This window comes from Taudactylus pleione, unplaced genomic scaffold (genome assembly GCF_031769625.1).
Source record: "Taudactylus pleione unplaced genomic scaffold, aTauple2 ptg000174l, whole genome shotgun sequence".
Taxonomy (NCBI): Eukaryota; Metazoa; Chordata; class Amphibia; order Anura; family Myobatrachidae; genus Taudactylus; species Taudactylus pleione.
The window spans coordinates 5,960,757-6,032,845 of NW_028284576.1; the positions used below are offsets into that span (position 1 = coordinate 5,960,757).

Sequence of the window (72,089 nt, forward strand, 5' to 3'; positions counted from 1 at the left end):
TTATAACTGGATTGATTTGCCCCCATCATGACTAAGATATTTTCACACACTGACAAAATTCTCAATTCACAGGGTATAATCCTGTTATTTCTTACTTTGCACAAGTTCATATTATAGTGTCCATTTGTAAGAAATGATCCAAGTTAGAAACTTTTAAGCAGTTTAAGTTCAGTTCTGCTGGTTCATCTTCCCTTACTGATAATATCCAATAGAAAGCACTTTCATGTGTCTCTGTGGCGCAATTGGTTAGCGTGATTTCGGCTGTTAAATGAAAGGTTGGTGGTTCAAGCCCACCCAGGGATGTTTTTGGTGTTTGTTATTCTGTGGCAGGAGGTTTCTTTATTTGACAAAATTTACCAGGCATTTGTCTTCATTTTACCTCAATACACAAACTTACATGGAAATTAACAGCTATGACTTTACTAACTCTACATCCATGGCTTTCCAGCTAGTGTTAGATAATACTAGAAAGAACTTTACAAATTGAAAACAAGTGATCAGTCCTAAGAAGATATAGAGAATAAGCTAAAAATTCACAGGGACTTATAGCCAGAAGAATAAGAAAAATGTATTAATATATACCAGATACTGGGATCCACTGGGTTAATTCTGAGAAGTTGATTCAATTATTTACAAAGGGGGTAGGTTAACGCTGCAACAGTATAGTAACACCAGTTACAGCAGTTGAAATTGAACCCCTAGCAACCTGATATCACTTTGTTTTGCAGCATTATGGGCTACAACAAATTGTTGCAAGTTTGGAGCTACCATAAGTGTGGCTTATAGTCAGTTACTCACAGGAAATGTGGTGTATCAGCTCTTTGAATCAACCCCAAATTGTTTGCATGTAATTTTCAAGACAACTATATGCAACTCAGCATTCCTCTGGGGCATCAGAAGAAAATGAAAACAGTGAAGAATTTTGGTCAGTAATGTTATTCTTCACTTGATATACTGCAGCAAATTTTGGTTCCAAAATCTTATCTGGAGAATGCGGGCATCGATGATGCTACCTCTCGCATGCTAAGCGAGCACTCTACCATTTCAGCTAATTCCCCTTTGATGTTATAACCATTTACACCACTTACACCAAGAGGACTGGATTACATTTAGAGATAACATTTCAAAAACATCCATTAGCCTCAAGTTTAGTGAAATCCCATTATTGTTGGTATTTAGTACCTTAATGATTTCATAAAATGTTTCCTTCTTTATCACCATTGTGTTGGAGACTTTGTGGGGCTGAGGAAACTGTCCCACATCTGGTGGCACTGTCCCAACTTATTTCCATTGTGGACAGACATACATTGTCTTGCTTTCCTTCTCATAGGAATTGTAATGCCCAACTCCCTGTCATATTCCCTTTTATCTCATTATATTTCTGATATTCCTAAGTATACCCACAAATTTATAACACATATTTTGAGTGCTACCAAATGCCATATAGCTTTATATTGAAAAAACTCAGTTCCACCATTCTCTATCTTTATTATATATACAATTTGGCACATCTATCATTGTGAATACATCACCAGAATTTTTCATAACACTGCAAATAAGTTCTCATATACTTGGATCCTTGGACTAACTGAAATCCCCCTATTTCAACCCTTTTATAACTGGATTGATTCGCCCCCATCATGACTAAGATATTTTCACACACTAACAAAATTCTCATTTCACAGGGTATAATCCTGTTATTTCTTACTTTGCACAAGTTCATATTATAGTGTCCATTTGTAAGAAATGATCCAAGTTAGAAACTTTTAAGCAGTTTAAGTTCAGTTCTGCTGGTTCATCTTCCCTTACTGATAATATCCAATAGAAAGCACTTTCATGTGTCTCTGTGGCGCAATTGGTTAGCGTGATTTCGGCTGTTAAATGAAAGGTTGGTGGTTCAAGCCCACCCAGGGATGTTTTTGGTGTTTGTTATTCTGTGGCAGGAGGTTTCTTTATTTGACAAAATTTACCAGGCATTTGTCTTCATTTTACCTCAATACACAAACTTACATGGAAATTAACAGCTATGACTTTACTAACTCTACATCCATGGCTTTCCAGCTAGTGTTAGATAATACTAGAAAGAACTTTACAAATTGAAAACAAGTGATCAGTCCTAAGAAGATATAGAGAATAAGCTAAAAATTCACAGTGACTTATAGCCAGAAGAATAAGAAAAATGTATTAATATATACCAGATACTGGGATCCACTGGGTTAATTCTGAGAAGTTGATTCAATTATTTACAAAGGGGGTAGGTTAACGCTGCAACAGTATAGTAACACCAGTTACAGCAGTTGAAATTGAACCCCTAGCAACCTGATATCACTTTGTTTTGGAGCATTATGGGCTACAACAAATTGTTGCAAGTTTGGAGCTATCATAAGTGTGGCTTATAGTCAGTTACTCACAGGAAATGTGGTGTATCAGCTCTTTGAATCAACCCCAAATTGTTTGCATGTAATTTTCAAGACAACTATATGCAACTCAGCATTCCTCTGGGGCATCAGAAGAAAATGAAAACAGTGAAGAATTTTGGTCAGTAATGTTATTCTTCACTTGATATACTGCAGCAAATTTTGGTTCCAAAATCTTATCTGGAGAATGCGGGCATCGATGACGCTACCTCTCACATGCTAAGCGAGCGCTCTACCATTTCAGCTAATTCCCCTTTGATGTTATAACCATTTACACCACTTACACCAAGAGGACTGGATTACATTTAGAGATAACATTTCAAAAACATCCATTAGCCTCAAGTTTAGTGAAATCCCATTATCGTTGGTATTTAGTACCTTAATGATTTCATAAAATGTTTCCTTCTTTATCACCATTGTGTTAGAGACTTTGTGGGGCTGAGGAAAATGTCCCACATCTGGTGGCACTGTCCCAACTTATTTCCATTGTGGACAGACATACATTGTCTTGCTTTCCTTCTCATAGGAATTGTAATGCCCAACTCCCTGTCATATTCCCTTTTATCTCATTATATTTCTGATATTCCTAAGTATACCCACAAATTTATAACACATATTTTGAGTGCTACCAAATGCCATATAGCTTTATATTGAAAAAACTCAGTTCCACCATTCTCTATCTTTATTATAAATACAATTTGGCACATTTATCATTGTGAATACATCACCAGAATTTTTCATAACACTGCAAATAAGTTCTCATATACTTGGATCCTTGGACTAACTGAAATCCCCCTATTTCAACCCTTTTATAACTGGATTGATTCGCCCCCATCATGACTAAGATATTTTCACACACTAACAAAATTCTCATTTCACAGGGTATAATCCTGTTATTTCTTACTTTGCACAAGTTCATATTATAGTGTCCATTTGTAAGAAATGATCCAAGTTAGAAACTTTTAAGCAGTTTAAGTTCAGTTCTGCTGGTTCATCTTCCCTTACTGATAATATCCAATAGAAAGCACTTTCATGTGTCTCTGTGGCGCAATTGGTTAGCGTGATTTCGGCTGTTAAATGAAAGGTTGGTGGTTCAAGCCCACCCAGGGATGTTTTTGGTGTTTGTTATTCTGTGGCAGGAGGTTTCTTTATTTGACAAAATTTACCAGGCATTTGTCTTCATTTTACCTCAATACACAAACTTACATGGAAATTAACAGCTATGACTTTACTAACTCTACATCCATGGCTTTCCAGCTAGTGTTAGATAATACTAGAAAGAACTTTACAAATTGAAAACAAGTGATCAGTCCTAAGAAGATATAGAGAATAAGCTAAAAATTCACAGTGACTTATAGCCAGAAGAATAAGAAAAATGTATTAATATATACCAGATACTGGGATCCACTGGGTTAATTCTGAGAAGTTGATTCAATTATTTACAAAGAGGGTAGGTTAACGCTGCAACAGTATAGTAACACCAGTTACAGCAGTTGAAATTGAACCCCTAGCAACCTGATATCACTTTGTTTTGCAGCATTATGGGCTACAACAAATTGTTGCAAGTTTGGAGCTACCATAAGTGTGGCTTATAGTCAGTTACTCACAGGAAATGTGGTGTATCAGCTCTTTGAATCAACCCCAAATTGTTTGCATGTAATTTTCAAGACAACTATATGCAACTCAGCATTCCTCTGGGGCATCAGAAGAAAATGAAAACAGTGAAGAATTTTGGTCAGTAATGTTATTCTTCACTTGATATACTGCAGCAAATTTTGGTTCCAAAATCTTATCTGGAGAATGCGGGCATCAATGACGCTACCTCTCGCATGCTAAGCGAGCGCTCTACCATTTCAGCTAATTCCCCTTTGATGTTATAACCATTTACACCACTTACACCAAGAGGACTGGATTACATTTAGAGATAACATTTCAAAAACATCCATTAGCCTCAAGTTTAGTGAAATCCCATTATCGTTGGTATTTAGTACCTTAATGATTTCATAAAATGTTTCCTTCTTTATCACCATTGTGTTGGAGACTTTGTGGGGCTGAGGAAAATGTCCCACATCTGGTGGCACTGTCCCAACTTACTTCCATTGTGGACAGACATACATTGTCTTGCTTTCCTTCTCATAGGTATTGTAATGCCCAACTCCCTTTCATATTCCCTTTTATCTCATTATCTTTCTGATATTCCTAAGTATACCCACAAATTTATAACACATATTTTGAGTGCTACCAAATGCCATATAGCTTTATATTGAAAAAACTCAGTTCCACCATTCTCTATCTTTATTATATATACAATTTGGCACATCTATCATTGTGAATACATCACCAGAATTTTTCATAACACTGCAAATAAGTTCTCATATACTTGAATCCTTGGACTAACTGAAATCCCCCTATTTCAACCCTTTTATAACTGGATTGATTCGCCCCCATCATGACTAAGATATTTTCACACCCTGACAAAATTCTCAATTTGCAGGGTATAATCCTATTATTTCTTACTTTGCACAAGTTCATATTATAGTGTCCATTTGTAAGAAATGATCCAAGTTAGAAACTTTTAAGCAGTTTAAGTTCAGTTCTGCTGGTTCATCTTCCCTTACTGATAATATCCAATAGAAAGCACTTTCATGTGTCTCTGTGGCGCAATTGGTTAGCGTGATTTTGGCTGTTAAATGAAAGGTTGGTGGTTCAAGCCCACCCAGGGATGTTTTTGGTGTTTGTTATTCTGTGGCAGGAGGTTTCTTTATTTGACAAAATTTACCAGGCATTTGTCTTCATTTTACCTCAATACACAAACTTACATGGAAATTAACAGCTATGACTTTACTAACTCTACATCCATGGCTTTCCAGCTAGTGTTAGATAATACTAGAAAGAACTTTACAAATTGAAAACAAGTGATCAGTCCTAAGAAGATATAGAGAATAAGCTAGAAATTCACAGTGACTTATAGCCAGAAGAATAAGAAAAATGTATTAATATATACCAGATACTGGGATCCACTGGGTTAATTCTGAGAAGTTGATTCAATTATTTACAAAGGGGGTAGGTTAACACTGCAACAGTATAGTAACACCAGTTACAGCAGTTGAAATTGAACCCCTAGCAACCTGATATCACTTTGTTTTGCAGCATTATGGGCTACAACAAATTGTTGCAAGTTTGGAGCTACCATAAGTGTGGCTTATAGTCAGTTACTCACAGGAAATGTGGTGTATCAGCTCTTTGAATCAACCCCAAATTGTTTTCATGTAATTTTCAAGACAACTATCTGTAACTCAGCATTCCTCTGGGGCATCAGAAGAAAATAAAAACAGTGAAGAATTTTGGTCAGGAATGTTATTCTTCACTTGATATACTGCAGCAAATTTTGGTTCCAAAATCTTATCTGGAGAATGCGGGCATTGAAAACGCTACCTCTCGCATGCTAAGCGACAGCTCTACCATTTGAGCTAATTCCCCTTTGATGTTAAAAACTTTTACACCACTTACACCAAGAGGACTGGATTACATTTAGAGATAACATCTCAAAAACATCCATTAGCCTCAAGTTTAGTAAAATCCCATGATCGTTGGTATTTAGTACCTTAATGATTTCATAAAATGTTTCCTTCTTTATCACCATTGTGTTGGAGACTTTGTGGGGCTGAGGAAACTGTCCCACATCTGGTGGCACTGTCCCAACTTATTTCCATTGTGGACAGACATACATTGTCTTGCTTTCCTTCTCATAGGAATTGTAATGCCCAACTCCCTGTCATATTCCCTTTTATCTCATTATATTTCTGATATTCCTAAGTATACCCACAAATTTATAACACATATTTTGAGTGCTACCAAATGCCATATAGCTTTATATTGAAAAAACTCAGTTCCACCATTCTCTATCTTTATTATAAATACAATTTGGCACATTTATCATTGTGAATACATCACCAGAATTTTTCATAACACTGCAAATAAGTTCTCATATACTTGGATCCTTGGACTAACTGAAATCCCCCTATTTCAACCCTTTTATAACTGGATTGATTTGCCCCCATCATGACTAAGATATTTTCACACACTGACAAAATTCTCAATTCACAGGGTATAATGCTGTTATTTCTTACTTTGCACAAGTTCATATTATAGTGTCCATTTGTAAGAAATGATCCAAGTTAGAAACTTTTAAGCAGTTTAAGTTCAGTTCTGCTAGTTCATCTTCCCTTACTGATAATATCCAATAGATAGCACTTTCATGTGACTCTGTGGCGCAATTGGTTAGCGTGTTTTTGGCTGTCAACTGAAAGGTTGGTGGTTCAAGCCCACCCAGGGATGTGTTTGGTATATGTTATTCTGTGACAGGAGGATTCTGTTTTTGACAAAATTTACCAGGCATTTGTCTTCATTTTACCTCAATACACAAACATACATGGAAATTAACAGCTATGACTTTACTAACTCTACATCCATGGCCTTCCAGCTAGTGTTAGATAATACTAGAAAGAACTTTACAAATTGAAAACAAGTGATCAGTCCTAAGAAGATATAGAGAATAAGCTAAAAATTCACAGTCACTTTTAGCCAGAAGAATAAGAAAAATGTATTAATATATACCAGATACTGGGATCCACTGAGTTAATTCTGAGAAGTTGATTCAATTATTTACAAAGGGGGTATGTTAACGCTGCAAAAGTATAGTAACAACAGTTACAGCATTTGAAATTGGACCCTTAGCAACCCGATATCACTTTTTTATGCAGCATTATGGGGCTACAACAAATTGCTGCAAGTTTGGAGCTACCATAAGTGTGGCTTATAGTCAGTTACTCACAGGAAATGTGGTGTATCAGCTCTTTGAATCAACCCCAAATTGTTTGCATGTAATTTTCAAGACAACTATATGTAACTCAGCATTCCTCTGGGGCATCAGAAGAAAATAAAAACAGTGAAGAATTTTGGTCAGGAATGTTATTCTTCACTTGATATACTGCAGCAAATTTTGGTTCCAAATTCTTATCTGGAGAATGTGGGCATCGATGACGATACCTCTCGCATGCTAAGCGAGCGCTCTACCATTTGAGCTAATTCCCCATTGATGTTAAAACCATTTACACCACTTACACCAAGAGGACTGGATTACATTTAGAGATAACATCTCAAAAACATCCATTAGCCTCAAGTTTAGTAAAATCCCATTATCGTTGGGATTTAGTACCTTAATGATTTCATAAAATGTTTCCTTCTTTATCACCATTGTGTTGGAGACTTTGTGGGGCTGAGGAAACTGTCGCACATCTGGTGGCACTGTCCCAACTTACTTCCATTGTGGACAGACATACATTGTCTTGCTTTCCTTCTCATAGGAATTGAAATGCCCAACTCCCTGTCATATTCCCTTTTATCTCATTATATTTCTGATATTCCTAAGTATACCCACAAATTTATAACACATATTTTGAGTGCTACCAAATGCCATATAGCTTTATATTGAAAAAACTCAGTTCCACCATTCTCCATCTTTATTACAAATACAATTTGGCACATCTATCATTGTGAATACATCACCAGAATGTTTCATAACACTGCAAATAAGTTCTCATATACTTGGATCCTTGGACTAACTGAAATCCCCCTATTTCAACCCTTTTATAACTGGATTGATTCACCCCCATCATGACTAAGATATTTTCACACACTAACAAAATTCTCAATTCACAGGGTATAATCCTGTTATTTCTTACTTTGCACAAGTTCATATTATAATGTCCATTTGTAAGAAATGATCCAAGTTAGAAACTTTTAAGCAGTTTAAGTTCAGTTCTGCTGGTTCATCTTCCCTTACTGATAATATCCAATAGAAAGCACTTTCATGTGTCTCTGTGGCGCAATTGGTTAGCGTGATTTTGGCTGTTAAATGAAAGGTTGGTGGTTCAAGCCCACCCAGGGATGTTTTTGGTGTTTGTTATTCTGTGGCAGGAGGTTTCTTTATTTGACAAAATTTACCAGGCATTTGTCTTCATTTTACCTCAATACACAAACTTACATGGAAATTAACAGCTATGACTTTACTAACTCTACATCCATGGCTTTCCAGCTAGTGTTAGATAATACTAGAAAGAACTTTACAAATTGAAAACAAGTGATCAGTCCTAAGAAGATATAGAGAATAAGCTAAAAATTCACAGTGACTTATAGCCAGAAGAATAAGAAAAATGTATTAATATATACCAGATACTGGGATCCACTGGGTTAATTCTGAGAAGTTGATTCAATTATTTACAAAGGGGGTAGGTTAACGCTGCAACAGTATAGTAACACCAGTTACAGCAGTTGAAATTGAACCCCTAGCAACCTGATATCACTTTGTTTTGCAGCATTATGGGCTACAACAAATTGTTGCAAGTTTGGAGCTACCATAAGTGTGGCTTATAGTCAGTTACTCACAGGAAATGTGGTGTATCAGCTCTTTGAATCAACCCCAAATTGTTTGCATGTAATTTTCAAGACAACTATCTGTAACTCAGCATTCCTCTGGGGCATCAGAAGAAAATAAAAACAGTGAAGAATTTTGGTCAGGAATGTTATTCTTCACTTGATATACTGCAGCAAATTTTGGTTCCAAAATCTTATCTGGAGAATGCGGGCATTGATACCGCTACCTCTCGCATGCTAAGCGACAGCTCTACCATTTGAGCTAATTCCCCTTTGATGTTAAAAACATTTACACCACTTACACCAAGAGGACTGGATTACATTTAGAGATAACATCTCAAAAACATCCATTAGCCTCAAGTTTAGTAAAATCCCATTATCGTTGGTATTTAGTACCTTAATGATTTCATAAAATGTTTCCTTCTTTATCACCATTGTGTTGGAGACTTTGTGGGGCTGAGGAAACTGTCCCACATCTGGTGGCACTGTCCCAACTTATTTCCATTGTAGACAGACATACATTGTCTTGCTTTCCTTCTCATAGGAATTGTAATGCCCAACTCCCTGTCATATTCCCTTTTATCTCATTATATTTCTGATATTCCTAAGTATACCCACAAATTTATAACACATATTTTGAGTGCTACCAAATGCCATATAGCTTTATATTGAAAAAACTCAGTTCCACCATTCTCTATCTTTATTATAAATACAATTTGGCACATTTATCATTGTGAATACATCACCAGAATTTTTCATAACACTGCAAATAAGTTCTCATATACTTGGATCCTTGGACTAACTGAAATCCCCCTATTTCAACCCTTTTATAACTGGATTGATTTGCCCCCATCATGACTAAGATATTTTCACACACTGACAAAATTCTCAATTCACAGGGTATAATCCTGTTATTTCTTACTTTGCACAAGTTCATATTATAGTGTCCATTTGTAAGAAATGATCCAAGTTAGAAACGTTTAAGCAGTTTAAGTTCAGTTCTGCTAGTTCATCTTCCCTTACTGATAATATCCAATAGATAGCACTTTCATGTGACTCTGTGGCGCAATTGGTTAGCGTGTTTTTGGCTGTCAACTGAAAGGTTGGTGGTTCAAGCCCACCCAGGGATGTGTTTGGTATATGTTATTCTGTGACAGGAGGATTCTGTTTTTGACAAAATTTACCAGGCATTTGTCTTCATTTTACCTCAATACACAAACTTACATGGAAATTAACAGCTATGACTTTACTAACTCTACATCCATGGCCTTCCAGCTAGTGTTAGATAATACTAGAAAGAACTTTACAAATTGAAAACAAGTGATCAGTCCTAAGAAGATATAGAGAATAAGCTAAAAATTCACAGTCACTTTTAGCCAGAAGAATAAGAAAAATGTATTAATATACACCAGATACTGGGATCCACTGAGTTAATTCTGAGAAGTTGAATCAATTATTTTCAAAGGGGGTATGTTAACGCTGCAAAAGTATAGTAACAACAGTTACAGCATTTGAAATTGGACCCTTAGCAACCCGATATCACTTTTTTATGCAGCATTATGGGGCTAAAACAAATTGCTGCAAGTTTGGAGCTACCATAAGTGTGGCTTATAGTCAGCTACTCACAGGAAATGTGGTGTATCAGCTCTTTGCATCAACCCCAAATTGTTTGCATGTAATTTTCAAGACAACTATCTGTAACTCAGCATTCCTCTGGGGCATCAGAAGAAAATAAAAACAGTGAAGAATTTTGGTCAGGAATGTTATTCTTCACTTGATATACTGCAGCAAATTTTGGTTCCAAAATCTTATCTGGAGAATGCGGGCATCGATGCCGCTACCTCTCGCATGCTAAGCGACAGCTCTACCATTTGAGCTAATTCCCCTTTGATGTTAAAAACATTTACACCACTTACACCAAGAGGACTGGATTACATTTAGAGATAACATCTCAAAAACATCCATTAGCCTCAAGTTTAGTGAAATCCCATTATCGTTGGTATTTAGTACCTTAATGATTTCATAAAATGTTTCCTTCTTTATCACCATTGTGTTGGAGTCTTTGTGGGGCTGAGGAAACTGTCCCACATCTGGTGGCACTGTCCCAACTTACTTCCATTGTGGACAGACATACATTGTCTTGCTTTCCTTCTCATAGGAATTGTAATGCCCAACTCCCTGTCATATTCCCTTTTATCTCATTATATTTCTGATATTCCTAAGTATACCCACAAATTCATAACACATATTTTGAGTGCTACCAAATGCCATATAGCTTTATATTGAAAAAACTCAGTTCCACCATTCTCTATCTTTATTATAAATACAATTTGGCACATTTATCATTGTGAATACATCACCAGAATTTTTCATCACACTGCAAATAAGTTCTCATATACTTGGATCCTTGGACTAACTGAAATCCCCCTATTTCAACCCTTTTATAACTGGATTGATTCGCCCCCATCATGACTAAGATATTTTCACACCCTGACAAAATTCTCAATTCACAGGGTATAATCCTGTTATTTCTTACTTTGCACAAGTTCATATTATAGTGTCCATTTGTAAGAAATGATCCAAGTTAGAAACTTTTAAGCAGTTTAAGTTCAGTTCTGCTGGTTCATCTTCCCTTACTGATAATATCCAATAGAAAGCGCTTTCATGTGTCTCTGTGGCGCAATTGGTTAGCGTGTTTTCGGCTGTTAACTGAAAGGTTGGTGGTTCAAGCCCACCCAGGGACGTTTTTGTTGTTTGTTATTCTGTGGCAGGAGGTTTCATTATTTGACAAAATTTACCAGGCATTTGTCTTCATTTTACCTCAATACACAAACTTACATGGAAATTAACAGCTATGACTTTACTAACTCTACATCCTTGGCTTTCCGGCTAGTGTTAGATAATACTAGAAAGAACTTTACAAATTGAAAACAAGTGATCAGTCCTAAGAAGATATAGAGAATAAGCTAAAAATTCACAGTGACTTATAGCCAGAAGAATAACAAAAATGTATTAATATATACCAGATACTGGGATCCACTGGGATAATTCTGAGTAGTTGATTCAATTATTTACAAAGGGGGTAAGTTAACCTTGCAACAGTATAGTAACACCAGTTACAGCAGTTGAAATTGGACCCCTAGCAACCCGATATCACTTTTTTATGCAGCATTATGGGGCTACAACAAATTGCTGCAAGTTTGGAGCTACCATAAGTGTGGCTTATAGTCAGTTACTCACAGGAATTGTTGTGTATCAGCTCTTTGAATCAACCCCAAATTGTTTGCATGTAATTTTCAAGACAACTATATGCAACTCAGCATTCCTCTGGGGCATCAGAAGAAAATGAAAACAGTGAAGAATTTTGGTCAGGAATGTTATTCTTCACTTGATATACTGCAGCAAATTTTGGTTCCAAAATCTTATCTGGAGAATGCGTGCATCGATGCCGCTACCTCTCGCATGCTAAGCGAGCACTCTACCATTTCAGCTAATTCCCCTTTGATGTTATAACCATTTACACCACTTACACCAAGAGGACTGGATTACATTTAGAGATAACATTTCAAAAACATCCATTAGCCTCAAGTTTAATGAAATCCCATTATTGTTGGTATTTAGTACCTTAATGATTTCATAAAAAGTTTCCTTCTTTATCACCATTGTGTTGGAGACTTTGTGGGGCTGAGGAAAATGTCCCACATCTGGTGGCACTGTCCCAACTTACTTCCATTGTGGACAGACATACATTGTCTTGCTTTCCTTCTCATAGGTATTGTAATGCCCAACTCCCTGTCATATTCCCTTTTATCTCATTATATTTCTGATATTCCTAAGTATACCCACAAATTTATAACACATATTTTGAGTGCTACCAAATGCCATATAGCATTATATTGAAAAAACTCAGTTGCACCATTCTCTATCTTTATTATAAATACAATTTGGCACATTTATCATTGTGAATACATCACCAGAATGTTTTATAACACTGCAAATAAGTTCTCATATACTTGGATCCTTGGACTAACTGAAATCCCCCTATTTCAAACCTTTTATAACTGGATTGATTCGCCCCCATCATGACTAAGATATTTTCACACACTGACAAAATTCTCAATTCACAGGGTATAATCCTGTTATTTCTTACTTTGCACAAGTTCATATTATAGTGTCCATTTGTAAGAAATGATCCAAGTTAGAAACTTTTAAGCAGTTTAAGTTCAGTTCTGCTGGTTCATCTTCCCTTACTGATAATATCCAATAGTAAGCACTTTCATGTGTCTCTGTGGCGCAATTGGTTAGCGTGTTTTCGTCGGTTAACTGAAAGGTTGGTTGTTCAAGCCCACCCAGGGATGTTTTTGGTGTTTGTTATTCTGTGGCAGGAGGTTTCTTTATTTGACAAAATTTACCAGGCATTTGTCTTCATTTTACCTCAATACACAAACTTACATGGAAATTAACAGCTATGACTTTACTAACTCTACATCCATGGCTTTCCAGCTAGTGTTAGATAATACTAGAAAGAACTTTACAAATTGAAAACAAGTGATCAGTCCTAAGAAGATATAGAGAATAAGCTAAAAATTCACAGGGACTTATAGCCAGAAGAATAACAAAAATGTATTAATATAAACAAGATACTGGGTTCCACTGGGTTAATTCTGAGAAGTTGATTCAATTATTTACAAAGGGGGTAAATTAACCTTGCAACAGTATAGTAACACCAGTTACAGCAGTTGAAATTGGACCCCTAGCAACCCGATATCACTTTTTTATGCAGCATTATGGGGCTACAACAAATTGCTGCAAGTTTGGAGCTACCATAAGTGTGGCTTATAGTCAGTTACTCACAGGAATTGTGGTGTATCAGCTCTTTGAATCAACCCCAAATTGTTTGCATGTAATTTTCAAGACAACTATATGTAACTCAGCATTCCTCTGGGGCATCAGAAGAAAATAAAAACAGTGAAGAATTTTGGTCAGGAATGTTATTCTTCACTTGATATACTGCAGCAAATATTGGTTCCAAAATCTTATCTGGAGAATGCGGGCATCGATCCCGCTACCTCTCGCATGCTAAGCGAGCGCTCTACCTTTTGAGCTAATTCCCCTTTGATGTTAAAGTCATTTACACCACTTACACCAGGAGGACTGGATTACATTTAGAGATAACATCTCAAAAACATCCATTAGCCTCAAGTTTAGTGAAATCCCATTTTCGTTGGTATTTAGTACCTTAATGATTTCATAAAATGTTTCCTTCTTTATCACCATTGTGTTGGAGACTTTGTGGGGCTGAGGAAACTGTCCCACATCTGGTGGCACTGTCCCAACTTACTTCCATTGTGGACAGACATACATTGTCTTGCTTTCCTTCTCATAGGAATTTTAATGCCCAACTCCCTATCATATTCCCTTTTATCTCATTATATTTCTGATATTCCTAAGTATACCCACAAATTTATAACACATATTTTGAGTGCTACCAAATGCCATATAGCTTTATATTGAAAAAACTCAGTTCCTCCATTCTCTATCTTTATTATAAATACAATTTGGCACATTTATCATTGTGAATACATCACCAGAATTTTTCATAACACTGCAAATAAGTTCTCATATACTTGGATCCTTGGACTAACTGAAATCCCCCTATTTCAACCCTTTTATAACTGGATTGATTCGCCCCCATCATGACTAAGATATTTTCACACACTGACAAAATTCTCAATTCACAGGGTATAATCCTGTTATTTCTTACTTTGCACAAGTTCATATTATAGTGTCCATTTGTAAGAAATGATCCAAGTTAGAAACTTTTAAGCAGTTTAAGTTCAGTTCTGCTGGTTCATCTTCCCTTACTGATAATATCCAATAGAAAATGCTTTCATGTGTCTCTGTGGCGCAATTGGTTAGCGTGTTTTCGGCTGTTAACTGAAAGGTTGGTGGTTCAAGCCCACCCAGGGACGTTTTTGGTGTTTGTTATTCTGTGGCAGGAGGTTTCATTATTTGACAAAATTTACCAGGCATTTGTCTTCATTTTACCTCAATACACAAACTTACATGGAAATTAACAGCTATGACTTTACTAACTCTACATCCATGGCTTTCCGGCTAGTGTTAGATAATACTAGAAAGAACTTTACAAATTGAAAACAAGTGATCAGTCCTAAGAAGATATAGAGAATAAGCTAAAAATTCACAGGGACTTATAGCCAGAAGAATAAGAAAAATGTATTAATATATACCAGATACTGGCATCCACTGGGTTAATTCTGAGAAGTTGATTCAATTATTTACAAAGGGGGTAGGTTAATGCTGCAACAGTATAGTAACACCAGTTACAGCAGTTGAAATTGAACCCCTAGCAACCCGATATCACTTTTTTATGCAGCATTATGGAGCTACAACAAATTGCTGCAAGTTTGGAGCTACCATAAGTGTGGCTTATAGTCAGTTACTCAAAGGAATTGTGGTGTATCAGCTCTTTGAATCAACCCCAAATTGTTTGCATGTAATTTTCAAGACAACTATATGCAACTCAGCATTCCTCTGGGGCATCAGAAGAAAATGAAAACAGTGAAGAATTTTGGTCAGGAATGTTATTCTTCACTTGATATACTGCAGCAAATTTTGGTTCCAAAATCTTATCTGGAGAATGCGTGCATCGATGCCGCTACCTCTCGCATGCTAAGCGAGCACTCTACCATTTCAGCTAATTCCCCTTTGATGTTATAACCATTTACACCACTTACACCAAGAGGACTGGATTACATTTAGAGATAACATTTCAAAAACATCCATTAGCCTCAAGTTTAGTGAAATCCCATTATTGTTGGTATTTAGTACCTTAATGATTTCATAAAAAGTTTCCTTCTTTATCACCATTGTGTTGGAGACTTTGTGGGGCTGAGGAAAATGTCCCACATCTGGTGGCACTGTCCCAACTTACTTCCATTGTGGACAGACATACATTGTCTTGCTTTCCTTCTCATAGGTATTGTAATGCCCAACTCCCTGTCATATTCCCTTTTATCTCATTATATTTCTGATATTCCTAAGTATACCCACAAATTTATAACACATATTTTGAGTGCTACCAAATGCCATATAGCATTATATTGAAAAAACTCAGTTGCACCATTCTCTATCTTTATTATAAATACAATTTGGCACATTTATCATTGTGAATACATCACCAGAATGTTTCATAACACTGCAAATAAGTTCTCATATACTTGGATCCTTGGACTAACTGAAATCCCCCTATTTCAAACCTTTTATAACTGGATTGATTCGCCCCCATCATGACTAAGATATTTTCACACACTGACAAAATTCTCAATTCACAGGGTATAATCCTGTTATTTCTTACTTTGCACAAGTTCATATTATAGTGTCCATTTGTAAGAAATGATCCAAGTTAGAAACTTTTAAGCAGTTTAAGTTCAGTTCTGCTGGTTCATCTTCCCTTACTGATAATATCCAATAGAAAGCACTTTCATGTGTCTCTGTGGCGCAATTGGTTAGCGTGTTTTCGTCTGTTAACTGAAAGGTTGGTGGTTCAAACCCACCCAGGGATGTTTTTCGTGTTTGTTATTCTGTGGCAGGAGGTTTCTTTATTTGACAAAATTTACCAGGCATTTGTCTTCATTTTACCTCAATACACAAACTTACATGGAAATTAACAGCTATGACTTTACTAACTCTACATCCATGGCTTTCCAGCTAGTGTTAGATAATACTAGAAAGAACTTTACAAATTGAAAACAAGTGATCAGTCCTAAGAAGATATAGAGAATAAGCTAAAAATTCACAGGGACTTATAGCCAGAAGAATAAGAAAAATGTATTAATATATACCAGATACTGGCATCCACTGGGTTAATTCTGAGAAGTTGATTCAATTATTTACAAAGGGGGTAGGTTAACGCTGCAACAGTATAGTAACACCAGTTACAGCAGTTGAAATTGAACCCCTAGCAATCTGATATCACTTTGTTTTGCAGCATTATGGGGCTACAACAAATTGTTGCAAGTTTGGAGCTACCATAAGTGTGGCTTATAGTCAGTTACTCACAGGAAATGTGGTGTATCAGCTCTTTGAATCAACCCCAAATTGTTTGCATGTAATTTTCAAGACAACTATATGCAACTCAGCATTCCTCTGGGGCATCAGAAGAAAATGAAAACAGTGAAGAATTTTGGTCAGGAATGTTATTCTTCACTTGATATACTGCAGCAAATTTTGGTTCCAAAATCTTATCTGGAGAATGCGGGCATCGATGCCGCTACCTCTCGCATGCTAAGCGAGCACTCTACCATTTCAGCTAATTCCCCTTTGATGTTATAACCATTTACACCACTTACACCAAGAGGACTGGATTACATTTAGAGATAACATTTCAAAAACATCCATTAGCCTCAAGTTTAGTGAAATCCCATTATTGTTGGTATTTAGTACCTTAATGATTTCATAAAAAGTTTCCTTCTTTATCACCATTGTGTTGGAGACTTTGTGGGGCTGAGGAAAATGTCCCACATCTGGTGGCACTGTCCCAACTTACTTCCATTGTGGACAGACATACATTGTCTTGCTTTCCTTCTCATAGGTATTGTAATGCCCAACTCCCTTTCATATTCCCTTTTATCTCATTATCTTTCTGATATTCCTAAGTATACCCACAAATTTATAACACATATTTTGAGTGCTACCAAATGCCATATAGCTTTATATTGAAAAAACTCAGTTCCACCATTCTCTATCTTTATTATAAATACAATTTGGCACATTTATCATTGTGAATACATCACCAGAATTTTTCATAACACTGCAAATAAGTTCTCATATACTTGGATCCTTGGACTAACTGAAATCCCCCTATTTCAACCTTTTTATAACTGGATTGATTCGCCCCCATCATGACTAAGATATTTTCACACCCTGACAAAATTCTCAATTCACAGGGTATAATCCTGTTATTTCTTACTTTGCACAAGTTCATATTATAGTGTCCATTTGTAAGAAATGATCCAAGTTAGAAACTTTTAAGCAGTTTAATTTAAATTCTGCTGGTTCATCTTCCCTTACTGATAATATCCATTAGAAAACAATTTCACGTGTCCCTGTGGCGCAGTTGGTTAGCGCGTTCGGTTGTTAACTGAAAGGTTGGTGGTTCAAGCCCACCCAGGGACGTGTTTGGTATTTGTTATTCTGTGACAGGAGGATTCAGTTTTTGACGAAATTTACCAGGTATTTGTCTTCATTTTACCTCAATACACAAACTTACAAGGAAATTAACAGCTATGACATTACTAACTCTACATCCATTGCTTTCCAGCTAGTGTTAGATAATACTAGAAAGAACTTAACAAATTGAAAACAAGTGATCAGTCCTCAGAAGATATAGAGAATAAGCTAAAAATTCACAGTGACTTATAGCCAGAAGAATAACAAAAATGTATTAATATATACACCAGATACTGGGTTCCACTGGATTAATTCTGAGAAGTTGATTCAATTATTTTCAAAGGGGGTAAGTTACCCTTGCAACAGTATAGTAACACCAGTTACAGCAGTTGAAATTGAACCCCTAGCAACCCGATATCACTTTTTTATGCAGCATTATGGGGCTACAACAAATTGCTGCAAGTTTGGAGCTACCATAAGTGTGGCTTATAGTCAGTTACTCACAGGATATGTGGTGTATCAGCTCTTTGAATCAACCCCAAATTGTTTGCTTGTAATTTTCAAGACAACTATATGTAACTCAGCATTCCTCTGGGGCATCAGAAGAAAATAAAAACAGTGAAGAATTTTGGTAAGGAATGTTATTCTTCACTTGATATACTGCAGCAAATTTTGGTTCCAAAATCTTATCTGGAGAATGCGGGCATCGATGCCGCTATCTCTCGCATGCTAAGCGACAGCTCTACCATTTGAGCTAATTGCCCTTTGATGTTAAAAACATTTACACCACTTACACCAAGAGGACTGGATTACATTTAGAGATAACATCTCAAAAACATCCATTAGCCTCAAGTTTAGTGAAATCCCATTATCGTTGGTATTTAGTACCTTAATGATTTCATAAAATGTTTCCTTCTTTATCACCATTGTGTTGGAGACTTTGTGGGGCTGAGGAAACTGTCCCACATCTGGTGGCACTGTCCCAACTTACTTCCATTGTGGACAGACATACATTGTCTTGCTTTCCTTCTCATAGGAATTGTAATGCCCAACTCCCTGTCATATTCCCTTTTATCTCATTATATTTCTGATATTCCTAAGTATACCCACAAATTTATAACACATATTTTGAGTGCTACCAAATGCCATATAGCTTTATATTGAAAAAACTCAGTTGCACCATTCTCTATCTTTATTATAAATACAATTTGGCACATTTATCATTGTGAATACATCACCAGAATGTTTCATAACACTGCAAATAAGTTCTCATATACTTGGATCCTTGGACTAACTGAAATCCCCCTATTTCAAACCTTTTATAACTGGATTGATTCGCCCCCATCATGACTAAGATATTTTCACACACTGACAAAATTCTAAATTCACAGGGTATAATCCTGTTATTTCTTACATTGCACAAGTTCATATTATAGTGTCCATTTGTAAGAAATGATCCAAGTTAGAAACTTTTAAGCAGTTTAAGTTCAGTTCTGCTGGTTCATCTTCCCTTACTGATAATATCCAATAGAAAATGCTTTCATGTGTCTCTGTGGCGCAATTGGTTAGCGTGTTTTCGGCTGTTAACTGAAAGGTTGGTGGTTCAAGCCCACCCAGGGACGTTTTTGGTGTTTGTTATTCTGTGGCAGGAGGTTTCATTATTTGACAAAATTTACCAGGCATTTGTCTTCATTTTACCTCAATACACAAACTTACATGGAAATTAACAGCTATGACTTTACTAACTCTACATCCATGGCTTTCCGGCTAGTGTTAGATAATACTAGAAAGAACTTTACAAATTGAAAACAAGTGATCAGTCCTAAGAAGATATAGAGAATAAGCTAAAAATTCACAGGGACTTATAGCCAGAAGAATAAGAAAAATGTATTAATATATACCAGATACTGGCATCCACTGGGTTAATTCTGAGAAGTTGATTCAATTATTTACAAAGGGGGTAGGTTAATGCTGCAACAGTATAGTAACACCAGTTACAGCAGTTGAAATTGAACCCCTAGCAACCCGATATCACTTTTTTATGCAGCATTATGGAGCTACAACAAATTGCTGCAAGTTTGGAGCTACCATAAGTGTGGCTTATAGTCAGTTACTCAAAGGAATTGTGGTGTATCAGCTCTTTGAATCAACCCCAAATTGTTTGCATGTAATTTTCAAGACAACTATATGCAACTCAGCATTCCTCTGGGGCATCAGAAGAAAATGAAAACAGTGAAGAATTTTGGTCAGGAATGTTATTCTTCACTTGATATACTGCAGCAAATTTTGGTTCCAAAATCTTATCTGGAGAATGCGTGCATCGATGCCGCTACCTCTCGCATGCTAAGCGAGCACTCTACCATTTCAGCTAATTCCCCTTTGATGTTATAACCATTTACACCACTTACACCAAGAGGACTGGATTACATTTAGAGATAACATTTCAAAAACATCCATTAGCCTCAAGTTTAGTGAAATCCCATTATTGTTGGTATTTAGTACCTTAATGATTTCATAAAAAGTTTCCTTCTTTATCACCATTGTGTTGGAGACTTTGTGGGGCTGAGGAAAATGTCCCACATCTGGTGGCACTGTCCCAACTTACTTCCATTGTGGACAGACATACATTGTCTTGCTTTCCTTCTCATAGGTATTGTAATGCCCAACTCCCTGTCATATTCCCTTTTATCTCATTATATTTCTGATATTCCTAAGTATACCCACAAATTTATAACACATATTTTGAGTGCTACCAAATGCCATATAGCATTATATTGAAAAAACTCAGTTGCACCATTCTCTATCTTTATTATAAATACAATTTGGCACATTTATCATTGTGAATACATCACCAGAATGTTTCATAACACTGCAAATAAGTTCTCATATACTTGGATCCTTGGACTAACTGAAATCCCCCTATTTCAAACCTTTTATAACTGGATTGATTCGCCCCAATCATGACTAAGATATTTTCACACACTGACAAAATTCTCAATTCACAGGGTATAATCCTGTTATTTCTTACTTTGCACAAGTTCATATTATAGTGTCCATTTGTAAGAAATGATCCAAGTTAGAAACTTTTAAGCAGTTTAAGTTCAGTTCTGCTGGTTCATCTTCCCTTACTGATAATATCCAATAGAAAGCACTTTCATGTGTCTCTGTGGCGCAATTGGTTAGCGTGTTTTCGTCTGTTAACTGAAAGGTTGGTGGTTCAAACCCACCCAGGGATGTTTTTCGTGTTTGTTATTCTGTGGCAGGAGGTTTCTTTATTTGACAAAATTTACCAGGCATTTGTCTTCATTTTACCTCAATACACAAACTTACATGGAAATTAACAGCTATGACTTTACTAACTCTACATCCATGGCTTTCCAGCTAGTGTTAGATAATACTAGAAAGAACTTTACAAATTGAAAACAAGTGATCAGTCCTAAGAAGATATAGAGAATAAGCTAAAAATTCACAGGGACTTATAGCCAGAAGAATAAGAAAAATGTATTAATATATACCAGATACTGGCATCCACTGGGTTAATTCTGAGAAGTTGATTCAATTATTTACAAAGGGGGTAGGTTAACGCTGCAACAGTATAGTAACACCAGTTACAGCAGTTGAAATTGAACCCCTAGCAATCTGATATCACTTTGTTTTGCAGCATTATGGGGCTACAACAAATTGTTGCAAGTTTGGAGCTACCATAAGTGTGGCTTATAGTCAGTTACTCACAGGAAATGTGGTGTATCAGCTCTTTGAATCAACCCCAAATTGTTTGCATGTAATTTTCAAGACAACTATATGCAACTCAGCATTCCTCTGGGGCATCAGAAGAAAATGAAAACAGTGAAGAATTTTGGTCAGGAATGTTATTCTTCACTTGATATACTGCAGCAAATTTTGGTTCCAAAATCTTATCTGGAGAATGCGGGCATCGATGCCGCTACCTCTCGCATGCTAAGCGAGCACTCTACCATTTCAGCTAATTCCCCTTTGATGTTATAACCATTTACACCACTTACACCAAGAGGACTGGATTACATTTAGAGATAACATTTCAAAAACATCCATTAGCCTCAAGTTTAGTGAAATCCCATTATTGTTGGTATTTAGTACCTTAATGATTTCATAAAAAGTTTCCTTCTTTATCACCATTGTGTTGGAGACTTTGTGGGGCTGAGGAAAATGTCCCACATCTGGTGGCACTGTCCCAACTTACTTCCATTGTGGACAGACATACATTGTCTTGCTTTCCTTCTCATAGGTATTGTAATGCCCAACTCCCTTTCATATTCCCTTTTATCTCATTATCTTTCTGATATTCCTAAGTATACCCACAAATTTATAACACATATTTTGAGTGCTACCAAATGCCATATAGCTTTATATTGAAAAAACTCAGTTCCACCATTCTCTATCTTTATTATAAATACAATTTGGCACATTTATCATTGTGAATACATCACCAGAATTTTTCATAACACTGCAAATAAGTTCTCATATACTTGGATCCTTGGACTAACTGAAATCCCCCTATTTCAACCTTTTTATAACTGGATTGATTCGCCCCCATCATGACTAAGATATTTTCACACCCTGACAAAATTCTCAATTCACAGGGTATAATCCTGTTATTTCTTACTTTGCACAAGTTCATATTATAGTGTCCATTTGTAAGAAATGATCCAAGTTAGAAACTTTTAAGCAGTTTAATTTAAATTCTGCTGGTTCATCTTCCCTTACTGATAATATCCATTAGAAAACAATTTCACGTGTCCCTGTGGCGCAGTTGGTTAGCGCGTTCGGTTGTTAACTGAAAGGTTGGTGGTTCAAGCCCACCCAGGGACGTGTTTGGTATTTGTTATTCTGTGACAGGAGGATTCAGTTTTTGACGAAATTTACCAGGTATTTGTCTTCATTTTACCTCAATACACAAACTTACAAGGAAATTAACAGCTATGACATTACTAACTCTACATCCATTGCTTTCCAGCTAGTGTTAGATAATACTAGAAAGAACTTAACAAATTGAAAACAAGTGATCAGTCCTCAGAAGATATAGAGAATAAGCTAAAAATTCACAGTGACTTATAGCCAGAAGAATAACAAAAATGTATTAATATATACACCAGATACTGGGTTCCACTGGATTAATTCTGAGAAGTTGATTCAATTATTTTCAAAGGGGGTAAGTTACCCTTGCAACAGTATAGTAACACCAGTTACAGCAGTTGAAATTGAACCCCTAGCAACCCGATATCACTTTTTTATGCAGCATTATGGGGCTACAACAAATTGCTGCAAGTTTGGAGCTACCATAAGTGTGGCTTATAGTCAGTTACTCACAGGATATGTGGTGTATCAGCTCTTTGAATCAACCCCAAATTGTTTGCTTGTAATTTTCAAGACAACTATATGTAACTCAGCATTCCTCTGGGGCATCAGAAGAAAATAAAAACAGTGAAGAATTTTGGTAAGGAATGTTATTCTTCACTTGATATACTGCAGCAAATTTTGGTTCCAAAATCTTATCTGGAGAATGCGGGCATCGATGCCGCTATCTCTCGCATGCTAAGCGACAGCTCTACCATTTGAGCTAATTGCCCTTTGATGTTAAAAACATTTACACCACTTACACCAAGAGGACTGGATTACATTTAGAGATAACATCTCAAAAACATCCATTAGCCTCAAGTTTAGTGAAATCCCATTATCGTTGGTATTTAGTACCTTAATGATTTCATAAAATGTTTCCTTCTTTATCACCATTGTGTTGGAGACTTTGTGGGGCTGAGGAAACTGTCCCACATCTGGTGGCACTGTCCCAACTTACTTCCATTGTGGACAGACATACATTGTCTTGCTTTCCTTCTCATAGGAATTGTAATGCCCAACTCCCTGTCATATTCCCTTTTATCTCATTATATTTCTGATATTCCTAAGTATACCCACAAATTTATAACACATATTTTGAGTGCTACCAAATGCCATATAGCTTTATATTGAAAAAACTCAGTTGCACCATTCTCTATCTTTATTATAAATACAATTTGGCACATTTATCATTGTGAATACATCACCAGAATGTTTCATAACACTGCAAATAAGTTCTCATATACTTGGATCCTTGGACTAACTGAAATCCCCCTATTTCAAACCTTTTATAACTGGATTGATTCGCCCCCATCATGACTAAGATATTTTCACACACTGACAAAATTCTAAATTCACAGGGTATAATCCTGTTATTTCTTACATTGCACAAGTTCATATTATAGTGTCCATTTGTAAGAAATGATCCAAGTTAGAAACTTTTAAGCAGTTTAAGTTCAGTTCTGCTGGTTCATCTTCCCTTACTGATAATATCCAATAGAAAGCACTTTCATGTGTCTCTGTGGCGCAAATGGTTAGCGTGTTTTCGTCTGTTAACTGAAAGGTTGGTGGTTCAAGCCCACCTAAGGATGTTTTTCGTGTTTGTTATTCTGTGGCAGGAGGTTTCTTTATTTGACAAAATTTACCAGGCATTTGTCTTCATTTTACCTCAATACACAAACTTACATGGAAATTAACAGCTATGACTTTACTAACTCTACATCCATGGCTTTCCAGCTAGTGTTAGATAATACTAGAAAGAACTTTACAAATTGAAAACAAGTGATCAGTCCTAAGAAGATATAGAGAATAAGCTAAAAATTCACAGGGACTTATAGCCAGAAGAATAAGAAAAATGTATTAATATATACCAGATACTGGCATCCACTGGGTTAATTCTGAGAAGTTGATTCAATTATTTACAAAGGGGGTAGGTTAACGCTGCAACAGTATAGTAACACCAGTTACAGAAGTTGAAATTGAACCCCTAGCAACCTGATATCACTTTGTTTTGCAGCATTATGGGGCTACAACAAATTGTTGCAAGTTTGGAGCTACCATAAGTGTGGCTTATAGTCAGTTACTCACAGGAAATGTGGTGTATCAGCTCTTTGAATCAACCCCAAATTGTTTGCATGTAATTTTCAAGACAAATATATGCAACTCAGCATTCCTCTGGGGCATCAGAAGAAAATGAAAACAGTGAAGAATTTTGGTCAGGAATGTTATTCTTCACTTGATATACTGCAGCAAATTTTGGTTCCAAAATCTTATCTGGAGAATGCGGGCATCGATGCCGCTACCTCTCGCATGCTAAGCGAGCACTCTACCATTTCAGCTAATTCCCCTTTGATGTTATAACCATTTACACCACTTACACCAAGAGGACTGGATTACATTTAGAGATAACATTTCAAAAACATCCATTAGCCTCAAGTTTAGTGAAATCCAATTATTGTTGGTATTTAGTACCTTAATGATTTCATAAAAAGTTTCCTTCTTTATCACCATTGTGTTGGAGACTTTGTGGGGCTGAGGAAAATGTCCCACATCTGGTGGCACTGTCCCAACTTACTTCCATTGTGGACAGACATACATTGTCTTGCTTTCCTTCTCATAGGTATTGTAATGCCCAACTCCCTTTCATATTCCCTTTTATCTCATTATCTTTCTGATATTCCTAAGTATACCCACAAATTTATAACACATATTTTGAGTGCTACCAAATGCCATATAGCTTTATATTGAAAAAACTCAGTTCCAACATTCTCTATCTTTATTATAAATACAATTTGGCACATCTATCATTGTGAATACATCACCAGAATTTTTCATAACACTGCAAATAAGTTCTCATATACTTGGATCCTTGGACTAACTGAAATCCCCCTATTTCAACCTTTTTATAACTGGATTGATTCGCCCCATCATGACTAAGATATTTTCACACCCTGACAAAATTCTCAATTCACAGGGTATAATCCTGTTATTTCTTACTTTGCACAAGTTCATATTATAGTGTCCATTTGTAAGAAATGATCCAAGTTAGAAACTTTTAAGCAGTTTAATTTAAATTCTGCTGGTTCATCTTCCCTTACTGATAATATCCATTAGAAAACATTTTCACGTGTCCCTGTGGCGCAGTTGGTTAGCGCGTTCGGTTGTTAACTGAAAGGTTGGTGGTTCAAGCCTACCCAGGGACGTGTTTGGTATTTGTTATTCTGTGACAGGAGGATTCAGTTTTTGACAAAATTTACCAGGTATTTGTCTTCATTTTACCTCAATACACAAACTTACAAGGAAATTAACAGCTATGACATTACTAACTCTACATCCATTGCTTTCCAGCTAGTGTTAGATAATACTAGAAAGAACTTAACAAATTGAAAACAAGTGATCAGTCCTCAGAAGATATAGAGAATAAGCTAAAAATTCACAGTGACTTATAGCCAGAAGAATAACAAAAATGTATTAATATATACACCAGATACTGGGTTCCACTGGATTAATTCTGAGAAGTTGATTCAATTATTTTCAAAGGGGGTAAGTTACCCTTGCAACAGTATAGTAACACCAGTTACAGCAGTTGAAATTGAACCCCTAGCAACCCGATATCACTTTTTTATGCAGCATTATGGGGCTACAACAAATTGCTGCAAGTTTGGAGCTACCATAAGTGTGGCTTATAGTCAGTTACTCACAGGAAATGTGGTGTATCAGATCTTTGAATCAACCCCAAATTGTTTGCATGTAATTTTCAAGACAACTATATGTAACTCAGCATTCCTCTGGGGCATCAGAAGAAAATAAAAACAGTGAAGAATTTTGGTAAGGAATGTTATTCTTCACTTGATATACTGCAGCAAATTTTGGTTCCAAAATCTTATCTGGAGAATGCGGGCATCGATGCCGCTACCTCTCGCATGCTAAGCGACAGCTCTACCATTTGAGCTAATTGCCCTTTGATGTTAAAAACATTTACACCACTTACACCAAGAGGACTGGATTACATTTAGAGATAACATCTCAAAAACATCCATTAGCCTCAAGTTTAGTGAAATCCCATTATCGTTGGTATTTAGTACCTTAATGATTTCATAAAATGTTTCCTTCTTTATCACCATTGTGTTGGAGACTTTGTGGGGCTGAGGAAACTGTCCCACATCTGGTGGCACTGTCCCAACTTACTTCCATTGTGGACAGACATACATTGTCTTGCTTTCCTTCTCATAGGAATTGTAATGCCCAACTCCCTGTCATATTCCCTTTTATCTCATTATATTTCTGATATTCCTAAGTATACCCACAAATTTATAACACATATTTTGAGTGCTACCAAATGCCATATAGCTTTATATTGAAAAAACTCAGTTGCACCATTCTCTATCTTTATTATAAATACAATTTGGCACATTTATCATTGTGAATACATCACCAGAATGTTTCATAACACTGCAAATAAGTTCTCATATACTTGGATCCTTGGACTAACTGAAATCCCCCTATTTCAAACCTTTTATAACTGGATTGATTCGCCCCCATCATGACTAAGATATTTTCACACACTGACAAAATTCTAAATTCACAGGGTATAATCCTGTTATTTCTTACATTGCACAAGTTCATATTATAGTGTCCATTTGTAAGAAATGATCCAAGTTAGAAACTTTTAAGCAGTTTAAGTTCAGTTCTGCTGGTTCATCTTCCCTTACTGATAATATCCAATAGAAAGCACTTTCATGTGTCTCTGTGGCGCAAATGGTTAGCGTGTTTTCGTCTGTTAACTGAAAGGTTGGTGGTTCAAGCCCACCTAAGGATGTTTTTCGTGTTTGTTATTCTGTGGCAGGAGGTTTCTTTATTTGACAAAATTTACCAGGCATTTGTCTTCATTTTACCTCAATACACAAACTTACATGGAAATTAACAGCTATGACTTTACTAACTCTACATCCATGGCTTTCCAGCTAGTGTTAGATAATACTAGAAAGAACTTTACAAATTGAAAACAAGTGATCAGTCCTAAGAAGATATAGAGAATAAGCTAAAAATTCACAGGGACTTATAGCCAGAAGAATAAGAAAAATGTATTAATATATACCAGATACTGGCATCCACTGGGTTAATTCTGAGAAGTTGATTCAATTATTTACAAAGGGGGTAGGTTAACGCTGCAACAGTATAGTAACACCAGTTACAGAAGTTGAAATTGAACCCCTAGCAACCTGATATCACTTTGTTTTGCAGCATTATGGGGCTACAACAAATTGTTGCAAGTTTGGAGCTACCATAAGTGTGGCTTATAGTCAGTTACTCACAGGAAATGTGGTGTATCAGCTCTTTGAATCAACCCCAAATTGTTTGCATGTAATTTTCAAGACAAATATATGCAACTCAGCATTCCTCTGGGGCATCAGAAGAAAATGAAAACAGTGAAGAATTTTGGTCAGGAATGTTATTCTTCACTTGATATACTGCAGCAAATTTTGGTTCCAAAATCTTATCTGGAGAATGCGGGCATCGATGCCGCTACCTCTCGCATGCTAAGCGAGCACTCTACCATTTCAGCTAATTCCCCTTTGATGTTATAACCATTTACACCACTTACACCAAGAGGACTGGATTACATTTAGAGATAACATTTCAAAAACATCCATTAGCCTCAAGTTTAGTGAAATCCAATTATTGTTGGTATTTAGTACCTTAATGATTTCATAAAAAGTTTCCTTCTTTATCACCATTGTGTTGGAGACTTTGTGGGGCTGAGGAAAATGTCCCACATCTGGTGGCACTGTCCCAACTTACTTCCATTGTGGACAGACATACATTGTCTTGCTTTCCTTCTCATAGGTATTGTAATGCCCAACTCCCTTTCATATTCCCTTTTATCTCATTATCTTTCTGATATTCCTAAGTATACCCACAAATTTATAACACATATTTTGAGTGCTACCAAATGCCATATAGCTTTATATTGAAAAAACTCAGTTCCAACATTCTCTATCTTTATTATAAATACAATTTGGCACATCTATCATTGTGAATACATCACCAGAATTTTTCATAACACTGCAAATAAGTTCTCATATACTTGGATCCTTGGACTAACTGAAATCCCCCTATTTCAACCTTTTTATAACTGGATTGATTCGCCCCATCATGACTAAGATATTTTCACACCCTGACAAAATTCTCAATTCACAGGGTATAATCCTGTTATTTCTTACTTTGCACAAGTTCATATTATAGTGTCCATTTGTAAGAAATGATCCAAGTTAGAAACTTTTAAGCAGTTTAATTTAAATTCTGCTGGTTCATCTTCCCTTACTGATAATATCCATTAGAAAACATTTTCACGTGTCCCTGTGGCGCAGTTGGTTAGCGCGTTCGGTTGTTAACTGAAAGGTTGGTGGTTCAAGCCTACCCAGGGACGTGTTTGGTATTTGTTATTCTGTGACAGGAGGATTCAGTTTTTGACAAAATTTACCAGGTATTTGTCTTCATTTTACCTCAATACACAAACTTACAAGGAAATTAACAGCTATGACATTACTAACTCTACATCCATTGCTTTCCAGCTAGTGTTAGATAATACTAGAAAGAACTTAACAAATTGAAAACAAGTGATCAGTCCTCAGAAGATATAGAGAATAAGCTAAAAATTCACAGTGACTTATAGCCAGAAGAATAACAAAAATGTATTAATATATACACCAGATACTGGGTTCCACTGGATTAATTCTGAGAAGTTGATTCAATTATTTTCAAAGGGGGTAAGTTACCCTTGCAACAGTATAGTAACACCAGTTACAGCAGTTGAAATTGAACCCCTAGCAACCCGATATCACTTTTTTATGCAGCATTATGGGGCTACAACAAATTGCTGCAAGTTTGGAGCTACCATAAGTGTGGCTTATAGTCAGTTACTCACAGGAAATGTGGTGTATCAGATCTTTGAATCAACCCCAAATTGTTTGCATGTAATTTTCAAGACAACTATATGTAACTCAGCATTCCTCTGGGGCATCAGAAGAAAATAAAAACAGTGAAGAATTTTGGTAAGGAATGTTATTCTTCACTTGATATACTGCAGCAAATTTTGGTTCCAAAATCTTATCTGGAGAATGCGGGCATCGATGCCGCTACCTCTCGCATGCTAAGCGACAGCTCTACCATTTGAGCTAATTGCCCTTTGATGTTAAAAACATTTACACCACTTACACCAAGAGGACTGGATTACATTTAGAGATAACATCTCAAAAACATCCATTAGCCTCAAGTTTAGTGAAATCCCATTATCGTTGGTATTTAGTACCTTAATGATTTCATAAAATGTTTCCTTCTTTATCACCATTGTGTTGGAGACTTTGTGGGGCTGAGGAAACTGTCCCACATCTGGTGGCACTGTCCCAACTTACTTCCATTGTGGACAGACATACATTGTCTTGCTTTCCTTCTCATAGGAATTGTAATGCCCAACTCCCTGTCATATTCCCTTTTATCTCATTATATTTCTGATATTCCTAAGTATACCCACAAATTCATAACACATATTTTGAGTGCTACCAAATGCCATATAGCTTTATATTGAAAAAACTCAGTTCCACCATTCTCTATCTTTATTAAAAATACAATTTGGCACATTTATCATTGTGAATACATCACCAGAATTTTTCATAACACTGCAAATAAGTTCTCATATACTTGGATCCTTGGACTAACTGAAATCCCCCTTTTTCAACCCTTTTATAACTGGATTGATTCGCCCCCATCATGACTAAGATATTTTCACACACTGACAAAATTCTCAATTCACAGGGTATAATCCTGTTATTTCTTACTTTGCACAAGTTCATATTATAGTGTCCATTTGTAAGAAATGATCCAAGTTAGAAACTTTTAAGCAGTTTAAGTTCAGTTCTGCTGGTTCATCTTCCCTTACTGATAATATCCATTAGAAAGCACTTTCATGTGTCTCTGTGGCGCAATTGGTTAGCGTGTTTTCGGCTGTTAACTGAAAGGTTGGTGGTTCAAGCCCACCCTGGGACGTTTTTGGTGTTTGTTATTCTGTGGCAGGAGGATTCTGTATTTCACAAAATTTACCAGGCATTTGTCTTCATTTTACCTCAATACACAAACTTAAATGGAAATTAACAGCTATGACTTTACTAACTCTACATCCATGGCTTTCCAGCTAGTGTTAGATAATACTAGAAAGAACTTTACAAATTGAAAACAAGTGATCAGTCCTAAGAAGATATAGAGAATAAGCTAAAAATTCACAGTGACTTTTAGCCAGAAGAATAAGAAAAATGTATTAATATATACCAGATACTGGGATCCACTGGGTTAATTCTGAGAAGTTCATTCAATTATTTACAAAGGGGGTAAGTTAACGCTGCAACAGTATAGTAACACTAGTTACAGCATTTGAAATTGAACCCCTAGCAACCCGATATCACTTTTTTATGCAGCATTATGGGGCTACAACAAATTGCTGCAAGTTTGGAGCTACCATAAGTGTGGCTTATAGTCAGTTACTCACAGGAAATGTGGTGTATCAGCTCTTTGAATCAACCCCAAATTGTTTGCATGTAATTTTCAAGACAACTATATGTAACTCAGCATTCCTCTGGGGCATCAGAAGAAAATAAAAACAGTGAAGAATTTTGGTCAGGAATGTTATTCTTCACTTGATATACTGCAGCAAATTTTGGTTCCAAATTCTTATCTGGAGAATGCGGGCATCGATGACGGTACCTCTCGCATGCTAAGCGAGCGCTCTACCATTTGAGCTAATTCCCCTTTGATGTTAAAGCCATTTACACCACTTACACCAGGAGGACTGGATTACATTTAGAGATAACATCTCAAAAACATCCATTAGCCTCAAGTTTAGTGAAATCCCATTATTGTTGGTATTTAGTACCTTAATGATTTCATAAAATGTTTCCTTCTTTATCACCATTGTGTTGGAGACTTTGTGGAGCTGAGGAAACTGTCCCACATCTGGTGGCACTGTCCCAACTTACTTCCATTGTGGACAGACATACATTGTCTTGCTTTCCTTCTCATAGGAATTGTAATCCCCAACTCACTGTCATATTCCCTTTTATCTCATTATATTTCTGATATTCCTAAGTATACCCACAAATTTATAACACATATTTTGAGTGCTACCAAATGCCATATAGCTTTATATTGAAAAAACTCAGTTCCACCATTCTCTATCTTTATTACAAATACAATTTGGCACATCTATCATTGTGAATACATCACCAGAATGTTTCATAACACTGCAAATAAGTTCTCATATACTTGGATCCTTGGACTAACTGAAATCCCCCTATTTCAACCCTTTTATAACTGGATTGATTCGCCCCCATCATGACTAATATATTTTCACACCCTAACAAAATTCTCAATTCACAGGGTATAATCCTGTTATTTCCTACTTTGCACAACTTCATATTATAGTGTCCATTTGTAAGAAATGATACAAGTTTGAAACTTTTAAACAGTTTAAGTTCAAATCTGCTGGTTCATCTTCCCTTACTGATAATATCCATTAGAAAGCATTTTCACCTGTCACTGTGGCGCAGTTGGTTAGCGCGTTTGGCTATTCACTGAAAGGTTTGTGGTTCAAGCCCACCCAGGGACGTGTTTGGTATTTGTTATTCTGTGACTGGAGGATTCTGTATTTGACAAAATTTACCAGGCATTTGTCTTCATTTTACCTCAATACACAAACTTACATGGAAATTAACAGCTATGACTTTACTAGCTCTACATCCATGGCTTTCCAGCTAGTGTTAGATAATACTAGAAAGAACTTTACAATTTGAAAACAAGTGATCAGTCCTAAGAAGATATAGAGAATAAGCTAAAAATTCACAGTGACTTTTAGCCAGAAGAATAAGAAAAATTTATTAATATAAACAAGATACTGGGTTCCACTGGGTTAATTCTGAGAAGTTGATTCAATTATTTACAAAGGGGGTAAGTTAACCTTGCAACAGTATAGTAACACCAGTTACAGCAGTTGAAATTGGACCCCGAGCAACCCGATATCACTTTTTTATGCAGCATTATGGGGCTACAACAAATTGCTGCAAGTTTGGAGCTACCATAAGTGTGGCTTATAGTCAGTTAATCACAGGAATTGTGGTGTATCAGCTCTTTGAATCAACCCCAAATTGTTTGCATGTAATTTTCAAGACAACTATATGTAACTCAGCATTCCTCTGGGGCATCAGAAGAAAATAAAAACAGTGAAGAATTTTGGTCAGGAATGTTAATCTTCACTTGATATACTGCAGCAAATATTGGTTCCAAAATCTTATCTGGAAAATGCGGGCATCGATCTCGCTACCTCTCGCATGCTAAGCGAGCGCTCTACCTTTTGAGCTAACTCCCCTTTGATGTTAAAGCCATTTACACCACTTACACCAGGAGGACTGGATTACATTTAGAGATAACATCTCAAAAACATCCATTAGCCTCAAGTTTATTGAAATCCCATTTTCGTTGGTATTTAGTACCTTAATGATTTCATAAAATGTTTCCTTCTTTATCACCATTGTGTTGGAGACGTTGTGGGGCTGAGGAAACTGTCCCACATCTGGTGGCACTGTCCCAACTTACTTCCATTGTGGACAGACATACATTGTCTTGCTTTCCTTCTCATAGGAATTTTAATGCCCAACTCCCTATCATATTCCCTTTTATCTCATTATATTTCTGATATTCGTAAGTATACCCACAAATTTATAACACATATTTTGAGTGCTACCAAATGCCATATAGCTTTATATTGAAAAAACTCAGTTCCACCATTCTCTATCTTTATTATAAATACAATTTGGCACATTTATCATTGTGAATACATCACCAGAATTTTTCATAACACTGCAAATAAGTTCTCATATACTTGGATCCTTGGACTAACTGAAATCCCCCTTTTTCAACCCTTTTATAACTGGATTGATTCGCCCCCATCATGACTAAGATATTTTCACACACTGACAAAATTCTCAATTCACAGGGTATAATCCTGTTATTTCTTACTTTGCACAAGTTCATATTATAGTGTCCATTTGTAAGAAATGATCCAAGTTAGAAACTTTTAAGCAGTTTAAGTTCAGTTCTGCTGGTTCATCTTCCCTTACTGATAATATCCAATAGAAAGCACTTTCATGTGTCTCTGTGGTGTAATTGGTTAGCATGTTTTCGGCTTATTACTGAAAGGTTGGTGGTTCAAGCCCACCCAGGGATGTTTTTAGTGTTTGTTATTCGGTGGGAGGAGGATTCTTTATTTGACAAAATTTACCAGGCATTTGTCTTCATTTTATCTCAATACACAAACTTACATGGAAATAAACAGCTATGACTTTACTAACTCTACATCCATGGCTTTCCAGCTAGTGTTAGATAATACTAGAAAGAACTTTACAAATTGAAAACAAGTGATCAGTCCTAAGAAGATATAGAGAATAAGCTAAAAATTCACAGTGACTTTTAGCCAGAAGAATAAGAAAAATTTATTAATATAAACCAGATACTGGGATCCACTGGGTTAATTCTAAGAAGTTGATTCAATTATTTACAAAGGGGGTAAGTTAACCTTGCAACAGTATAGTAACACCAGTTACAGCAGTTGAAATTGGACCGCTAGCAACCCGATATCACTTTTTTATGCAGCATTATGGGGCTACAACAAATTGCTGCAAGTTTGGAGCTACCATAAGTGTGGCTTATAGTCAGTTACTCACAGGAAATGTGGTGTATCAGCTCTTTGAATCAACCCCAAATTGTTTGCATGCAATTTTCAAGATAACTATATGTAACTCAGCATTCCTCTGGGGCATCAGAAGAAAATAAAAACAGTGAAGAATTTTTTGTCTGGAATGTTATTCCACACTTGATATATTGCAGTAAATTTTGGTTCCAAAATCTTATCTGGAGAATGCGGGCATCGATCCCTCTACCTCTCGCACGCTAAGCAAGCGCTCTACCATTTGAGCTAATTCCCCTTTGATGTTAAAGCCATTTACACCACTTACACCAGGAGGACTGGATTACATTTAGAGATAACATCTCAAAAATATCCATTAGCCTCAAGTTTAGTGAAATCCCATTATCGTTGGTATTTAGTACCTTAATGATTTCATAAAATGTTTTCTTCTTTATCACCATTGTGTTGGAGAATTTGTGGGGCTGAGGAAACTGTCCCACATCTGGTGGCACTGTCCCAACTTACTTCCATTGTGGACAGGCATACATTGTCTTGCTTTCCTTCTCATAGGAATTGTAATGCCCAACTCCCTGTCATATTCCCTTTTATCTCATTATATTTCTGATATTCCTAAGTATACCCACAAATTCATAACACATATTTTGAGTGCTACCAAATGCCATATAGCTTTATATTGAAAAAACTCAGTTACACCATTCTCTATCTTTATTATAAATACAATTTGGCACATTTATCATTGTGAATACATCACCAGAATTTTTCATAACACTGCAAATAAGTTCTCATATACTTGGATCCTTGGACTAACTGAAATCCCCCTATTTCAACCCTTTTATAACTGGATTGATTCGCCCCCATCATGACTAAGATATTTTCACACACTGACAAAATTCTCAATTCACAGGGTATAATCCTGTTATTTCTTACTTTGCACAAGTTCATATTATAGTGTTCATTTGTAAGAAATGATCCAAGTTAGAAACTTTTAAACAGTTTAAGTTCAATTCTGCTGGTTCATCGTCCCTTACTGATAATATCCATTAGAAAGCATTTTCACCTGTCTCTGTGGCGCAGTTGGTTTGCGCGTTCGGCAGTTCACTGAAAGGTTTGTGGTTCAAGCCCACCCAGGGACGTGTTTGGTATTTGTTATTCTGTGACAGGAGGATTCTGTATTTGAAAAAAAATTTCCCAGGCATTTGTCTTCATTTTGCCTCAATACACAAACTTACATGGAAATTAACAGCTATGACTTTACTAGCTCTACATCCATGGCTTTCCAGCTAGAGTTAGATAATACTAGAAAGAACTTTACAAATTGAAAACAAGTGATCAGTCCTAAGAAGATATAGAGAATAAGCTAAAAATTCACAGTGACTTTTAGCCAGAAGAATAAGAAAAATTTATTAATATAAACAAGATACTGGGTTCCACTGGGTTAATTCTGAGAAGTTGATTCAATTATTTACAAAGGGGGCAAGTTAACCTTGCAACAGTATAGTAACACCAGTTACAGCAGTTGAAATTGGACCCCTAGCAACCCGATATCACTTTTTTATGCAGCATTATGGGGCTACAACAAATTGCTGCAAGTTTGGAGCTACCATAAGTGTGGCTTATAGTCAGTTACTCACAGGAATTGTGGTGTATCAGCTCTTTGAATCAACCCCAAATTGTTTGCATGAAATTTTCAAGACAACTATATGTAACTCAGCATTCCTCTGGGGCATCAGAAGAAAATAAAAACAGTGAAGAATTTTGGTCCGGAATGTTATTCTTCACTTGATATATTGCAGTAAATTTTGGTTCCAAAATCTTATCTGGAGAATGCGGGCATCGATCCCGCTACCTCTCGCATGCTAAGCGAGCGCTCTACCATTTGAGCTAATTCCCCTTTGATGTTAAAGCCATTTACACCACATACACCAGGAGGACTGGATTACATTTAGAGATAACATCTCAAAAACATCCATTAGCCTCAAGTTTAGTGAAATCCCATTATTGTTGGTATTTAGTACCTTAATGATTTCATAAAATGTTTCCTTCTTTATCACCATTGTGTTGGAGACTTTGTGGAGCTGAGGAAACTGTCCCACATCTGGTGGCACTGTCCCAACTTACTTCCATTGTGGACAGACATACATTGTCTTGCTTTCCTTCTCATAGGAATTGTAATCCCCAACTCACTGTCATATTCCCTTTTATCTCATTATATTTCTGATATTCCTAAGTATACCCACAAATTAATAACACATATTTTGAGTGCTACCAAATGCAATATAGCTTTATATTGAAAAAACTCAGTTCCACCATTCTCTATCTTTATTACAAATACAATTTGGCACATCTATCATTGTGAATACATCACCACAATGTTTCATAACACTGCAAATAAGTTCTCATATACTTGGATCCTTGGACTAACTGAAATCCCCCTATTTCAACCCTTTTATAACTGGATTGATTCGCCCCCATCATGACTAATATATTTTCACACCCTAACAAAATTCTCAATTCACAGGGTATAATCCTGTTATTTCCTACTTTGCACAAGTTCATATTATAGTGTCCATTTGTAAGAAATGATACAAGTTTGAAACTTTTAAAAAGTTTAAGTTCAAATCTGCTGGTTCATCTTCCCTTACTGATAATATCCATTAGAAAGCCTTTTCACCTGTCTCTGTGGCGCAGTTGGTTAGCGCATTTGGCTGTTCACTGAAAGGTTTGTGGTTCAAGCCCACCCAGGGACGTGTTTGGTATTTGTTATTCTGTGACTGGAGGATTCTGTATTTGACAAAATTTACCAGGCATTTGTCTTCATTTTACCTCAATACACAAACTTACATGGAAATTAACAGCTATGACTTTACTAACTCTACATCCATGGCTTTCCAGCTAGTGTTAGATAATACTAGAAAGAACTTTACAAATTGAAAACAAGTGATCAGTCCTAAGAAGATATAGAGAATAAGCTAAAAATTCACAGTGACTTATAGCCAGAAGAATAAGAAAAATTTATTAATATAAACAAGATACTGGGTTCCACTGGGTTAATTCTGAGAAGTTGATTCAATTATTTACAAAGGGGGTAAGTTAACCTTGCAACAGTATAGTAACACCAGTTACAGCAGTTGAAATTGGACCCCTAGCAACCCGATATCACTTTTTTATGCAGCATTATGGGGCTACAACAAATTGCTGCAAGTTTGGAGCTACCATAAGTGTGGCTTATAGTCAGTTAATCACAGGAATTGTGATGTATCAGCTCTTTGAATCAACCCCAAATTGTTTGCATGTAATTTTCAAGACAACTATATGTAACTCAGCATTCCTCTGGGGCATCAGAAGAAAATAAAAACAGTGAAGAAGTTTGGTCAGGAATGTTATTCTTCACTTGATATACTGCAGCAAATATTGGTTCCAAAATCTTATCTGGAGAATGCGGGCATCGATCTCGCTAACACACTCGCATGCTAAGCGAGCACTCTACCTTTTGAGCTAACTCCCCTTTGATGTTAAAGCCATTTACACCACTTGCACCAGGAGGACTGGATTACATTTAGAGATAACATCTCAAAAACATCCATTAGCCTCAAGTTTATTGAAATCCCATTTTCGTTGGTATTTAGTACCTTAATGATTTCATAAAATGTTTCCTTCTTTATCACCATTGTGTTGGAGACGTTGTGGGGCTGAGGAAACTGTCCCACATCTGGTGGCACTGTCCCAACTTACTTCCATTGTGGACAGACATACATTGTCTTGCTTTCCTTCTCATAGGAATTTTAATGCCCAACTCCCTATCATATTCCCTTTTATCTCATTATATTTCTGATATTCGTAAGTATACCCACAAATTTATAACACATATTTTGAGTGCTACCAAATGCCATATAGCTTTATATTGAAAAAACTCAGTTCCACCATTCTCTATCTTTATTATAAATACAATTTGGCACATTTATCATTGTGAATACATCACCAGAATTTTTCATAACACTGCAAATAAGTTCTCATATACTTGGATCCTTGGACTAACTGAAATCCCCCTTTTTCAACCCTTTTATAACTGGATTGATTCGCCCCCATCATGACTAAGATATTTTCACACACTGACAAAATTCTCAATTCACAGGGTATAATCCTGTTATTTCTTACTTTGCACAAGTTCATATTATAGTGTCCATTTGTAAGAAATGATCCAAGTTAGAAACTTTTAAGCAGTTTAAGTTCAGTTCTGCTGGTTCATCTTCCCTGACTGATAATATCCAATCGAAAGCACTTTCATGTGTCTCTGTGGCGTAATTGGTTAGCATGTTTTCGGCTTATTACTGAAAGGTTGGTGGTTCAAGCCCACCCAGGGATGTTTTTAGTGTTTGTTATTCGGTGGGAGGAGGATTTTTTATTTGACAAAATTTACCAGGCATTTGTCTTCATTTTATCTCAATACACAAACTTACATGGAAATAAACAGCTATGACTTTACTAACTCTACATCCATGGCTTTCCAGCTAGTGTTAGATAATACTAGAAAGAACTTTACAAATTGAAAACAAGTGATCAGTCCTAAGAAGATATAGAGAATAAGCTAAAAATTCACAGTGACTTTTAGCCAGAAGAATAAGAAAAATTTATTAATATAAACCAGATACTGGGATCCACTGGGTTAATTCTAAGAAGTTGATTCAATTATTTACAAAGGGGGTAAGTTAACCTTGCAACAGTATAGTAACACCAGTTACAGCAGTTGAAATTGGACCGCTAGCAACCCGATATCACTTTTTTATGCAGCATTATGGGGCTACAACAAATTGCTGCAAGTTTGGAGCTACCATAAGTGTGGCTTATAGTCAGTTACTCACAGGAAATGTGGTGTATCAGCTCTTTGAATCAACCCCAAATTGTTTGCATGCAATTTTCAAGATAACTATATGTAACTCAGCATTCCTCTGGGGCATCAGAAGAAAATAAAAACAGTGAAGAATTTTTTGTCAGGAATGTTATTCCACACTTGATATATTGCAGTAAATTTTGGTTCCAAAATCTTATCCGGAGAATGCGGGCATCGATCCCGCTACCTCTCGCATGCTAAGCGAGCGCTCTACTATTTGAGCTAATTCCCCTTTGATGTTAAAGCCATTTACACCACTTACACCAGGAGGACTGGATTACATTTAGAGATAACATCTCAAAAACATCCATTAGCCTCAAGTTTAGTGAAATCCCATTATCGTTGGTATTTAGTACCTTAATGATTTCATAAAATGTTTTCTTCTTTATCACCATTGTGTTGGAGAATTTGTGGGGCTGAGGAAACTGTCCCACATCTGGTGGCACTGTCCCAACTTACTTCCATTGTGGACAGGCATACATTGTCTTGCTTTCCTTCTCATAGGAATTGTAATGCCCAACTCCCTGTCATATTCCCTTTTATCTCATTATATTTCTGATATTCCTAAGTATACCCACAAATTCATAACACATATTTTGAGTGCTACCAAATGCCATATAGCTTTATATTGAAAAAACTCAGTTACACCATTCTCTATCTTTATTATAAATACAATTTGGCACATTTATCATTGTGAATACATCACCAGAATTTTTCATAACACTGCAAATAAGTTCTCATATACTTGGATCCTTGGACTAACTGAAATCCCCCTATTTCAACCCTTTTATAACTGGATTGATTCGCCCCCATCATGACTAAGATATTTTCACACACTGACAAAATTCTCAATTCACAGGGTATAATCCTGTTATTTCTTACTTTGCACAAGTTCATATTATAGTGTCCATTTGTAAGAAATGATCCAAGTTAGAAACTTTTAAACAGTTTAAGTTCAATTCTGCTGGTTCATCTTCCCTTACTGATAATATCCATTAGAAAGCATTTTCATCTGTCTCTGTGGCGCAGTTGGTTAGCGCGTTCGGCAGTTCACTGAAAGGTTTGTGGTTCAAGCCCACCCAGGGACGTGTTTGGTATTTGTTATTCTGTGACAGGAGGATTCTGTATTTGAAAAAAAAATTCCCAGGCATTTGTCTTCATTTTACCTAAATACACAAACTTACATGGAAATAAACAGCTATGACTTTACTAACTCTACATCCATGGCTTTCCAGCTAGTGTTAGATAATACTAGAAAGAACTTTACAAATTGAAAACAAGAGATCAGTCCTAAGAAGATATAGAGAATAAGCTAAAAATTCACAGTGATTTTTATCCAGAAGAATAAGAAAAATGTATTAATAAAAACCAGATACTGGGATCCACTGTGTTAATTCTAAGAAGTTGATTCAATTATTTACAAAGGGGGTAAGTTAACCTTGCAACAGTATAGTAACACCAGTTACAGCAGTTGAAATTGGACCGCTAGCAACCCGATATCACTTTTTTATGCAGCATTATGGGGCTACAACAAATTGCTGCAAGTTTGGAGCTACCATAAGTGTGGCTTATAGTCAGTTACTCACAGGAAATGTGGTGTATCAGCTCTTTGAATCAACCCCAAATTGTTTGCATGCAATTTTCAAGATAACTATATGTAACTCAGCATTCCTCTGGGGCATCAGAAGAAAATAAAAACAGTGAAGAATTTTTTGTCAGGAATGTTATTCCACACTTGATATATTGCAGTAAATTTTGGTTCCAAAATCTTATCTGGAGAATGCGGGCATCGATCCCGCTACCTCTCGCATGCTAAGCGAGCGCTCTACCATTTGAGCTAATTCCCCTTTGATGTTAAAGCCATTTACACCACTTACACCAGGAGGACTGGATTACATTTAGAGATAACATCTCAAAAACATCCATTAGCCTCAAGTTTAGTGAAATCCCATTATCGTTGGTATTTAGTACCTTAATGATTTCATAAAATGTTTCCTTCTTTATCACCATTGTGTTGGAGACTTTGTGGGGCTGAGGAAACTGTCCCACATCTGGTGGCACTGTCCCAACTTACTTCCATTGTGGACAGGCATACATTGTCTTGCTTTCCTTCTCATAGGAATTGTAATGCCCAACTCCTTGTCATATTCCCTTTTATCTCATTATATTTCTGATATTCCTCAGTATACCCACAAATGTATAACACATATTTTGAGTGCTACCAAATGCCATATAGCTTTATATTGAAAAAACTCAGTTCCACCATTCTCTATCTTTATTATAAATACAATTTGGCACATTTATAATTCTGAATACATCACCAGAATTTTTCATAACACTGCAAATAAGTTCTCATATACTTGGATCCTTGGAATAACTGAAATCCCCCTATTTCAACCCTTTTATAACTGGATTGATTCACCCCCATCATGACTAAGATATTTTCACACACTGACAAAATTCTCAATTCACAGGGTATAATCCTCTTATTTCTTACTTTGCACAAGTTCATATTATAGTGTCCATTTGTAAGAAATGATCCAAGTTAGAAACTTTTAAGCAATTTAAGTTCAGTTCTGCTGGTTCATCTTCCCTTACTGATAATATCCATTAGAAAGCACTTTCATGTGTCTCTGTGGCGCAATTGGTTAGCGTGTTTTCGGCTGTTTACTGAAAGGTTGGTGGTTCAAGCCCACCCAGGGACGTTTTTGGTGTTTGTTATTCGGTGGGAGGAGGATTCTTTATTTGACAAAATTTACCAGGCATTTGTCTTCATTTTACCTCAATACACAAACTTACATGGAAATTAACAGCTATGACTTTACTAACTCTACATCCATGGCTTTCCAGCTAGTGTTAGATAATACTAGAAAGAACTTTACAAATTGAAAACAAGTGATCAGTCCTAAGAAGATATAGAGAATAAGCTAAAAATTCACAGTGACTTTTAGCCAGAAGAATAAGAAAAATTTATTAATATAAACCAGATACTGGGATCCATTGGGTTAATTCTGAGAAGTTGATTCAAATATTTACAAAGGGGGTAAGTTAACCTTGCAACAGTATAGTAACACCAGTTACAGCAGTTGAAATAGGACCCCTAGCAACCCGATATCACTTTTTTATGCAGCATTATGGGGCTACAACAAATTGCTGCAAGTTTCGAGCTACCATAAGTGTGGCTTATAGTCAGTTACTCACAGGAAATGTGATGTATCAGCTCTTTGAATCAACCCCAAATTGTTTGCCTGCAATTTTCAAGATAACTCTATGTAACTCAGCATTCCTCTGGGGCATCAGAAGAAAATAAAAACAGTGAAGAATTTTGGTCAGGAATGTTATTCCACACTTGATATATTGCAGTAAATTTTAGATCCAAAATCTTGTCTGGAGAATGCGGGCATCGATCCCACTACCTCTCGCATGCTAAGCGAGTGCTCTAGCATTTGAGCTAATTCCCCTTTGATGTTAAAGCCATTTACACCACTTACACCAGGAGGACTGGATTAAATTTAGAGATAACATCTCAAAAACATCCATTAGCCTCAAGTTTAGTGAAATCCCATTATCGTTGGTATTTAGTACCTTAATGATTTCTTAAAATGTTTCCTTCTTTATCACCATTGTGTTGGAGACTTTGTGGGGCTGAGGAAACTGTCCCACATCTGGTGGCACTGTCAAAACTTACTTCCATTGTGGACAGGCATACATTGTCTTGCTTTCCTTCTCATAGGAATTGTAATGCCCAACTCCCTGTCATATTCCCTTTTATCTCATTATATTTCTGATATTCCTAAGTATACCCACAAATTCATAACACATATTTTGAGTGCTACCAAATACCATATAGCTTTATATTGAAAAAACTCAGTTCCACCATTCTCTATCTTTATTATAAATACAATTTGGCACATTTATCATTGTGAATACATCACCAGAATTTTTCATAACACTGCAAATAAGTTCTCATATACTTGGATCCTTGGACTAACTGAAATCCCCCTATTTCAACCCTTTTATAACTGGATTGATTCGCCCCCATCATGACTAAGATATTTTCACACACTGACAAAATTCTCATTTCACAGGGTATAATCCTGTTATTTCTTACTTTGCACAAGTTCATATTATAGTGTCCATTTGTAAGAAATGATCCAAGTTAGAAACTTTTAAGCAGTTTAAGTTCAGTTCTGCTGGTTCATCTTCCCTTACTGATAATATCCATTAGAAGCATTTTCATGTGTCTCTGGTTAGCGTGTTTTTGGCTGTTAATTGAAAGGTTGGTGGTTCAAGCCCACCCAGGGACGTTTTATGGTGTTTGTTATTCGGTGGGAGGAGGATTCTTTATTTGACAAAATTTACCAGGCATTTGTCTTCATTTTACCTCAGTACACAAACTTACATGGAAATTAACAGCTATGACTTTACTAACTCTACATCCATGGCTTTCCAGCTAGTGTTAGATAATACTAGAAAGAACTTTACAAATTGAAAACAAGTAATCAGTCCTAAGAAGATATAGAGAATAAGCTAAAAATTCACAGTGACTTTTAGCCAGAAGAATAAGAAAAATTTATTAATATAAACCAGATACTGGGATCCACTGGGTTAATTCTGAGAAGTTGATTCAATTATTTACAAAGGGGGTAAGTTAACGCTGCAACAGTATAGTAACACCAGTTACAGCAGTTGAAATTGGACCCCTAGCAACCCGATATCACTTTTTTATGCAGCATTATGGGGCTACAACAAATTGCTGCAAGTTTGGAGCTACCATAAGTGTGGCTTATAGTCAGTTACTCACAGGAAATGTGGTGTATCAGCTCTGTGAATCAAACCCAAATTGTTTGCATGCAATTTTCAAGATAACTATATGTAACTCAGCATTCCTCTGGGGCATCAGAAGAAAATAAAAACAGTGAAGAATTTTGGTCAGGAATGTTATTCTTCACTTGATATATTGCAGTAAATTTTGGTTCCAAAATCTTATTTGGAGAATGCGGGCATCGATCCCACTACCTCTTGCATGTTAAGCGAGCGCTCTACCATTCAAGCTAATTCCCCTTTGATGCTAAAACCATTTACACCACTCACACCAAGAGGACTGGATTACATTTAGAGATAACATCTCAAAAACATCCATTAGCCTCAAGTTTAGTGAAATCCCATTATCGTTGGTATTTAGTACCTTAATGATTTCATAAAATGTTTCCTTCTTTATCACCATTGTGTTGGAGACTTTGCGGGGCTGAGGAAACTGTCCCACATCTGGTGGCACTGTCCCAACTTACTTCCTTTGTGAACAGACATACATTGTCTTGCTTTCCTTCTCATAGGAATTTTAATGCCCAACTCCCTGTCATATTCCCTTTTATCTCATTATATTTCTGATATTCCTAAGTATACCCACAAATTTATAACACATATTTTGAGTGCTACCAAATGCCATATAGCTTTATATTGAAAAAACTCAGTTCCACCATTCTCTATCTTTATTATAAATACAATTTGGCACATTTATCATTGTGAATACATCACCAGAATTTTTCATAAAACTGCAAATAAGTTCTCATATACTTGGATCCTTGGACTAACTGAAATCCCCGTATTTCAACCCTTTTATAACTGGATTGATTCGCCCCCATCATGACTAAGATATTTTCACACCCTGACAAAATTCTCAATTCACAGGGTATAATCCTGTTATTTCTTACTTTGCACAAGTTCATATTATAGTGTCCATTTGTAAGAAATGATCCAAGTTAGAAACTTTTAAGCAGTTTAAGTTCAGTTCTGCTGGTTCATCTTCCCTTACTGATAATATCCATTAGAAATCACTTTCATGTGTCTCTGTGGGGCAATTGGTTAGCGTGTTTTCGGCTGTTAATTGAAAGGTTGGTGGTTCAAGCCCACCCAGGGATGTTTTTGGTGTTTGTTATTTCGTGGGTGGAGGATTCTTTATTTGACAAAATTTACCAGGCATTTGTCTTAATTTTACCTCAATACACAAACTTACATGGAAATTAACAGCTATGACTTTATTAACTCTACATCCATGGCTTTCCAGCTAGTGTTAGATAATACTAGAAATAACTTTACAAATTGAAAACAAGTGATCAGTCCTTAGAAGATATAGAGAATAAGCTAAAAATTCACAGTGACTTTTAGCCAGAAGAATAAGAAAAATGTATTAATATAAACCAGATACTGGGATCCACTGGGTTAATTCTGAGAAGTTGATTCAATTATTTACAAAGGAGGTAAGTTAAACTTGAAACAGTATAGTAACACCAGTTACAGCAGTTGAAATTGGACCCCTAGCAACCCGATATCACTTTTTTATGCAGCATTATGGGGCTACAACAAATTGCTGCAAGTTTGGAGCTACCATAAGTGTGGCTTATAGTCAGTTACTCACAGGAAATGTGGTGTATCAGCTCTTTGAATCAACCCCAAATTGTTTGCCTGCAATTTTCAAGATAACTATATGTAACTAAGCATTCCTCTGGGGCATCAGAAGAAAATAAAAACAGTGAAGAATTTTGGTCAGGAATGTTATTCCACACTTGATATATTGCAGTAAATTTTGGTTCCAAAATCTTATCTGGAGAAAGCGGGCATCGATCCCGCTACCTCTCGCATGCTAAGCGAGTGCTCTACCATTTGAGCTAAATCCCCTTTGATGTTAAAGCCATGTACACCACTTACACCAGGAGGACTGGATTACATTTAGTGATAACATCTCAAAAACATCCATTAGCCTCAAGTTTAGTGAAATCCCATTATCGTTGGTATTTAGTACCTTAATGATTTCATAAAATGTTTCCTTCTTTATCACCATTGTGTTGGAGACTTTGTGGGGCTGAGGAAACTGTCCCACATCTGGTGGCACTGTCCCAACTTACTTCCATTGTGGACAGGCACACATGGTCTTGCTTTCCTTCTCATAGGAATTGTAATGCACAACTCCATGTCATATTCCCTTTTATCTCATTATATTTCTGATATTCCTAAGTATACCCACAAATTTATAACACATATTTGAGTGCTACCAAATACCATATAGCTTTATATTGAAAAAACTCATTTCCACCATTCTCTATCTTTATTATAAATACAATTTGGCACATTTATCATTGTGAATACATCACCAGAATTTTTCATAACACTGCAAATAAGATCTCATATACTTGGATCCTTGGACTAACTGAAATCCCCCTCTTTCAACCCTTTTATAACTGGATTGATTCGCCCCCATCATGACTAAGATATTTTCACACCCTGACAAAATTCTCAATTCACAGGGTATAATCATGTTATTTCTTACTTTGCACAAGTTCATATTATAGTGTCCATTTGTAAGAAATGATCCAAGTTAGAAACTTTTAAGCAGTTTAAGTTCAGTTCTGCTGGTTCATCTTCCCTTACTGATAATATCCATTAGAAAGCACTTTCATGCGTCTCTGTGGCGCAATTGGTTAGCGTGTTTTCGGCTGTTTACTGAAAGGTTGGTGGTTCAAGCCCACCCCGGGACATTTTATGTTGTTTATTATTCGGTGGGAGGAGGAATCTTTATTTGACAAAATTTACCAGGCATTTGTCTTCATTTTACCTCAGTACACAAACTTACATGGAAATTAACAGCTATGACTTTACAAACTCTACATCCATGGCTTTCCAGCTAGTGTTAGATAATACTAGAAAGAACTTTACAAATTGAAAACAAGTGATCAGTCCTAAGAAGATATAGAGAATAAGCTAAAAATTCACAGTGACTTTTAGCCAGAAGAATAAGAAAAATTTATTAATATAAACCAGATACTGGGATCCACTCGGTTAATTCTGAGAAGTTGATTCAATTATTTACAAAGGGGGTAAGTTAACCTTGCAACAGAATAGTAACACCAGTAACAGCATTTGAAATTGGACCCCTAGCAACCCGATATCACTTTTTTATGCAGCATTATGGGGCTACAACAAATTGCTGCAAGTTTGGAGCTACCATAAGTGTGGCTTATAGTCAGTTACTCACAGGAAATGTGGTGTATCAGCTCTTTGAATCAACCCCAAATTGTTTGCATGCAATTTTCAAGATAACTATATGTAACTCAGCATTCCTCTGGGGCATCAGAAGAAAATAAAAACAGTGAAGAATTTTGGTCAGGAATGTTATTCTTCACTTGATATACTGCAGCAAATATTGGTTCCAAAATCTTATCTGGAGAATGCGGGCATCGATCCCGCTACCTCTCGCATGCTAAGCGAGCGCTCTACCTTTTGAGCTAATTCCCCTTTGATGTTAAAGCCATTTACACCACTTACACCAGGAGGACTGGAATACATTTAGTGATAACATCTCAAAAACATCCATTAGCCTCAAGTTTAGTGAAATCCCATTATCGTTGGTATTTAGTACCTTAATGATTTCATAAAATGTTTCCTTCTTTATCACCATTGTGTTGGAGACTTTGTGGGGCTGAGGAAACTGTCCCACATCTGGTGGCACTGTCCCAACTTACTTCCATTGTGGACAGGCACACATGGTCTTGCTTTCCTTCTCATAGGAATTGTAATGCACAACTCCATGTCATATTCCCTTTTATCTCATTATATTTCTGATATTCCTAAGTATACCCACAAATTTATAACACATATTTGAGTGCTACCAAATACCATATAGCTTTATATTGAAAAAAACTCATTTCCACCATTCTGTATCTTTATTATAAATACAATTTGGCACATTTATCATTGTGAATACATCACCAGAATTTTTCATAACACTGCAAATAAGATCTCATATACTTGGATCCTTGGACTAACTGAAATCCCCCTATTTCAACCCTTTTATAACTGGATTGATTCGCCCCCATCATGACTAAGATATTTTCACACCCTGACAAAATTCTCAATTCACAGGGTATAATCATGTTATTTCTTACTTTGCACAAGTTCATATTATAGTGTCCATTTGTAAGAAATGATCCAAGTTAGAAACTTTTAAGCAGTTTAAGTTCGGTTCTGCTGGTTCATCTTCCCTTACTGATAATATCCATTAGAAAGCACTTTCATGTGTCTCTGTGGCGCAATTGGTTAGCGTGTTTTCGGCTGTTTACTGAAAGGTTGTTGGTTCAAGCCCACCCAGGGACGTTTTTGGTGTTTGTTATTCGGTGGGAGGAGGATTCTTTATTTGACAAAATTTACCAGGCATTTTTCTTCATTTTACCTCAATACACAAACTTACATGGAAATTAACAGCTATGACTTTACTAACTCTACATCCATGGCTTTCCAGCTAGTGTTAGATAATACTAGAAAGAACTTTACAAATTGAAAACAAGTGATTAGTCCTAAGAAGATATAGAGAATAAGCTAAAAATTCACAGTGACTTTTAGCAAGAAGAATAAGAAAAATTTATTAATATAAACCAGATACTGGGATCCATTGGGTTAATTCTGAGAAGTTGATTCAATTATTTGCAAAGGGGGTAAGTTAACCTTGCAACAGAATAGTAACACCATTAACAGCATTTGAAATTGGACCCCTAGCAACCCGATATCACTTTTTTATGCAGCATTATGGGGCTACAACAAATTGCTGCAAGTTTGGAGCTACCATAAGTGTGGCTTATAGTCAGTTACTCACAGGAAATGTGGTGTATCAGCTCTTTGAATCAACCGAAAATTATTTGCATGCAATTTTCAAGAGAACTATATGTAACTCAGCATTCCTCTGGGGCATCAGAAGAAAATAAAAACAGTGAAGAATTTTGGTCAGGAATGTTATTCTTCACTTGATAAACTGCAGCAAATATTGGTTCCAAAATCTTATCTGGAGAATGCGGGCATCGATCCCTCTATATCTCGCATGCTAAGCGAGCGCTCTACCTTTTGAGCTAATTCCCCTTTGATGTTAAAGCCATTTACACCACTTACACCAGGAGGACTGGAATACATTTAGAGATAACATCTCAAAAACATCCATTAGCCTCAAGTTTAGTGAAATCCCATTTTCGTTGGTATTTAGTACCTTAATGATTTCATAAAATGTTTCCTTCTTTATCACCATTGTGTTGGAGTCTTTGTGGGGCTGAGGAAACTGTCCCACATCTGGTGGCACTGTCCCAACTTACTTCCATTGTGGACAGACATACATTGTCTTGCTTTCCTTCTCATAGGAATTGTAATGCCCAACTCCCTGTCATATTCCCTTTTATCTCAATATATTTCTGATATTCCTAAGTATACCCACAAATTTATAACACATATTTTGAGTGCTACCAAATGCCATATAGCTTTATATTGAAAAAACTCAGTTCCACCATTCTCTATCTTTATTATAAATGCAATTTGGCACATTTATCATTGTGAATACATCACCAGAATTTTTCATAACACTGCAAATAAGTTCTCATATACTTGGATCCTTGGACTAACTGAAATCCCCCTATTTCAACCCTTTTATAACTGGATTGATTCGCCCCCATCATGACTAAGATATTTTCACACCCTGACAAAATTCTCAATTCACAGGGTATAATCCTGTTATTTCTTACTTTGCACAAGTTCATATTATAGTGTCCATTTGTAAGAAATGATCCAAGTTAGAAACTTTTAAGCAGTTTAAGTTCAGTTCTGCTGGTTCATCTTCCCTTACTGATAATATCCATTAGAAAGCACTTTCATGTGTCTCTGTGGCGCAATTGGTTAGTGTGTTTTCGGCTGTTTACTGAAAGGTTGGTGGTTCAAGCCCAGCCAGGGACGTTTTTGGTGTTTGTTATTCGGTGGGAGGAGGATTCTTTATTTGACAAAATTTACCAGGCATTTGTCTTCATTTTACCTCAATACACAAACTTACATGGAAATTAACAGCTATGACTTTACTAACTCTACATCCATGGCTTTCCAGCTAGTGTTAGATAATACTAGAAAGAACTTTACAAATTGAAAACAAGTGATCAGTCCTAAGAAGATATAGAGAATAAGCTAAAAATTCACAGTGACTTATAGCCAGAAGAATAAGAAAAATGTATTAATATAAACCAGATACTGGGATCCACTGGGTTAATTCTGAGAAGTTGATTCAATTATTTACAAATGGGGTAAGTGAACCTTGCAACAGTATAGTAACACCAGTTACAGCAGTTGAAATTGGACCCCTAGCAACCCGATATCACTTTTTTATGCAGCATTATGGGGCTACAACAAATTGCTGCAAGTTTGGAGCTACCATAAGTGTGGCTTATAGTCAGTTACTCACAGGAAATGTGGTGTATCAGCTCTTTGAATCAACCCCAAATTGTTTGCATGCAATTTTCAAGATAACTATATGTAACTCAGCATTCCTCTGGGGCATCAGAAGAAAATAAAAACAGTGAAGAATTTTGGTCAGGAATGTTATTCCACACTTGATATATTGCAGTAAATTTTGGTTCCAAAATCTTATCTGGAGAATGCGGGCATCGATCCCTCTACCTCTCGCATGCTAAGCGAGCGCTCTACCATTTGAGCTAATTCCCCTCTGATGTTAAAGCCATTTACACCACTTACACCAGGAGGACTGGATTACATTTAGAGATAACATCTCAAAAACATCCATTAGCCTCAAGTTTAGTGAAATCCCATTATCGTTGGTATTTAGTACCTTAATGATTTCATAAAATGTTTCCTTCTTTATCACCATTGTGTTGGAGACTTTGTGGGGCTGAGGAAACTGTCCCACATCTGGTGGCACTGTCCCAACTTACTTCCATTGTGGACAGGCACACATGGTCTTGCTTTCCTTCTCATAGGAATTGTAATGCACAACTCCATGTCATATTCCCTTTTATCTCACTATATTTCTGATATTCCTAAGTATACCCACAAATTTATAACACATATTTGAGTGCTACCAAATACCATATAGCTTTATATTGAAAAAACTCATTTCCACCATTCTGTATCTTTATTATAAATACAATTTGGCACATTTATCATTGTGAATACATCACCAGTATTTTTCATAACACTGCAAATAAGATCTCATATACTTGGATCCTTGGACTAACTGAAATCCCCCTATTTCAACCCTTTTATAACTGGATTGATTCGCCCCCATCATGACTAAGATATTTTCACACCCTGACAAAATTCTCAATTCACAGGGTATAATCATGTTATTTCTTACTTTGCACAAGTTCATATTATAGTGTCCATTTGTAAGAAATGATCCAAGTTAGAAACTTTTAAGCAGTTTAAGTTCAGTTCTGCTGGTTCATCTTCCCTTACTGATAATATCCATTAGAAAGCACTTTCATGTGTCTCTGTGGCGCAATTGGTTAGCGTGTTTTCGGCTGTTTACTGAAAGGTTGGTGGTTCAAGCCCACCCAAGGATGTTTTTGGTGTTTGTTATTCGGTGGGAGGAGGATTCTTTATTTGACAAAATTTACCAGGCATTTGTCTTCATTTTACCTCAATACACAAACTTACATGGAAATTAACAGCTATGACTTTACTAACTCTACATCCATGGCTTTCCAGCTAGTGTTAGATAATACTAGAAAGAACTTTACAAATTGAAAACAAGTGATCAGTCCTAAGAAGATATAGAGAATAAGCTAAAAATTCACAGTGACTTATAGCCAGAAGAATAAGAAAAATGTATTAATATAAACCAGATACTGGGATCCATTGGGTTAATTCTGAGAAGTTGATTCTATTATTTGCAAAGGGGGTAAGTTAACCTTGCAACAGTATAGTAACACCAGTTACAGCAGTTGAAATTGGACCCCTAGCAACCCGATATCACTTTTTTATGCAGCATTATGGGGCTACAACAAATTGCTGCAAGTTTGGAGCTACCATAAGTGTGGCTTATAGTCAGTTACTCACAGGAAATGTGGTGTATCAGCTCTTTGAATCAACCCCAAATTGTTTGCATGCAATTTTCAAGATAACTATATGTAACTCAGCATTCCTCTGGGGCATCAGAAGAAAATAAAAACAGTGAAGAATTTTGGTCAGGAATGTTATTCCACACTTGATATATTGCAGTAAATTTTGGTTCCAAAATCTTATCTGGAGAATGCGGGCATCGATCCCTCTACCTCTCGCATGCTAAGCGAGCGCTCTACCATTTGAGCTAATTCCCCTTTGATGTTAAAGCCATTTACACCACTTACACCAGGAGGACTGGATTACATTTAGAGATAACATCTCAAAAACATCCATTAGCCTCAAGTTTAGTGAAATCCCATTATCGTTGGTATTTAGTACCTTAATGATTTCATAAAATGTTTCCTTCTTTATCACCATTGTGTTGGAGACTTTGTGGGGCTGAGGAAACTGTCCCACATCTGGTGGCACTGTCCCAACTTACTTCCATTGTGGACAGACATACATTGTCTTGCTTTCCTTCTCATAGGAATTTTAATGCCCAACTCCCTGTCATATTCCCTTTTATCTCATTATATTTCTGATATTCCTAAGTATACCCACAAATTTATAACACATATTTTGATTGCTACCAAATGCCATATAGCTTTATATTGAAAAAACTCAGTTCCACCATTCTCTATCTTTATTATAAATACAATTTGGCACATCTATCATTGTGAATACATTGCCAGAATTTTTCATAACACTGCAAATAAGTTCTCATATACTTGGATCCTTGGACTAACTGAAATCCCCCTATTTCAACCCTTTTATAACTGGATTGATTCACCCCCATCATGACTAAGATATTTTCACACCCTGACAAAATTCTCAATTCACAGGGTATAATCCTGTTATTTCTTACTTTGCACAAGTTCATATTATAGTGTCCATTTGTAAGAAATGATCCAAGTTAGAAACTTTTAAGCAGTTTAAGTTCAGTTCTGCTGGTTCATCTTCCCTTACTGATAATATCCATTAGAAAGCACTTTCATGTGTCTCTGTGGCGCAATTGGTTAGCGTGTTTTCGGCTGTTTACTGAAAGGTTGGTGGTTCAAGCCCACCCAGGGACGTTTTTGGTGTTTGTTATTCGGTGGGAGGAGGATTCTTTATTTGACAAAATTTACCAGGCATTTGTCTTCATTTTACCTCAATACACAAACTTACATGGAAATTAACAGCTATGACTTTACTAACTCTACATCCATGGCTTTCCAGCTAGTGTTAGATAATACTAGAAAGAACTTTACAAATTGAAAACAAGTGATCAGTCCTAAGAAGATATAGAGAATAAGCTAAACATTCACAGTGACTTTTAGCCAGAAGAATAAGAAAAATTTATTAATATAAACCAGATACTGGGATCCATTGGGTTAATTCTGAGAAGTGGATTCTATTATTTGCAAAGGGGGTAAGTTAACCTTGCAACAGTATAGTAACACCAGTTACAGCAGTTGAAATTGGACCCCTAGCAACCCGATATCACTTTTTTATGCAGCATTATGGGGCTACAACAAATTGCTGCAAGTTTGGAGCTACCATAAGAGTGGCTTATAGTCAGTTACACACAGGAAATGTGGTGTATCAGCTCTTTGAATCAACCCCAAATTGTTTGCATGCAATTTTCAAGATAACTATATGTAACTCAGCATTCCTCTGGGGCATCAGAAGAAAATAAAAACAGTGAAGAATTTTGGTCAGGAATGTTATTCTTCACTTGATATACTGCAGCAAATATTGGTTCCAAAATCTTATCTGGAGAATGCGGGCATCGATCCAGCTACCTCTCGCATGCTAAGCGAGCGCTCTACCTTTTGAGCTAATTCCCCTTTGATGTTAAAGCCATTTACACCACTTACACCAGGAGGACTGGAATACATTTAGAGATAACATCTCAAAAACATCCATTAGCCTCAAGTTTAGTGAAATCCCATTTTCGTTGGTATTTAGTACCTTAATGATTTCATAAAATGTTTCCTTCTTTATCACCATTGTGTTGGAATCTTTGTGGGGCTGAGGAAACTGTCCCACATCTGGTGGCACTGTCCCAACTTACTTCCATTGTGGACAGACATACATTGTCTTGCTTTCCTTCTCATAGGAATTGTAATGCCCAACTCCCTGTCATATTCCCTTTTATCTCATTATATTTCTGATATTCCTAAGTATACCCACAAATTTATAACACATATTTTCAGTGCTACCAAATGCCATATAGCTTTATATTGAAAAAACTCAGTTCCACCATTCTCTATCTTTATTATAAATGCAATTTGGCACATTTATCATTGTGAATACATCACCAGAATTTTTCATAACACTGCAAATAAGTTCTCATATACTTGGATCCTTGGACTAACTGAAATCCCCCTATTTCAACCCTTTTATAACTGGATTGATTCGCCCCCATCATGACTAAGATATTTTCACACCCTGACAAAATTCTCAATTCACAGGGTATAATCCTGTTATTTCTTACTTTGCACAAGTTCATATTATAGTGTCCATTTGTAAGAAATGATCCAAGTTAGAAACTTTTAAGCAGTTTAAGTTCAGTTCTGCTGGTTCATCTTCCCTTACTGATAATATCCATTAGAAAGCACTTTCATGTGTCTCTGTGGCGCAATTGGTTAGCGTGTTTTCGGCTGTTTACTGAAAAGTTGGTGGTTCAAGCCCAGCCAGGGACATTTTTGGTGTTTGTTATTCGGTGGGACTAGGATTCTTTATTTGACAAAATTTACCAGGCATTTGTCTTCATTTTACCTCAATACACAAACTTACATGGAAATTAACAGCTATGACTTTACTAACTCTACATCCATGGCTTTCCAGCTAGTGTTAGATAATACTAGAAAGAACTTTACAAATTGAAAACAAGTGATCAGTCCTAAGAAGATATATAGAATAAGCTAAAAATTCACAGTGACTTATAGCCAGAAGAATAAGAAAAATGTATTAATATAAACCAGATACTGGGATCCATTGGGTTAATTCTGAGAAGTTGATTCTATTATTTGCAAAGGGGGTAAGTTAACCTTGCAACAGTATAGTAACACCAGTTACAGCAGTTGAAATTGGACCCCTAGCAACCCGATATCACTTTTTTATGCAGCATTATGGGGCTACAACAAATTGCTGCAAGTTTGGAGCTACCATAAGTGTGGCTTATAGTCAGTTACTCACAGGAAATGTGGTGTATCAGCTCTTTGAATCAACCGCAAATTGTTTGCATGCAATTTTCAAGATAACTATATGTAACTCAGCATTCCTCTGGGGCATCAGAAGAAAATAAAAACAGTGAAGAATTTTTTGTCAGGAATGTTATTCCACACTTGATATATTGCAGTAAATTTTGGTTCCAAAATCTTATCTGGAGAATGCGGGCATCGATCCGTCTACCTCTCGCATGCTAAGCGAGCGCTCTACCATTTGAGCTAATTCCCCTTTGATGTTAAAGCCATTTACACCACTTACACCAGGAGGACTGGATTACATTTAGAGATAACATCTCAAAAACATCCATTAGCCTCAAGTTTAGTGAAATCCCATTATCGTTGGTATTTAGTACCTTAATGATTTCATAAAATGTTTCCTTCTTTATCACCATTGTGTTGGAGACTTTGTGGGGCTGAGGAAACTGTCCCACATCTGGTGGCACTGTCCCAACTTACTTCCATTGTGGACAGACATACATTGTCTTGCTTTCCTTCTCATAGGAATTTTAATGCCCAACTCCCTGTCATATTCCCTTTTATCTCATTATATTTCTGATATTCCTAAGTATACCCACAAATTTATAACACATATTTTGATTGCTACCAAATGCCATATAGCTTTATATTGAAAAAACTCAGTTCCACCATTCTCTATCTTTATTATAAATACAATTTGGCACATCTATCATTGTGAATACATTGCCAGAATTTTTCATAACACTGCAAATAAGTTCTCATATACTTGGATCCTTGGACTAACTGAAATCCCCCTATTTCAACCCTTTTATAACTGGATTGATTCGCCCCCATCATGACTAAGATATTTTCACACACTGACAAAATTCTCAATTCACAGGGTATAATCCTGTTATTTCTTACTTTGCACAAGTTCATATTATAGTGTCCATTTGTAAGAAATGATCCAAGTTAGAAACTTTTAAACAGTTTAAGTTCAATTCTGCTGGTTCATCTTCCCTTACTGATAATATCCATTAGAAAGCATTTTCACCTGTCTCTGTGGCGCAGTTGGTTAGCGCGTTTGGCAGTTTACCGAAAGGTTTGTGGTTCAAGCCCACCCAGGGACGTGTTTGGTATTTGTTATTCTGTGACAGGAGGATTCTGTATTTGAAAAAAAATTTCCCAGGCATTTGTCTTCATTTTGCCTCAATACACAAACTTACATGGAAATTAACAGCTATGACTTTACTAGCTCTACATCCATGGCTTTCCAGCTAGAGTTAGATAATACTAGAAAGAACTTTACAAATTGAAAACAAGTGATCAGTCCTAAGAAGATATAGAGAATAAGCTAAAAATTCACAGTGACTTTTAGCCAGAAGAATAAGAAAAATGTATTAATATAAACAAGATACTGGGTTCCACTGGGTTAATTCTGAGAAGTTGATTCATTTATTTACAAAGGGGGCAAGTTAACCTTGCAACAGTATAGTAACACCAGTTACAGCAGTTGAAATTGGACCCCTAGCAACCCGATATCACTTTTTTATGCAGCATTATGGGGCTACAACAAATTGCTGCAAGTTTGGAGCTACCATAAGTGTGGCTTATAGTCAGTTACTCACAGGAATTGTGGTGTATCAGCTCTTTGAATCAACCCCAAATTGTTTGCATGAAATTTTCAAGACAACTATATGTAACTCAGCATTCCTCTGGGGCATCAGAATAAAATAAAAACAGTGAAGAATTTTGGTCCGGAATGTTATTCTTCACTTGATATACTGCAGCAAATATTGGTTCCAAAATCTTATCTGGAGAATGCGGGCATCGATCCCGCTACCTCTCGCATGCTAAGCGAGCGCTCTACCTTTTGAGCTAACTCCCCTTTGATGTTAAAGCCATTTACACCACTTACACCAGGAGGACTGGATTACATTTAGAGATAACATCTCAAAAACATCCATTAGCCTCAAGTTTATTGAAATCCCATTTTCGTTGGTATTTAGTACCTTAATGATTTCATAAAATGTTTCCTTCTTTATCACCATTGTGTTGGAGACGTTGTGGGGCTGAGGAAACTGTCCCATATCTGGTGGCACTGTCCCAACTTACTTCCATTGTGGACAGACATACATTGTCTTGCTTTCCTTCTCATAGGAATTTTAATGCCCAACTCCCTATCATATTCCCTTTTATCTCATTATATTTCTGATATTCGTAAGTATACCCACAAATTTATAACACATATTTTGAGTGCTACCAAATGCCATATAGCTTTATATTGAAAAAACTCAGTTCCACCATTCTCTATCTTTATTATAAATACAATTTGGCACATTTATCATTGTGAATACATCACCAGAATTTTTCATAACACTGCAAATAAGTTCTCATATACTTGGATCCTTGGACTAACTGAAATCCCCCTTTTTCAACCCTTTTATAACTGGATTGATTCGCCCCCATCATGACTAAGATATTTTCACACACTGACAAAATTCTCAATTCACAGGGTATAATCCTGTTATTTCTTACTTTGCACAAGTTCATATTATAGTGTCCATTTGTAAGAAATGATCCAAGTTAGAAACTTTTAAGCAGTTTAAGTTCAGTTCTGCTGGTTCATCTTCCCTTACTGATAATATCCAATAGAAAGCACTTTCATGTGTCTCTGTGGCGTTATTGGTTAGCATGTTTTCGGCTTATTACTGAAAGGTTGGTGGTTCAAGCCCACCCAGGGATGTTTTTAGTGTTTGTTATTCGGTGGGAGGAGGATTCTTTATTTGACAAAATTTACCAGGCATTTGTCTTCATTTTATCTCAATACACAAACTTACATGGAAATAAACAGCTATGACTTTACTAACTCTACATCCATGGCTTTCCAGCTAGTGTTAGATAATACTAGAAAGAACTTTACAAATTGAAAACAAGTGATCAGTCCTAAGAAGATATAGAGAATAAGCTAAAAATTCACAGTGACTTTTAGCCAGAAGAATAAGAAAAATTTATTAATATAAACCAGATACTGGGATCCACTGGGTTAATTCTAAGAAGTTGATTCAATTATTTACAAAGGGGGTAAGTTAACCTTGCAACAGTATAGTAACACCAGTTACAGCAGTTGAAATTGGACCGCTAGCAACCCGATATCACTTTTTTATGCAGCATTATGGGGCTACAACAAATTGCTGCAAGTTTGGAGCTACCATAAGTGTGGCTTATAGTCAGTTACTCACAGGAAATGTAGTGTATCAGCTCTTTGAATCAACCCCAAATTGTTTGCATGCAATTTTCAAGATAACTATATGTAACTCAGCATTCCTCTGGGGCATCAGAAGAAAATAAAAACAGTGAAGAATTTTTTGTCAGGAATGTTATTCCACACTTGATATATTGCAGTAAATTTTGGTTCCAAAATCTTATCTGGAGAATGCGGGCATCGATCCCTCTACCTCTCGCATGCTAAGCGAGCGCTCTACCATTTGAGCTAATTCCCCTTTGATGTTAAAGCCATTTACACCACTTACACCAGGAGGACTGGATTACATTTAGAGATAACATCTCAAAAACATCCATTAGCCTCAAGTTTAGTGAAATCCCATTATCGTTGGTATTTAGTACCTTAATGATTTCATAAAATGTTTTCTTCTTTATCACCATTGTGTTGGAGAATTTGTGGGGCTGAGGAAACTGTCCCACATCTGGTGGCACTGTCCCAACTTACTTCCATTGTGGACAGGCATACATTGTCTTGCTTTCCTTCTCATAGGAATTGTAATGCCCAACTCCCTGTCATATTCCCTTTTATCTCATTATATTTCTGATATTCCTAAGTATACCCACAAATTCATAACACATATTTTGAGTGCTACCAAATGCCATATAGCTTTATATTGAAAAAACTCAGTTACACCATTCTCTATGTTTATTATAAATACAATTTGGCACATTTATCATTGTGAATACATCACCAGAATTTTTCATAACACTGCAAATAAGTTCTCATATACTTGGATCCTTGGACTAACTGAAATCCCCCTATTTCAACCCTTTTATAACTGGATTGATTCGCCCCCATCATGACTAAGATATTTTCACACACTGACAAAATTCTCAATTCACAGGGTATAATCCTGTTATTTCTTACTTTGCACAAGTTCATATTATAGTGTCCATTTGTAAGAAATGATCCAAGTTAGAAACTTTTAAACAGTTTAAGTTCAATTCTGCTGGTTCATCTTCCCTTACTGATAATATCCATTAGAAAGCATTTTCACCTGTCTCTGTGGCGCAGTTGGTTAGCGCGTTCGGCAGTTCACTGAAAGGTTTGTGGTTCAAGCCCACCCAGGGACGTGTTTGGTATTTGTTATTCTGTGACAGGAGGATTCTGTATTTGAAAAAAAATTTCCCAGGCATTTGTCTTCATTTTGCCTCAATACACAAACTTACATGGAAATTAACAGCTATGACTTTACTAGCTCTACATCCATGGCTTTCCAGCTAGAGTTAGATAATACTAGAAAGAACTTTACAAATTGAAAACAAGTGATCAGTCCTAAGAAGATATAGAGAATAAGCTAAAAATTCACAGTGACTTTTAGCCAGAAGAATAAGAAAAATTTATTAATATAAACAAGATACTGGGTTCCACTGGGTTAATTCTGAGAAGTTGATTCAATTATTTACAAAGGGGGCAAGTTAACCTTGCAACAGTATAGTAACACCAGTTACAGCAGTTGAAATTGGACCCCTAGCAACCCGATATCACTTTTTTATGCAGCATTATGGGGCTACAACAAATTGCTGCAAGTTTGGAGCTACCATAAGTGTGGCTTATAGTCAGTTACTCACAGGAATTGTGGTGTATCAGCTCTTTGAATCAACCCCAAATTGTTTGCATTAAATTTTCAAGACAACTATATGTAACTCAGCATTCCTCTGGGGCATCAGAAGAAAATAAAAACAGTGAAGAATTTTGGTCCGGAATGTTATTCTTCACTTGATATACTGCAGCAAATATTGGTTCCAAAATCTTATCTGGAGAATGCGGGCATCGATCCCGCTACCTCTCGCATGCTAAGCGAGCGCTCTACCTTTTCAGCTAATTCCCCTTTGATGTTAAAGCCATTTACACCACATACACCAGGAGGACTGGATTACATTTAGAGATAACATCTCAAAACATCCATTAGCCTCAAGTTTAGTGAAATCCCATTATTGTTGGTATTTAGTACCTTAATGATTTCATAAAATGTTTCCTTCTTTATCACCATTGTGTTGGAGACTTTGTGGAGCTGAGGAAACTGTCCCACATCTGGTGGCACTGTCCCAACTTACTTCCATTGTGGACAGACATACATTGTCTTGCTTTCCTTCTCATAGGAATTGTAATCCCCAACTCACTGTCATATTCCCTTTTATCTCATTATATTTCTGATATTCCTAAGTATACCCACAAATTTATAACACATATTTTGAGTGCTACCAAATGCAATATAGCTTTATATTGAAAAAACTCAGTTCCACCATTCTCTATCTTTATTACAAATACAATTTGGCACATCTATCATTGTGAATACATCACCACAATGTTTCATAACACTGCAAATAAGTTCTCATATACTTGGATCCTTGGACTAACTGAAATCCCCCTATTTCAACCCTTTTATAACTGGATTGATTCGCCCCCATCATGACTAATATATTTTCACACCCTAACAAAATTCTCAATTCACAGGGTATAATCCTGTTATTTCCTACTTTGCACAAGTTCATATTATAGTGTCCATTTGTAAGAAATGATACAAGTTTGAAACTTTTAAACAGTTTAAGTTCAAATCTGCTGGTTCATCTTCCCTTACTGATAATATCCATTAGAAAGCATTTTCACCTGTCTCTGTGGCGCAGTTGGTTAGCGCGTTTGGCTGTTCACTGAAAGGTTTGTGGTTCAAGCCCACCCAGGGACGTGTTTGGTATTTGTTATTCTGTGACTGGAGGATACTGTATTTGACAAAATTTACCAGGCATTTGTCTTCATTTAACCTCAATACACAAACTTACATGGAAATTAACAGCTATGACTTTACTAACTCTACATCCATGGCTTTCCAGCTAGTGTTAGATAATACTAGAAAGAACTTTACAAATTGAAAACAAGTGATCAGTCCTAAGAAGATATAGAGAATAAGCTAAAAATTCACAGTGACTTATAGCCAGAAGAATAAGAAAAATTTATTAATATAAACAAGATACTGGGTTCCACTGGGTTAATTCTGAGAAGTTCATTCAATTATTTACAAAATGGGTAAGTTAACCTTGCAACTGTATAGTAACACCAGTTACAGCAGTTGAAATTGGACCCCTAGCAACCCGATATCACTTTTTTATGCAGCATTATGGGGCTACAACAAATTGCTGCAAGTTTGGAGCTACCATAAGTGTGGCTTATAGTCAGTTAATCACAGGAATTGTGGTGTATCAGCTCTTTGAATCAACCCCAAATTGTTTGCATGTAATTTTCAAGACAACTATATGTAACTCAGCATTCCTCTGGGGCATCAGAAGAAAATAAAAACAGTGAAGAATTTTGGTCAGGAATGTTATTCTTCACTTGATATACTGCAGCAAATATTGGTTCCAAAATCTTATCTGGAGAATGCGGGCATCGATCTCGCTACCTCTCGCATGCTAAGCGAGCGCTCTACCTTTTGAGCTAACTCCCCTTTGATGTTAAAGCCATTTACACCACTTGCACCAGGAGGACTGGATTACATTTAGAGATAACATCTCAAAAACATCCATTAGCCTCAAGTTTATTGAAATCCCATTTTCGTTGGTATTTAGTACCTTAATGATTTCATAAAATGTTTCCTTCTTTATCACCATTGTGTTGGAGACGTTGTGGGGCTGAGGAAACTGTCCCACATCTGGTGGCACTGTCCCAACTTACTTCCATTGTGGACAGACATACATTGTCTTGCTTTCCTTCTCATAGGTATTTTAATGCCCAACTCCCTATCATATTCCCTTTTATCTCATTATATTTCTGATATTCGTAAGTATACCCACAAATTTATAACACATATTTTGAGTGCTACCAAATGCCATATAGCTTTATATTGAAAAAACTCAGTTCCACCATTCTCTATCTTTATTATAAATACAATTTGGCACATTTATCATTGTGAATACATCACCAGAATTTTTCATAACACTGCAAATAAGTTCTCATATACTTGGATCCTTGGACTAACTGAAATCCCCCTTTTTCAACCCTTTTATAACTGGATTGATTCGCCCCCATCATGACTAAGATATTTTCACACACTGACAAAATTCTCAATTCACAGGGTATAATCCTGTTATTTCTTACTTTGCACAAGTTCATATTATAGTGTCCATTTGTAAGAAATGATCCAAGTTAGAAACTTTTAAGCAGTTTAAGTTCAGTTCTGCTGGTTCATCTTCCCTTACTGATAATATCCAATAGAAAGCACTTTCATGTGTCTCTGTGGCGTAATTGGTTAGCATGTTTCGGCTTATTACTGAAAGGTTGGTGGTTCAAGCCCACCCAGGGATGTTTTTAGTGTTTGTTATTCGGTGGGAGGAGGATTCTTTATTTGACAAAATTTACCAGGCATTTGTCTTCATTTTATCTCAATACACAAACTTACATGGAAATAAACAGCTATGACTTTACTAACTCTACATCCATGGCTTTCCAGCTAGTGTTAGATAATACTAGAAAGAACTTTACAAATTGAAAACAAGTGATCAGTCCTAAGAAGATATAGAGAATAAGCTAAAAATTCACAGTGACTTTTAGCCAGAAGAATAAGAAAAATTTATTAATATAAACCAGATACTGGGATCCACTCGGTTAATTCTAAGAAGTTGATTCAATTATTTACAAAGGGGGTAAGTTAACCTTGCAACAGTATAGTAACACCAGTTACAGCAGTTGAAATTGGACCGCTAGCAACCCGATATCACTTTTTTATGCAGCATTATGGGGCTACAACAAATTGCTGCAAGTTTGGAGCTACCATAAGTGTGGCTTATAGTCAGTTACTCACAGGAAATGTGGTGTATCAGCTCTTTGAATCAACCCCAAATTGTTTGCATGCAATTTTCAAGATAACTATATGTAACTCAGCATTCCTCTGGGGCATCAGAAGAAAATAAAAACAGTGAAGAATTTTTTGTCAGGAATGTTATTCCACACTTGATATATTGCAGTAAATTTTGGTTCCAAAATCTTATCTGGAGAATGCGGGCATCGATCCCGCTACCTCTCGCATGCTAAGCGAGTGCTCTACCATTTGAGCTAAATCCCCTTTGATGTTAAAGCCATGTACACCACTTACACCAGGAGGACTGGATTACATTTAGTGATAACATCTCAAAAACATCCATTAGCCTCAAGTTTAGTGAAATCCCATTATCGTTGGTATTTAGTACCTTAATGATTTCATAAAATGTTTCCTTCTTTATCACCATTGTGTTGGAGACTTTGTGGGGCTGAGGAAACTGTCCCACATCTGGTGGCACTGTCCCAACTTACTTCCATTGTGGACAGGCACACATGGTCTTGCTTTCATTCTCATAGGAATTGTAATGCACAACTCCATGTCATATTCCCTTTTATCTCATTATATTTCTGATATTCCTAAGTATACCCACAAATTTATAACACATATTTGAGTGCTACCAAATACCATATAGCTTTATATTCAAAAAACTAATTTCTACCATTCTCTATCTTTATTATAAATACAATTTGGCACATTTATCATTGTGAATACATCACCAGAATTTTTCATAACACTGCAAATAAGATCTCATATACTTGGATCCTTGGACTAACTGAAATCCCCCTCTTTCAACCCTTTTATAACTGGATTGATTCGCCCCCATCATGACTAAGATATTTTCACACCCTGACAAAATTCTCAATTCACAGGGTATAATCATGTTATTTCTTACTTTGCACAAGTTCATATTATAGTGTCCATTTGTAAGAAATGATCCAAGTTAGAAACTTTTAAGCAGTTTAAGTTCAGTTCTGCTGGTTCATCTTCCCTTACTGATAATATCCATTAGAAAGCACTTTCATGTGTCTCTGTGGCGCAATTGGTTAGCGTGTTTTCGGCTGTTTACTGAAAGGTTGGTGGTTCAAGCCCACCCAAGGACGTTTTTGGTGTTTGTTATTCGGTGGGAGGAGGATTCTTTATTTGACAAAATTTACCAGGCATTTGTCTTCATTTTACCTCAATACACAAACTTACATGGAAATTAACAGCTATGACTTTACTAACTCTACATCCATGGCTTTCCAGCTAGTGTTAGATAATACTAGAAAGAACTTTACAAATTGAAAACAAGTGATCAGTCCTAAGAAGATATAGAGAATAAGCTAAAAATTCACAGTGACTTTTAGCCAGAAGAATAAGAAAAATGTATTAATATAAACCAGATACTGGGATCCATTGGGTTAATTCTGAGAAGTTGATTCTATTATTTGCAAAGGGGGTAAGTTAACCTTGCAACAGTATAGTAACACCAGTTACAGCAGTTGAAATTGGACCCCTAGCAACCCGATATCACTTTTTTATGCAGCATTATGGGGCTACAACAAATTGCTGCAAGTTTGGAGCTACCATAAGTGTGGCTTATAGTCAGTTACTCACAGGAAATGTGGTGTATCAGCTCTTTGAATCAACCCCAAATTGTTTGCATGCAATTTTCAAGATAACTATATGTAACTCAGCATTCCTCTGGGGCATCAGAAGAAAATAAAAACAGTGAAGAATTTTGGTCAGGAATGTTATTCCACACTTGATATATTGCAGTAAATTTTGGTTCCAAAATCTTATCTGGAGAATTCGGGCATCGATCCCTCTACCTCTCGCATGCTAAGCGAGCGCTCTACCATTTGAGCTAATTCCCCTTTGATGTTAAAGCCATTTACACCACTTACACCAGGAGGACTGGATTACATTTAGAGATAACATCTCAAAAACATCCATTAGCCTCAAGTTTAGTGAAATCCCATTATCGTTGGTATTTAGTACCTTAATGATTTCATAAAATGTTTCCTTCTTTATCACCATTGTGTTGGAGACTTTGTGGGGCTGAGGAAACTGTCCCACATCTGGTGGCACTGTCCCAACTTACTTCCATTGTGGACAGACATACATTGTCTTGCTTTCCTTCTCATAGGAATTTTAATGCCCAACTCCCTGTCATATTCCCTTTTATCTCATTATATTTCTGATATTCCTAAGTATACCCACAAATTTATAACACATATTTTGATTGCTACCAAATGCCATATAGCTTTATATTGAAAAAACTCAGTTCCACCATTCTCTATCTTTATTATAAATACAATTTTGCACATCTATCATTGTGAATACATTGCCAGAATTTTTCATAACACTGCAAATAAGATCTCATATACTTGGATCCTTGGACTAACTGAAATCCCCCTATTTCAACCCTTTTATAACTGGATTGATTCGCCCCCATCATGACTAAGATATTTTCACACCCTGACAAAATTCTCAATTCACAGGGTATAATCATGTTATTTCTTACTTTGCACAAGTTCATATTATAGTGTCCATTTGTAAGAAATGATCCAAGTTAGAAACTTTTAAGCAGTTTAAGTTCAGTTCTGCTGGTTCATCTTCCCTTACTGATAATATCCATTAGAAAGCACTTTCATGTGTCTCTGTGGCGCAATTGGTTAGCGTGTTTTCGGCTGTTTACTGAAAGGTTGTTGGTTCAAGCCCACCCAGGGACGTTTTTGGTGTTTGTTATTCGGTGGGAGGAGGATTCTTTATTTGACAAAATTTACCAGGCATTTGTCTTCATTTTACCTCAATACACAAACTTACATGGAAATTAACAGCTATGACTTTACTAACTCTACATCCATGGCTTTCCAGCTAGTGTTAGATAATACTAGAAAGAACTTTACAAATTGAAAACAAGTGATTAGTCCTAAGAAGATATAGAGAATAAGCTAAAAATTCACAGTGACTTTTAGCCAGAAGAATAAGAAAAATTTATTAATATAAACCAGATACTGGGATCCATTGGGTTAATTCTGAGAAGTTGATTCTATTATTTGCAAAGGGGGTAAGTTAACCTTGCAACAGAATAGTAACACCAGTAACAGCATTTGAAATTGGACCCCTAGCAACCCGATATCACTTTTTTATGCAGCATTATGGGGCTACAACAAATTGCTGCAAGTTTGGAGTTACCATAAGTGTGGCTTATAGTCAGTTACTCACAGGAAATGTGGTGTATCAGCTCTTTGAATCAACCGAAAATTATTTGCATGCAATTTTCAAGAGAACTATATGTAACTCAGCATTCCTCTGGGGCATCAGAAGAAAATAAAAACAGTGAAGAATTTTGGTCAGGAATGTTATTCTTCACTTGATAAACTGCAGCAAATATTGGTTCCAAAATCTTATCTGGAGAATGCGGGCATCGATCCCGCTACCTCTCGCATGCTAAGCAAGCGCTCTACCTTTTGAGCTAATTCCCCTTTGATGTTAAAGCCATTACACCACTTACACCAAGAGGACTGGAATACATTTAGAGATAACATCTCAAAAACATCCATTAGCCTCAAGTTTAGTGAAATCCCATTTTCGTTGGTATTTAGTACCTTAATGATTTCATAAAATGTTTCCTTCTTTATCACCATTGTGTTGGAGTCTTTGTGGGGCTGAGGAAACTGTCCCACATCTGGTGGCACTGTCCCAACTTACTTCCATTGTGGACAGACATACATTGTCTTGCTTTCCTTCTCATAGGAATTGTAATGCCCAACTCCCTGTCATATTCCCTTTTATCTCAATATATTTCTGATATTCCTAAGTATACCCACAAATTTATAACACATATTTTGAGTGCTACCAAATGCCATATAGCTTTATATTGAAAAAACTCAGTTCCACCATTCTCTATCTGTATTATAAATGCAATTTGGCACATTTATCATTGTGAATACATCACCAGAATTTTTCATAACACTGCAAATAAGTTCTCATATACTTGGATCCTTGGACTAACTGAAATCCCCCTATTTCAACCCTTTTATAACTGGATTGATTCGTCCCCATCATGACTAAGATATTTTCACACCCTGACAAAATTCTCAATTCACAGGGTATAATCCTGTTATTTCTTACTTTGCACAAGTTCATATTATAGTGTCCATTTGTAAGAAATGATCCAAGTTAGAAACTTTTAAGCAGTTTAAGTTCAGTTCTGCTGGTTCATCTTCCCTTACTGATAATATCCATTAGAAAGCACTTTCATGTGTCTCTGTGGCGCAATTGGTTAGCGTGTTTTCGGCTGTTTACTGAAAGGTTGGTGGTTCAAGCCCAGCCAGGGACGTTTTTGGTCTTTGTTATTCGGTGGGAGGAGGATTCTTTATTTGACAAAATTTACCAGGCATTTGTCTTCATTTTACCTCAATACACAAACTTACATGGAAATTAACAGCTATGACTTTACTAACTCTACATCCATGGCTTTCCAGCTAGTGTTAGATAATACTAGAAAGAACTTTACAAATTGAAAACAAGTGATCAGTCCTAAGAAGATATAGAGAATAAGCTAAAAATTCACAGTGACTTATAGCCAGAAGAATAAGAAAAATGTATTAATATAAACCAGATACTGGGATCCATTGGGTTAATTCTGAGAAGTTGATTCTATTATTTGCAAAGGGGGTAAGTTAACCTTGCAACAGTATAGTAACACCAGTTACAGCAGTTGAAATTGGACCCCTAGCAACCCGATATCACTTTTTTATGCAGCATTATGGGGCTACAACAAATTGCTGCAAGTTTGGAGCTACCATAAGTGTGGCTTATAGTCAGTTACTCACAGGAAATGTGGTGTATCAGCTCTTTGAATCAACCCCAAATTGTTTGCATGCAATTTTCAAGATAACTATATGTAACTCAGCATTCCTCTGGGGCATCAGAAGAAAATAAAAACAGTGAAGAATTTTGGTCAGGAATGTTATTCCACACTTGATATATTGCAGTAAATTTTGGTTCCAAAATCTAATCTGGAGAATGCGGGCATCTATCCCTCTACCTCTCACATGCTAAGCGAGCGCTCTACCATTTGAGCTAATTCCCCTTTGATGTTAAAGCCATTTACACCACTTACACCAGGAGGACTGGATTACATTTAGAGATAACATCTCAAAAACATCCATTAGCCTCAAGTTTAGTGAAATCCCATTATCGTTGGTATTTAGTACCTTAATGATTTCATAAAATGTTTCCTTCTTTATCACCATTGTGTTGGAGACTTTGTGGGGCTGAGGAAACTGTCCCACATCTGGTGGCACTGTCCCAACTTACTTCCATTGTGGACAGACATACATTGTCTTGCTTTCCTTCTCATAGGAATTTTAATGCCCAACTCCCTGTCATATTCCCTTTTATCTCATTATATTTCTGATATTCCTAAGTATACCCACAAATTTATAACACATATTTTGATTGCTACCAAATGCCATATAGCTTTATATTGAAAAAACTCAGTTCCACCATTCTCTATCTTTATTATAAATACAATTTGGCACATCTATCATTGTGAATACATTGCCAGAATTTTTCATAACACTGCAAATAAGTTCTCATATACTTGGATCCTTGGACTAACTGAAATCCCCCTATTTCAACCCTTTTATAACTGGATTGATTCACCCCCATCATGACTAAGATATTTTCACACCCTGACAAAATTCTCAATTCACAGGGTATAATCCTGTTATTTCTTACTTTGCACAAGTTCATATTATAGTGTCCATTTGTAAGAAATTATCCAATTAGAAACTTTTAAGCAGATTAAGTTCAGTTCTGCTGGTTCATCTTCCCTTACTGATAATATCCATTAGAAAGCACTTTCATGTGTCTCTGTGGGGCAATTGGTTAGCGTGTTTTCGGCTGTTTATTGAAAGGTTGGTGGTTCAAGCCCACCCCGGGACGTTTTATGTTGTTTGTTATTCGGTGGGAGGAGGAATCTTTATTTGACAAAATTTACCAGGCATTTGTCTTCATTTTACCTCAGTACACAAACTTACATGGAAATTAACAGCTATGACTTTACTAACTCTACATCCATGGCTTTCCAGCTAGTGTTAGATAATACTAGAAAGAACTTTACAAATTGAAAACAAGTGATCAGTCCTAAGAAGATATAGAGAATAAGCTAAAAATTCACAGTGACTTTTAGCCAGAAGAATAAGAAAAATTTATTAATATAAACCAGATACTGGGATCCACTCGGTTAATTCTGAGAAGTTGATTCAATTATTTACAAAGGGGGTAAGTTAACCTTGCAACAGAATAGTAACACCAGTAACAGCATTTGAAATTGGACCCCTAGCAACCCGATATCACTTTTTTATGCAGCATTATGGGGCTACAACAAAATGCTGCAAGTTTGGAGCTACCATAAGTGTGGCTTATAGTCAGTTACTCACAGGAAATGTGGTGTATCAGCTCTTTGAATCAACCCCAAATTGTTTGCATGCAATTTTCAAGATAACTATATGTAACTCAGCATTCCTCTGGGGCATCAGAAGAAAATAAAAACAGTGAAGAATTTTGGTCAGGAATGTTATTCTTCACTTGATATACTGCAGCAAATATTGGTTCCAAAATCTTATCTGGAGAATGCGGGCATCGATCCCGCTACCTCTCGCATGCTAAGCGAGCGCTCTACCTTTTGAGCTAATTCCCCTTTGATGTTAAAGCCATTTACACCACTTACACCAGGAGGACTGGAATACATTTAGAGATAACATCTCATAAACATCCATTAGCCTCAAGTTTAGTGAAATCCCATTTTCGTTGGTATTTAGTACCTTAATGATTTCATAAAATGTTTCCTTCTTTATCACCATTGTGTTGGAGTCTTTGTGGGGCTGAGGAAACTGTCCCACATCTGGTGGCACTGTCCCAACTTACTTCCATTGTGGACAGACATACATTGTCTTGCTTTCCTTCTCATAGGAATTTTAATGCCCAACTCCCTGTCATATTCCCTTTTATCTCATTATATTTCTGATATTCCTAAGTATACCCACAAATTTATAACACATATTTTGATTGCTACCAAATGCCATATAGCTTTATATTGAAAAAACTCAGTTCCACCATTCTCTATCTTTATTATAAATACAATTTGGCACATCTATCATTGTGAATACATTGCCAGAATTTTTCATAACACTGCAAATAAGTTCTCATATACTTGGATCCTTGGACTAACTGAAATCCCCCTATTTCAAACCTTTTATAACTGGATTGATTCACCCCCATCATGACTAAGATATTTTCACACCCTGACAAAATTCTCAATTCACAGGGTATAATCCTGTTATTTCTTACTTTGCACAAGTTCATATTATAGTGTCCATTTGTAAGAAATGATCCAAGTTAGAAACTTTTAAGCAGTTTAAGTTCAGTTCTGCTGGTTCATCTTCCCTTACTGATAATATCCATTAGAAAGCACTTTCATGTGTCTCTGTGGCGCAATTGGTTAGCGTGTTTTCGGCTGTTTACTGAAAGGATGGTGGTTCAAACCCACCCAGGGACGTTTTTGGTGTTTGTTATTCGGTGGGAGGAGGATTCTTTATTTGACAAAATTTACCAGGCATTTGTCTTCATTTTACCTCAATACACAAACTTACATGGAAATTAACAGCTATGACTTTACTAACTCTACATCCATGGCTTTCCAGCTAGTGTTAGATAATACTAGAAAGAACTTTACAAATTGAAAACAAGTGATCAGTCCTAAGAAGATATAGAGAATAAGCTAAAAATTCACAGTGACTTTTAGCCAGAAGAATAAGAAAAATTTATTAATATAAACCAGATACTGGGATCCATTGGGTTAATTCTGAGAAGTGGATTCTATTATTTGCAAAGGGGGTAAGTTAACCTTGCAACAGTATAGTAACACCAGTTACAGCAGTTGAAATTGGACCCCTAGCAACCCGATATCACTTTTTTATGCAGCATTATGGGGCTACAACAAATTGCTGCAAGTTTGGAGCTACCATAAGTGTGGCTTATAGTCAGTTACACACAGGAAATGTGGTGTATCAGCTCTTTGAATCAACCCCAAATTGTTTGCATGCAATTTTCAAGATAACTATATGTAACTCGGCATTCCTCTGGGGCATCAGAAGAAAATAAAAACAGTAAAGAATTTTGGTCAGGAATGTTATTCTTCACTTGATATACTGCAGCAAATATTTGTTCCAAAATCTTATCTGGAGAATGCGGGCATCGATCCCTCTACCTCTCGCATGCTAAGCGAGCGCTTTACCTTTTGAGCTAATTCCCCTTTGATGTTAAAGCCATTTACACCACTTACACCAG

The 72,089-nt window shown here is 36.3% G+C and overlaps 7 non-coding genes across 7 annotated transcripts; 4 read left to right on the forward strand and 3 right to left on the reverse strand.

The window, feature by feature from the left end:
- The first annotated feature begins 17,976 nt into the window (after nucleotides 1–17,976).
- Nucleotides 17,977–18,050, forward strand: TRNAN-GUU (transfer RNA asparagine (anticodon GUU)). Its single transcript has one exon. It is a non-coding gene; the product is annotated as a tRNA-Asn (tRNA).
- Nucleotides 18,051–22,818: 4,768 nt separating this feature from the next.
- Nucleotides 22,819–22,892, forward strand: TRNAN-GUU (transfer RNA asparagine (anticodon GUU)). Its single transcript has one exon. It is a non-coding gene; the product is annotated as a tRNA-Asn (tRNA).
- Nucleotides 22,893–26,045: 3,153 nt separating this feature from the next.
- On the forward strand, nucleotides 26,046–26,119 carry TRNAN-GUU (transfer RNA asparagine (anticodon GUU)). The gene has a single exon. It is a non-coding gene; the product is annotated as a tRNA-Asn (tRNA).
- A 3,153-nt stretch (nucleotides 26,120–29,272) lies between these two features.
- Nucleotides 29,273–29,346, forward strand: TRNAN-GUU (transfer RNA asparagine (anticodon GUU)). Its single transcript has one exon. It is a non-coding gene; the product is annotated as a tRNA-Asn (tRNA).
- A 7,140-nt stretch (nucleotides 29,347–36,486) lies between these two features.
- On the reverse strand, nucleotides 36,487–36,559 carry TRNAA-AGC (transfer RNA alanine (anticodon AGC)). The gene has a single exon. It is a non-coding gene; the product is annotated as a tRNA-Ala (tRNA).
- Nucleotides 36,560–41,330: 4,771 nt separating this feature from the next.
- On the reverse strand, nucleotides 41,331–41,403 carry TRNAA-AGC (transfer RNA alanine (anticodon AGC)). The gene has a single exon. It is a non-coding gene; the product is annotated as a tRNA-Ala (tRNA).
- Nucleotides 41,404–63,913: 22,510 nt separating this feature from the next.
- On the reverse strand, nucleotides 63,914–63,986 carry TRNAA-AGC (transfer RNA alanine (anticodon AGC)). Its single transcript has one exon. It is a non-coding gene; the product is annotated as a tRNA-Ala (tRNA).
- Between the last annotated feature and the right edge of the window lie 8,103 nt (nucleotides 63,987–72,089).